General features: G+C 41.4%; 1 long non-coding RNA gene across 1 annotated transcript; it reads right to left on the reverse strand.

The window, feature by feature from the left end:
- Positions 1-14,992: 14,992 nt before the first annotated feature.
- LOC112648534 (uncharacterized) lies at positions 14,993-21,190 on the reverse strand. Its single transcript, XR_003129107.3, has 3 exons — positions 20,944-21,190; positions 17,016-17,164; positions 14,993-15,123 (listed from the first exon to the last, which is right to left on the reverse strand). It is a non-coding gene; the product is annotated as an uncharacterized LOC112648534 (long non-coding RNA).
- Between the last annotated feature and the right edge of the window lie 50,899 nt (positions 21,191-72,089).

Consider the following 72,089-nt stretch of genomic DNA (forward strand, 5'->3'; position numbering starts at 1 on the left):
TGATCTGCTTTTGTTGATTTTGGGAGGGGTCCTTTCTATCTTTTGGACAGGAATGCCTGTTTCCTTCCTCAGATTAGGAAACTTCTAAGCTATGATTTACTCAAATATACCTTCTGGTCCTCTCTCTTCTCATCCTCAGGAATTCCGATAACACGGATGTTATTTTTTTCAAACTATCCCTTAAACTTTCTCAGAGCTTCTCCTCGTGGGCTCTTAGTTGTTTTTATCCTTTACTCAAGCTTCTTTCCTTTCCATCAACTTGTCTTCTGTGTCACTCACTTAGTCTCTCTTCTGCCTCATTTATCCTAGTTGTTAGAGCATTCGGTTTAGACTACATCTCAGAGTATTTTTAATTTTGACCTGATTAGATATCCTTTCTGCTCCAAGAGATTCTCTAGAGTCTTTTATGCTTTTTTCAAGCCCAACTAGTAAATTTATAGTTGTAATACTGAGCTCCATCTCTGACATTTTACTTAAATCCATATCCATTAGATCTGTGGCAGAGTATTACTTCTGGCTTTATTTTTGTGGTGAATTCCTCCTTCTAGTCATTTTTTCCAAGGTAGAATGGCTGTACGAATGAGAGGAGTCAAAAATATCAATCATAATCCAAGCAAAATACACACTAGACTATTCCAAAGAGGCCAGGAACCAGAAAAAAAAGATAAAGAAAAAGAAAAATAAGTGAGAGAGAGAGAGAGAGAGAGAGAAGGGGGCAAGGAGAGGAGAGAGAGAATACAGTCTCATAGAGTGGACAAAACAGGGTGATTCACTTTGTTCTGAGTGTATTTTGATCTATGTGTTAGAAGATACTAAGTTCCAAAATTATATTAAAAAAACACAACTTAAACAAAATAAAATTGAATACAGTAAAAGAAAGCCAAAAATGAAGAATATATTTAAAACGTAATTGTAAAATATGGAAGTTAAAAAGAAAAGACTTAGAAACAAAGATTGATAAAATAAAGTAGTTTAAACAGGAAAATAAGAGAAAATACTGGAAAAATTTAATCCAAAAGATAAAGGAATCATAATAGAAAAACCTTGAGTTCTATATACTATTTTCCATCAATCCTGGAGCTTTGCAGTCTTGTTTGGTCAGTAAACTTGCTGTTCCCCTGTTCTTCCAGCTTGTCTTCTGGGGGCAGGTCCTGCTGCACTGATTCTCAGGGGTCTCTGCCTGGGTAGTTACACCACCCCTTGCCAGGGGCTGGGCTCAGTGTAGACTGTTTGCTGAGTGAGGTTTTTATTTCCTGAAGGCTTTCCATGACTCTTTTAAAGGGGGGGGGGGAGGCTGCACCCAGATCTCCAGCCTTGGATCTGAGTGAACAGATGTGTGCCAAACTCTGCAACCTCTGTGGTGCCTACCCACTCAGATCCTCCCCAGGGGCAGGCTGGGAGAAACTGATTTGTGTCATTTGCAGGGTCCCAGCAGGGAGAGCTTTTAGCAACTTGTGTGCACACCCACTCCACCCCTCCTGGAGGAAGCAGAGGGTCACCGGCTTCTGTCCATTGCAGGGCTGTGTCATGGAGAGTGTTCAACCCCTCAAGTGCACACTCACTCTGCCTCTCCTGAGGGTGGAGGGTTGCTGATTTCCAGTCCTTTGCAGTGACCCAGTGGTTTGTGGTTAATTTATGACATAAGCTGGATCTTCTCCTGGGTTCACTGACCTAAATTTGTTTTCCTGCTCCAGTGCTTGGGAATTCTTCTGGCTCAGGTGCCCCTGTCCTTTCTGTTCTTTCTAGAATATTAAGACTTCACTGTCCCTCTTGCAATTCTGCCCTGCTTCACCACTGATCACCTTTCAGGCAGGGATGTCTCTCATAGGAGAAGATTTCTAAAGGACCTGATTTTGTATCTCAGGACTGCATCACTTTCCTGCAGCCAGCTTGCAAAGGCTCCCTCCTCCAACGCTGCCTTTACCTTCTAATATATATGCACTCCATTTCTCTTCTCCATGCTTCTACCTTGCAAGAAGTGGTCACTTTTCTATTTTTAGTGTTCTAGCCATTCTTTACATCTCTGGTTGAATTCATAGGTGTTCAGGATGGTTTGATAGTTATCTAGCTAAATTTAGTGTACCAGACAAACTAAGGACCCCTAATCTTCTACCATCTTGTCTCTCTACCCATCTCTTATCTTTTTGATGAATGATGACCTGTTAGCCATTCTAACAGGCATGAGGTGATAGCTTACTGTGGTTTTGATTTGCATTTCCCTGATGATTAATGATGTCGAGCATCTCTTAATGTGCTTGTTGACCATCTGCATGTCTTCTTTGGAAAAATGTCTATTCAGTCCCTCTGTCCACTATTTAAATAGTATTCTTTATTTTTTTGCTATTGAGTTGTATAATTTCCTTATATATTTTGGATATTAACCCATTGTCAGAAACATGATTTGCAAATATTTCTCCCATTTTGTAGGATGCCTTTCATTTTGTTGTTTATTTTGCTGTGTAGAAGCTTTTTATTCTGATGAAACCCACTTACTTATTTTGGCTGTTTTTGCTTGTGCTTTTGGTGTAACATACAAAAACTATTCCTAAGACTAATGTTAAGGAGTTTTTCCTGTGTTTTCTTCCAGAAGTTTTATGGTTTCAGGTCCTATGTTTAGGTCTTTAATCCATTTTAAGCTAAATTTTGGTAATGGGTGCAAGGTAAAGGTCTAATTTCATTCTTCTACATGTGACTATCAATTTTCTCAGCACCATTTATTGAAGAGACTGTCTTTTCCTCTTTGAGTATCTTTGGCCCCTTGTCAAATATTAGTTGATTATATATGTGAGGGTTTGCTTCTGGGTTCTTGATTCTAATCCATTTGTGTCTATTTGTCTGCCGATATCATATTATGATTACTTTAACTTGGTAGTATAATTTGAAATCAGGAAGTATGATACTTTCAGCTTTGTTCTTTCTCAGGTTTGCTTTGGCTATTCATGGTCTTTTGTGGTTCCACACAAATTTTAGGATTTTTTTCCTATTTCTGTGAAATATGCCATTGGTCTTTTGATAGAGATTGCATTGAATCTATATATGGCTTTGGATAGTATATCTTTTTAATGGTATCAATTCTTCCAATCCATGAGCATGAGGTAACTTTCCCTTTATTTGTATCTTCTTCAATTTCTTTCATTAAGGTCTTATAATTTTTAATGTATAGATCTTTTACCTCTTTGGTTAAATTTATTCCTGAGTATTTTATTGTTTTTGAGGCTATTGTGGATGGAATTATTTTCTTTCTTTCTTTTTTTTTTAGCTATTTTGTTGATAGTGTATAGAAACCCAACTGATTCTAACAAAAGAAATTTTTAATGGCGTAAGTTATGTGTATTGTCTCTGTAGTCTGTTTTCTCTTCAAAAAGTATACAAATAACCCATTCCTTTAGAAACATGACAATCAATTTTTTCTTTTTTAAAAAAGGTTTTATTTATTTATTCATGAGACACACACACACACACACACACACACACACACACAGAGGGGGTGGGGCAGAGACACAGGCAGAGGGAGAAGCAGGCTCCACGCAGGGAGCCCAATGTGGGACTTGATCCCAGTTTCCAGGATCATACCCTGGCCGAAGGTGGCGCTAAACCCCGAGCCACCCAGGCTGCCCAATTTTATCTTTTATTAATTCTCCCCTATCAGAGCAGATAGCTTTCAGATTGCTGATAAAGAACAAGAAACTCCTTCTCTTTAATGGATATTGCAAATAGCAGATGGTCCTTTGAGATTTCCTTCTCAGGCTTTCCTTAGTAGTGGTCTCCAATTTGCCTATACAAGAGTCTTAAAAACTTGGGAGATGTTGTCTTAACGTAGCCTAAACGTACCTCCTAAAATGAATTTTATACAAGGGTTCTTGATGGAGATTTAAGTGAAGTCATTAGTTAGTTCCTTCTTTTGTCCTTCCAATTGTCTGGATAAATTATTGAATGCTTACTAAGTGTCTTACACCATGGAATACATTGCAAAGTGCAGGCAGTATTAATTATTCACAGATTCCATATTTACGATTTTGCTTGCTTGGTGAAATTTATTGTAAGCCCAAATCAGTGCTCATGGCTGTTTCCTGGTCATTTGTGGACATGTGTAGTACAGGGAAAATTTGAGTCACTCAACAGGCACAGTCCCAGCTGAGGCGAAACAAGGCATCACACTCTGCCTTTTTGTTTTATCTGAATAAGAGTTCTTTTGTGATGTATCTGGTGCCATATTTTTGCATTTTTCTTGGTTATTTCTTTATTTAAAATAGCTCCTAAGGGTAGTGCTGTCTACTGTTCCCAAGCTGTGATGCTTAAGAAGGGAGAAAATAGGTGTCAGATAAGCTTCACCAAGCTGTATGTTATGTTGACCATGAATTAAATAAATCAGCAATATATATTAAATTAGATGTCTTTAAGCAAAAAACACACACACAACAAGGTTATGTATTAACTGGTTGATGAAAATGTCATGACAAGAGTCTCATAGCAATCTAACCTTGTATTTTTCCTGGGAACAATGCCTCAGTATTTTCTAATTCAGTGTCCCCAGCAACCGTATAGAACATAACTACCAGGAGAACTGGACTTGACTGTGTATTAGAGGGTGACAGTTTACCTTGGGAAGTGAGAGGAACATGCATAACACATAATGAACAACCAGAATAGCCACAGTGATACAAATAACAAAGGATAGAAAAATCAGAGTGATCTAGAGGAAGGCTTTGTGAAAGGAGTGGTCATAAATCTGGGCTCTGCAGAATGAAGAGTGTTTATGTAAGCTCGGGAAGCTAAGAGTAGGAGTGATGAATAGGAGTGATGAATAGTCTTATTTAGGGAGGACAGGCGATAAGCCAATTTGTTTGTATTTGAGGATTATTTTGAATGTGGGGCATATGAAAAATAGGGCTGAAAAAATAGTTTGGGAAGAGGTTATGGAGGTCCTGGATGTATGTCTGAGAGAGCCTTAGTTTGTTCCTTGGACCAGTTTTTTTTTTAAATTAGCTTTACAATTTGCATAAAATAAATTGCACTTGTTTCAAGTGTACATTTTGATGAACCTTGACAAATATATGCCCCCAAGTAAACACCACCACAGTCAAGATATAAAACATTTCTATTACCCTAAAACATTTTCTCATATTCCCTTGCAACCAATACCCCTACCACTAATAATACTAGGCAAAAAATATAGCATAAACTTGCCTTTTATAGAATTTATTATGAGTGAAATCAAATAGTAAGCACCATGAGACTGGCTTCTTTGGCTTAGCATAATGTCTTTGAGATTTATCCATTTTGAGTGTAGTATATAGTTTTAAAGAAAAATGCTGAATAGTTTTCCATTTTATGGATATACTAAAATTTACTCATCCATTTACTAGTTGTTAGGGATTTAGGTTGTTTCCCATTTTGAACTATTGTAAGTAAAATTTCTGTGGCCATTTGTGTACAACTCTTTTTGTGGAAATTTGTTTTCATTTTCCTTGGATGAATACTTAAGTGCTGGCCTGTATGATAAGTGTATGCTTAACTTTTTATGAAACTGCCAAACTAGTTCCAAAGTGGTTAAAACATTATATATAACCCCAGCCATGTATGAAAATTCTAGTTGCTCCATATCCTCACACCTAATGTGGCCAGTCTTCTAAATATATGCCATTCTAGTGGGTATTGGTATCTCACTGTAGTTTGAACTTAGATTTTATTTCTGAATAATGATGATAAATATATTTTCATACATTCAAGATTTGTATATCTTATTTTGTGAAGTGTTCGAATATAAAAAATTGATTGTCTTGTGTTTGGGCTTAGGACATTTTAAAAAATATTCTGCATATTGTCTGGATATCCTTTGTCACACATATGTGTTATAAATATTTTCTTGTATGTCTTGCCTTTCCATTTTTGTAATGGTGTCTTTTGAAAAGCAGAAGTTTTTTGTTTTTGTTGAAGGCCAATTTACCAATTTTTTTCTTTCATGGTTCATGTTTTTTGTACATTCTCTAAGAAATCTTTGCCTATCCCAAGGTCACAAAAATTTTCCTCCATGTTTTCTTCTAGATGTTTTATAGTTTTAGCTTTTACGTGTAAGTCTACAATCCACATCAAGTTAGCTTTATTTTTTGTATGATGTGAGGGAGGGTTGAGATTCACTCTTTCTGTAAGGATATCCAACTGTTCCAGCAGCATTTGTTGAAACAACTATCTTTTCCCCATTGGATTTCCTTGACACTTCTGTCAAAACTGACAATTGACCCAGATGTGTGTGCGTTTATTTCTGGTCCCTTAATTCTTTGCCACTGATTTATATGTCTATTCTTGTACTCATTCCACACTGTCTCAATTACTGAAGTTTTTTTTTTTAAAACATTTTAGTGTATTTAATGCCAGGCTTTTTACTATGTATAACCATATGTATGTGTTATATATACATATTGTACAACTATGCATACACATACATATTTCTTTTTAAATTAAAATTGGGTCATATACATAGTTTTATAGTAAGTCTTGAAATCAGGTAGCATGTTTTCCAAGTTTATTATTCTTTTTCAAAATTGTTTTGGATATTTTAAGTACTTTGAACTTCCCTAAAAATTTTAAAATCAACTTGTCAAGTTCTAGAAGAAAACCTGCTGACATTTTCATTGGAATCACAATCTGAATCTACAGATCAATTCAGGGAGAATTAACATGTTAAAAATACAAAGTCTTCCAGTCTACGAACATGGTATAGCTCTCCAATTATTTAGGTTTACTTTAATTTATCCAATTTTGTACATATTTTTTGATGTAGAGATTTTGCCCATATTTTATTTAAACGAACTAGGGGTGGTAGAAGGGGAGGAGGGCGGGGGGTGGGAGTGAATGGGTGACGGGCACTGGGTGTTATTCTGTATGTTAGTAAATTGAACACCAATAAAAAAAAATAAATAAAAAAAAAAATAAAATAAAATAAAATGTTAAAAAAAATAAAAATAAAATTTTCCTAAATATTTCATATTTCTTGATGCTATTGCTAATGATTTTTCAAATAAGCAGATGTTTTAAATAATTTTTTCTCTGTTTTATACATTTTCTATGCCATTGGTTTCTGCTTTTATTTTTAGTATTTAATTTTTCTTCATAATTTGGATTTAATTTGTTCTTTTTTATTGCATAAGGTGGGAGCTTAGATAATTTATTTTAGAACTTTCTTCTCCAATATAAGTGGTAAAGGTTATGAATTTTTCAATAAGCTCTGCTTTGGTTGTCTGCCATGTATTTTGATATTTGTGTTTTCATTGTCACTTAGTTTGAGATTTAAAATTTTTTTCTTATGATTTTTAAATTTTACACATAGATTATTTAGAAGAATTTTATGTAATTTCAATACACTTAGAGATTTACCAGGTACTTTTCTGTTGTTGATTTCTTCATTTTGTTGTGATCAGAGAAAATTGTAAGTTCTCTGAGTACATGCTGCTGAGTAGAGTGGAGTATTCTATGACTGTCAATTAATTCAAGTTGATTCAAGTTTGTTTGAGTCTCCTGTATTTTTAATGAATTTTTAGTCTACTTGCTCTATCAATTACTGAAAGAGGCATGTTAAAATCTCTAACTATAATTATGTGTCTGTTTTTCCTTTCACTTCAATCTATTTTTCCTTTTCTATTATAAAACTTCGTTATTAGGGGCATATCATGTAGGGTTATTATGTCTTCTTGAGGAAGTGATCCTTTTGTCATTATGAAATGTGTATCTTTATCCTTGCTTATATTTCTTATTGTGGTATTAATATAGGCATTCCAGTTTTCTTTTGGTTAGTGTTTCCATCATATACCTTTTTTACTTTAATGCTGGTTTCTTTTGTTGGGGTATGCTTTTTTTCAGTTTGACAATCTCTCTGACTCTTAGTTGGACTATTTAGATAATTTGTATTTAATGTAATTATTGATATAGGTGGGTTTATTTTTTGTATTTTTTCCAGCTTTACTGAGATATAATTGATACATTATATTGTATAAGTTTAAGGTGTAACAACATGTTGATTTGATACATTTAAAAATTCCAAAACGATTGCCCTCATAATATTACCTTCCACCTCCATTTGTCACATAGTTACCTATTCTTTTTTGTGATGAAAAGATTTAACATCTATTCTTTTAGCAACATTCAAGTATATGATACAGTGTTGTTAACTATAATCACCTGCTTTATATTAGATCATCAAACTTGTTAATCTTATAACTGGAAGTTGTATCCTTTGACAAGTATCTCTTCATTTTTTCCAATCCTCCAACTCCTGGTAACCACAAGGCTACTCTGTTTCTCAGAGTTTGTCTTCGCTAGAATCCAGATATAAGTGATATTATACAGAATTGGTCTTTCTCTATCTGACTTATTTCACTTATCATAATGCCCTCAAGGTCCATCCAAGTAGTTGCAAATGATAGGAATTCCTTCTTTCTTATGGCTGAACAATATTCATTCATATATATATATATATATATATATATATATATATACACATACATATATGATCTTCTTTATCCATTCATCTATTGATAGACACTTAGGTATTACAAGTAATGATGCAATAAACATGAATGTACATTTACTTCTGCAAGATCTTCATTTCAGTTCCTTTGGACATATACCCAGAAGTGAGAGTGTTGGATCATACAGTACATAGAAAACCCAAAAGATTCCACCCCAAGATTACTAGAACTCATACAGCAATTTGGCAATGTGGCAGGATACAAAATCAATGCCCAGAAATCAGTGGCATTTCTATACATTTAACAATGAGCCTGAAGAAAAAGAAATTAAAGAGTCAATCCCATTTACAATTGCACCCAAAAGCATAAGATACCTAGGAATAAGCCTAACCAAAGATGTAAAGGATCTATACCCTAAAAACTACAGAACACTTCTGTAAGAAATTGAGGAAGATGCAAAGAGATGGAAAAATATTCCATGCTCATGGATTGGAAGGATTAATATTGTGAAAATGTCAATGCTACCCAGGGCAATTTACACATTCAATGCAATTCCTATAAAAATACCATGGACTTTCTTCAGAGAGTTGGAACAAATAATCTTAAGATTTGTGTGGGATCAGAAAAGACCCCGAATAGCCAGGGCAATATTGAAAAAGAAAACCAGAGCCAGGGGCATCACAATGCTGGATTTCAAGTTGTACTACAAAGCTGTGATCATCAAGACAGTGTGGTACTGGCACAAAAACAGTCACATAGATCAATGGAACAGAATAGAGAACCCAGAAATGGGCCCTAATTAGTTAACTCTATGGTCAACTAATATTTGACAAAGGAGAGACTATCCACTGGAAAAAGAACAGTCTCTTCAATAAATGGTGCTGGGAAAATTGGACAGCCACGTGCAGAGGAATGAAATGAGAGCATTGTCTCACATCACACACAAAGATAAACTCAAAATGGATGAAAGATCTAAATGTGAGACAAGAATCCATCAAAATCCTAGAGGAGAACACAAGCAACACCCTTTTTGAACTTGGCCACAGCAACTTCTTGCAAAATACATCTATGAAGGCAAGGGAAACAAAAGCAAAAATGAACTATTGGGACTTCATCAGATAAGAAGCTTCTGCACAGCAAAGGATACAGTCAACAAAACTCGAAGACAACCTACAGAATGGGAGAAGATATTTGCAAATGACCTATAAGATAAAGGGCTAGTATCCAAGATCTATAAAGAACTTATTAAACTCAACAGCAAAGAAACAAACAATCAAATCATGAAATGAGCAAAAGACATGAACAGAAATTTCACCAAAGAAGACATAGACATGACCAACAAGCACATGAGAAAATGGTCCGCATCACTTGCCATCAGGGGAATACAAATCAAAACCACAATGAGATACCACTTCACACTAGTGAGAATGGTGAAAATTAACAAGGCAGGAAACAACAAATATTGGAGAGGATGTGGAGAAAGGGGAACCGTCTTGCACTGTTGGTGGGAATGTGAACTGGTACAGCCACTCTGGAAAACTGTGTGGAGGTTCCTCAAAGAGTTAAAAATAGAGCTGCCCTACGACGCAGCAATTGCACTGCTGGGGATTTACCCCAAAGATACAGATGCAGTGAAACAGCAAGACACCTGCACCGCAATGTTTGTAGCAGTATTGTCCACAATAGCCAAACTGTGAAGGAGCCTCGATGTCCATCAAAAGATGAATAGAAAAAGAAGATGTGGTCTATATATGCAATGGAATATTACCCATTAGAAAGGTGAATACCCACCATTTGCTTCAATGTGGATGGAACTGGAGGGTATTATGCTGAGTGAAATAAGTCAATCAGAGAAGGACAAACATTATATGGTTTCACCCATTCGGGGAATATAAAAAATAGTGAAAGGGATTAAAAGAGAAAGGAGAGAAAATGAGTGGGAAATATCAGAGAGGGTCACAGAACATGAGAGACTCCTAACTCTGGGAAACAAACAAGGGGTAGTGGAAGGGGAGATGGGCAGGGGGATGGGGTGACTGGGTGATGGGCACTGAAGGGGGCACTTGATGGAATGAGCACTGGGTGTTATGCTATATGTTGGCAAATCGAACTCCAATAAAAATATTTTTATATATATTTATTTGTATTTGTATATTTATATAAATATTATATAAATATATATATAAAAGGAAAATAGTATGGAGGTTTCTCAAAAAATTAAAAATAGTACTATCATATGATCCAACAATCTCTTTTTTTTGTATATATATATATTTTTTTGGAGTTCAATTTGCCAACATATAGTATAACACCCAGTGCTCATCCCAAGTGCCCCCCTCAGTGATATCGGTGGGTTTAAATCGAAATCTTTCTATTTGTTTTCTCACTGGATTTGTTTTAATCTGTTCTATGTTCATACTTTCCTCCTTCTTTACCTTGTTTTTGGATTGAGTATTTTATAGTGTTCTATTTTCTCTCCACTATTGGATTACTAGCTATACTTCTTCTTTATGTATATGTGTGTGTTTTGGGGATGGTGTTTGCTCTAGAGTTTAAAGTATACATCTTTAACAGTCTATCTTTAAATAATATCATATTACTTCATATGTAATATAAGAACTTTAAAATACACTTCTGTTTCCTTTTCCTGTCCTCTGTGTTATTATAGTCATACATTTTACTTCTACAAGTGTTATGAACTCCACAATACTTTTTTCAGTTCTTTTAAAGTTACCTTTTAAAAAGTTAAAATATGAGAAAGATTTTTGCATTTATTTTTATACTTATTATTTTAACTTTCTTCATTTTTTTGGATAGCTCCAAGTTTCTATCTGGTATTATTTTCCTTCTTCCTAAATGATAATGGATTTACATTTCTTTTAAAAAATTTTTAAAATTTAAATTCAATTTAGTTAACATACACTGCATTATTAGTTTCAGAGGCAGAATTTAGTTATTTATCAGTGCTCATTACTTTAAGTGCCCTCCTTAATACTCATCACCCAGTTACCCCATCCTCTCACCCACCACCCCTCCAGCAACCCTCAGTTTGTTTCCTATAGATAAGAGTCTATTATGGTTTGCCTCCCTTTTTGTTTTTATTTTATTTTATTTTTCTTTCCCTTCCTCTGTGTTCATCTGTTTTGTTTCTTAAATTCCACATATGAGTGAAATCATATGGTATCTATATTTCTCTAACTGATTTATTTTGGTTAGTATAATACCATCTAGTTCCATCCATGTAGTTGCAAATAGCAAGATGTCAATCTTTTTGATGACTGAATAATATTGCATTTTATGTATACATCACATATTCTTTTTTTTTTAAATGTATTTATTTATGATAGTCACACACACAGAGAGAGGGGCAGAGACACAGGCAGAGGGAGAAGCAGGCTCCATGCACTGGGAGCCCGATGTGGGACTCGATCCCGGGTCTCCAGGATCGCACCCTGGGCCAAAGGCAGGCGCTAAACCACTGCGCCACCCAGGGATCCCCTATCACATATTCTTTATCCATTCATCTGTTGGTGAAAATCTGGGCTCTTTCCATATTTTGGCCATTGTGGACATTGCTCCTATAAACACGGGTGCATGTACCCATTTGAATTACTATGTTTGTATCCTTTGGATAAATACCTAATAGTGCAATTGCTGGATGTAGGGTGGTTCTATTTTTAACTTTTTGAGGAACCTTTTACTGTTTTCCAGAGTGGCTGCCCAGTTGCATTCCCACCAGTAGTTACAAGGGTTCTGCTTTCTTTGCATCCTCACAAACATCTATTGTTTCCTGAGTTGTTCATTTTAGCCACTCTGACCAGTGTGAGGTGGTATTGATTGTGGTTCTGATTTGTATTTCCGTGATGCTGAGTGATGTTGAGCATTTTTTCATGTGTCTATTGGCCATTTGTATGTCTTCTTTTGAGAAATGTCTATTCATATCTTCTGCCCATTTCTTGACTGGATTTTTTGTTTTGGGTGTTGAGTTTGATGAGTTCTTTTTAGATTTTGGATACTAACCCTTTATTCTGTTAAGACATTTGCAAATATCTTTTTCCATTCTGCAGGTTGCCTTTTAGTTTTGTTGATTGTTTCCTTTGCTGTGCAAAAGCTTTTTATCTTGATGAAATCCCACTAGTTCATTTTTACTTTTGTTTCCCTTGCCTTTGGAGACATGTCTAGCAAGAAGTTGCTGTGGCTGAGGTCAAAGACGTTGCTGCCTGTGCTCTCCTCTAGAATTTTGATGGATTCTTGTCTCACATTTAGATCTTTCATACATTTTGAGTTTATTTTTATGTATGGTGTAAGAAAGTGGTCGGGTTTCATTCTTCTGCATGTGGCTGTCCAATTTTCCCAACACCTCTTATTGAAGAGACTTTTTCCATTGGATATTCTTTCCTGGTTTGTTGAAGATTAGTTGACCATAGAGTTGAGGGTCCATTTCTGAGTTTCCTAATCTGTTCCATTGTATTTGACAGAATAGAGCATCTCTTCTTGATAAAAACTCTCCACCATGTAGGGATAGAGGGAACATACCTCAATATCATAAAAGCCACATAAAAAGACCCACAGCGAATATTATCCTCAATGGGGGGAAAACAGAGCTTTTTCCCTAAGGTCAGGAACACAACGAGGATTTCCACTCTCACCACTGTTGTTCAACATAGTACTGGAAGTCCTAGCATCATCAATCAGACAACAAAAAGAAATAAAAGGCATCCAAATCAACAAAGTAGATTTACATTTCTTGGATTGTGGATCTTCTGGAAACAATCTTCTTAGTATTTGAAAAACATTCACTTTGACTTCAATTTTTATTTAATTTTGAATGTTTTTGGATGCCTAAGAGGCTCAGTGGTTGAGCACCTGCCTTTGGCTCAAGTCGTGATCCCAGGGTCCTGAGTTCGAGTCCCACACTGGGCTCCTTGTGGGGAGCCTGCTTCTCCCTCTGCCTGTGTCTCTGCTTCTCTCTCTGTGTCTCTCATGAATAATAAATAAAATATTTAAAAATAAAAATTAATAATAATTTTGTTTTTTTTCCCACTGGATTTACAGTCTTAGGTTGACAGGTTTTTTTCTCCTCCCTTTTCACACTTAAAGATGTCATTTCATTGTCCTCTGTCTTGCATTGTTTCTGTTAAGAAGTCTGCCTAATCTTATCTTTGTTGCTCTGTATGGTATGCCTTTTTTTTCCATCTGGCTTTTTAAAAAGATATTCTCTCTGTCCTGGTTTTGAGAAATTTGATTAGGAGTTACACTTGTGAGGTTTCTTGTGTGTTTAGTCTTCTTAAACTATAGACCATTTCAATGAACTTTCATTTCAAATAATGAAATTTAATCTTTAAATGGTCTATGTTGTTTTTGTTTATATTTTCCATTTCTGTCTTTACATGTTCATGTTTTCTTTTAAATAATTATACACAGTTATGACATTTATATTTGTTTTATGTCTTTGTCTGAAAATTCCCCTTCAAATCTATTGTTTCTATATCTATGTCTATTGACTGACTTTCCTTGTGGTTTTGAGTCACATTTTACATATCTAAAAGTTATTTTTATTGGAAAGTGAACATTATGAGTTTTCTTTGTTGAGTGCTTGCTTTTTTTGCATTCCTTTTTTATATTTTCTTTTAGATTTTTTTTATTAGAGTTTGATTTGCCAACATATAGCATAACACCCAGTGCTCATCCTGTCAAGTGCCCCCCTCAGTACCCATCACCCCTTTAAAGCATGATTAATTTTGTTTTGGCAGGCAGTTAAGTTACTTAAAGATCAGATTGATCTCCTTGAAGTTTGTTTTTTCAGGGCAGGTCTGGAGGATATGTTAGGGCTCTAGTATAGTAGGGCTTCTTTACTACATTACTAAGATTCTGGTAACTTCTCTGAATGCCTTGTGAATTCAGTGAGGTCTATCTATTCTGGTTGATGAAAATGCAATGGCTTTTCAGATCCGTTTGGGCTATGGGAATGTCTTGGTTTATCACATTCTACTTATCTTTCCTACCATCATGGAACTTCATCCTGTTCATGTACAGATATGTATTCATGCAAAGACTTGAGGGGACCCTCATGCAGATTTCTGGAGCCCTTATTTTCAATATTCTGCCCTGCAATTGGGCTTCTCAAACCTCAAACTTTGCAAAGCTTTTTTCAGACTCCTCCTCCTTGTGCTGCAGCTTGGAAGTTAAATTGAGGTGGACAGTGAGGGCAAACATAAATAATTCATTTATTTCCCTTTTCTAAGGGAACATAATCTTGCATTGCTTGTAGTCCAATGTCTGAAAATATTACCTTAATGTATTTTGTCTATGTTTTCATTTGTTTAAGTTGGGAGAGCAATTTCCATAGAAGTTACTTGTTCATAGGTGTAAGCAAAAGTCTAGAGCAGAATTTATCAATGTGTGTGTTTGAGTTTGTGTGATCAGACACATGTATGTATTGTGTGTGCCCTCATATGGTTAATATGGGTCATACACATTGTGTTAGCTGGCTTAGGCTGCCATAACAAAACACCATAGACTGGTGCTTAAACAATGAAAATTTATTTTCTCACAGGTCTAAAGGCTGGAAATTCAATATCAAGGTATTACCTTGGTTGGGTTCTGTTGAGGTTCTTGTCTTGGCTTGAAGATGGCTGCCTTTTCATTATGTCCTTACCTGCAAGGGGTAGGGGGAAGACTGAGTGTGCTAGCTCTCTTGTGTCTTTTCTCATAAGGACACTAATCTCATCATGATATCATGTAAATCCAATTACCTCCCTAATTTTTAAACACCATCACATTAGGGGTTAGAAATTCAACATATGAATTTGGAGGGAGATACAATTCAGTCCTTGGCACATATTCTTCAGAAATATCTCTCATTACTCACAGTAATTGTTTTTTAACTTATGTGATAGCCACTCTTCTAAGATGCATTTTCAAATTGAAATGACAAAACTCGCACCTTCTATTCCATTAATGCAACTCAGTTTGAAAATTACTGCAGGCAAAAGGGAGCTCATACATACAGATTTTTGAGCAGGGAGTTGAACTGATGAAATGGTGATTTAGGTATTTGAGATGGAGAGGACTACATGTAAGAGGGTGACAGGGATAGCAGGTTATTTAATGACCATTATGGTAACCAGCTGATGAGTTTTCCCAGGGTTCAAGGTCAGCAAAATTTGTCACTAGTCATTTGCTTAGCTATGTACATTTGCTTACAACTATGTACCCAAGCTTTTCATCCTCAGCAAACAAAGCTTCCGATAGCTCCAGTGCTGAGGAAAACTTCAAAGACTCATGTGAAGTACATTATCCAATCATTTATTATTCTGTATTTATTAATTTAACTGTTGTATCTGTTATTTTTAAGTAATTTGAAATAAAGACTATTGCTCTTGCCCTCAAGGGGCTTAGAAGAGGCAAGACAGTCTTTGGGGAAGCAAGACAAATATATAAGTTAAAATGCAACACAATAATAGTTCATTATTATGGTAATGTTAATATCTTACTGCTTTCAAAGTAAATTCTCATACCTTTTTTTGTTCAAAAAGATAACCAACATACTGTCTTACAGATTGTCCATATGTTGTAGGGAAAGAAAAAGGGTAGTCAGCGTGGGATGGTATTAGCCACAGAAGACTCTTCAGAAGAGGTTTTGGGTATTTTCTTGAAAGATATGCTGAAGAAGAGGTGGAAGATTCTTTCTACAAGAATCTCTTGGCAAATATTATAGGTGTTCAAGCTGACTCTGGCAGAATGGAGTTTGTATTTGGAGAGATATGGCTGGATAAAAGAAGGAACCCAGAGAGTAGAAACTTTTAAGAGCAGGCTGAGGCATGTGGACTTGATACAATAATTGAAGAAAGAACTGTGGGAGGCTCTTCTGCAATAAAGTAATGGAAGCTTTTGCACTATGTTTTCTGTTCCCTTCTTTTTCTTCCACTTTCATGTGAGCTTATTTTTAAATTCACTTTTGACACTAATAAGCTTTTAAAATAAGCTTTATGCTTGCATTTTATTTTTTAAACAAGCCATAAATAGCTCTTTAACCACAAAAATCTGTAATAAAATTTTAGGACCATAACCACTGAATTAATGTGTTAAAGTAGTAGCTGACCACCTTTTCTCTTACAGACATAATGCTGGACACTGAGAGGGATACAAACCTTCAGCATTTTTCATTCTCTCATTCAGTCAACCAGTTTCTTATAGTGCTTAAGAAGCACTGTCTGTGTCTTCAGTGTCTTATAGTCTAGTGATCAGAAGGGACTGAAGTAAATGTTGAATGCAGGTCACCTTCCTTCTCCTTCAGCTGTCAGAGGGGTTCACTTACTCATCCCTCAGGGGCACTCTTCAGGGCTTTTATTTATTTTATTAATTATTTTATTTTATGTAAGTAGGCTCCATGCCCAGTGTGGAGATTAATGTAGGGCTTGAACTCATGACCCTAACATCAAGACCTGAGCTGAGATCAAGAGTTGCATGCCTAACTGACTGGGCCACCCACGGGCCCCTCTCCAGGGTTTTCTGATTGGTTTATGGACATGGGAAAGGAAGGCTCACAATGAAAATCAGGAACAGTGTTGGGGTCTTCTGGGGCTGCTGAAGCCTTTATTCTCATATACAGAACTCCATGTTGACATAGTCCCGTGCAGATTTCTCGGTCATTCATGGTGTTTCTGTTCCAGAATTGTTGAAATAGTCATCTGAATCTATAATTAAGGTTCAAGTAGAAAGAATGGAAAGAACATGAAAGATGTCACTTACATAGTTTTGGGGATAACGTCTAACTATGTGAGGGAGGCATATTAAATGAAAATCAATTATTTCACCAGTAGGTGGGAAGTACTAGCAGCTAAAGGATTTTAGTCTACAGTAAACACATGCCATCCCATGTGACCACAACTTAGAGTTAAATGCAGTTTTAGATTGTATTCATAAAAGTATAGTATGTAAGTTATTTAAAACAAAGAGTTTCCATTTTACTTTACATTGCCCTGTTTATGTCTAAAGTGTTTTATTCATTTTTAGGTATCAGGGTTTTTAAAAAATATTTATTTTATTTATTTTATTTTATTTTTTTAAATAATAAATTTATTTTTTATCGGTGTTCAATTTGCCAACATACAGAATAACACCCAGTGCTCATCCCGTCAAGTGCCCAGCTCAGTGCCGTCACCCATTCACCAACTCCCCCCCCCCCCCCGCCCTCCTCCCCTTCACCACCCCGAGTTCGTTTTGCAGAGTTAGGAGTCTTCATGTTCTGTCTCCCTTTCTGATATTTCCTACCCATTTCTTCTCCCTTCCCTTCTATTCTATCAGGTTTTAAGAGAAATATAGCAAATTGATTTATTGAAGCATTAAGGAATCAAATGTGAAACGAAAGAGTTTGAAACCAAATGATATCTGGAGTGGTTGAAGGAAGTCTACATGTTGCTTTTGCAGAAGAAAGAACTAAAAGGCACTTGAGAACTTTCAGATATTCAACAGACTGTCTTATGAAACAGGAATTAAACTGGATCTGTGTAGATACAACACATGAATTTAGGAGGAACTCGAGGAAGTATCAGGAAAATCCAAGTAAGGCAGAGCTTCATAATCAAAACTGTTCACAGATGGACTAGTTTGACCATTGGGGTTACAAGTGCCCCATCACTGGATAGATTTGATGAGTATCTGGGGGAAGTGTTGTGGAATCCTCCAGTATTGTTTGATTAAATGATTTTGTGACATATGATGAATCCTGTCACACCTCAGTGCCCTCTGAATGATGATAAGTAGAGCTCATAGGAACCCAGAGGAACTTGGATGAACAGATAAAGAAGACAACTGCCAGAGGCCCCAGTTCTGAGTCATATTTGAGCTACCCTTTAAAGGCAGGGTGGAGAGAGGAAAAGAAAAAATTCCAAGAGGAAAAACACCTTCTGTTGCTCTTGGCAAACATTTGAAACAGCACCACCAGCCTTATGCAGCCCTATAGGAAGGAGGTTGGCCATTGGTGCATTGGTCCCTCGATCTATCTCTATCTATCTATCTACTTCCCAAGGCAGAAGGCTGTTCTTGGATAACCCCCTCTACATCTGGGAGGTAATTAGGCCCTGGGGTGGCAGGTGAAGAGAGTATAGGTCTGTCATTAGTGGTAGGAGACTGAGCTTACACGAGCTCTGAAGCTGTGTCTGGTATTCCCTGGCAACAGGATAGTCTCAGTTGTTCTTTCTTCCTTTAGATTGTGGGGGCTCTCTTCATCTCTAGAATGTTTGAGTCTCATCACCAATACATGTGGGTATTCTACAGTTTGCTGCTGATGACTTCCCCTCAAGGCATCCCTCATTTACTGCCTTTGGTGGTTTTCTTTTCACATGTACTTGTCTTCCATCCCCAATAAATTGTGAAAATCCTGAGATGAGGATTGGTTTATACTTTTTAAAATCTTTTAAAGATCTTCTTTCTTTATTTTTAAAAAGTTTTAATTTTAATTCCAGTTAACATACAGTATTATATTAGTTTCAGATGTACAATATAATGATTCAACAGTTCTATACATCATCCAGTGCTCATCATGATAAGTGTCCTCCTTAATCCCCATCACCTATTTACCCATCATCCACCCCCTCCCCTCTGGTAACCATCATCTTCTTCTCTATAGTTAAGGGTCTGTTTCTTGGTTTCTCTTTCTCTCTCTCTCTCTTTTTTCCCTTTGCTCATTTGTTTTGTTTCTTAAATTCTGCATATGAATGAAATCATGGTATTTGTCTTTCTCTGATTGACTTATTTTGCTTAGCATTATATTCTCTAGCTTCACCTATCTTGTTGCAAATGCCAAGATTTCATTCTTTATATGGCTGAGTAATATTTCAACATATATATCACATCTTCTTTATCCATTCATCAAGTACCAAGTATCAATGGATACTTGGGCTGCTTAAATAATTTGGCTATTGTAAATAATACTGCAATAAACATAGGAGGACATGCATCCCTTTAAAACAGTATTTTTGCATTTTTTGGGTAAATACCCGGTATTGCAATTACTGGATCATAGGATAATTCTATTTGTAACTTTTTGAGGAACCTCCATACTATTTTCCACAGTGACTATACCAGTAAGCATTCCCTCCAATGGTGCACAAGGGTTCCCCTTTCTCTACATCCTCACCAAAACTTGTTTCTTGTTTTTGATTTTAGGGCTGGCTTATACTTTTGTGTGTTCTCCATAGCACCTATCCTAGTCCTCTTGTATAATGAATGTGCCTATTCAAATATCAAGGATGTATGCCATTTTGTCAAAGTAGATCTTTTTGTAAAGGAGATGTTGTTGGTTAGTTTTTATAAAGGAAGTTGTAGACTCCACATTACAAACATTAATCATTAAACACCAGATCTTTTTAAAAACACTATAGGTGCTCAGACTGGTTTATATGATTTAAAAATTCTTGCAGCTGGCGTAAGTGTTGAACACCTGGAGGTCACTCCTGGCTTTGAGGTCTCTTTGAGTCTGCTACAGTGTGCTTTAGGGATTGTTCTGCTGATGACATGAGAGTACTCAAAGTACATAATAAGCTGCCCACTCCCCATGATTTGGTCTGTTGCTTCTCCTAGCAGTAAAAATAGAAAGTTTTGCAAGAAGCTACATATGCCCATTAAGTCCCTAAGTGTCCAACAAGAAGAGAAGCCAGGAGGATGTCGGCTAGACATTACCAAGTGCAATGTATGTGTGGGTTGCAGTGTGATGGTGACCTTGCACACCATATCTCTTTGACTCTATTTTTCCCTCTGGAGAAGGCTTTGGGGAAAGGACAGACAGCTTGGCACCCTTTAAAGGACAGTCTTCTCAAGCAAAAGAAGCCATCTCAAAGCAGGCTTGTTTTTACTGCCTGGCTGCACGTTCATTTGCAGGGAAACCAAGGAAACCACCTTTGAAAGGCTGCATGTGGACCAAATAATAGAATCTGAAACTGTGTTGTTGTACTTCAAAAATAACAAAACTTGGCAGGTAATGGGAGCACACCATGATTTAATTGCTTTGGGTATTAATTAGAAAAGGTAGAACAGGCTTTCAGGGAGGGATTTTCATGACTGTAGGAGTGTTTGAACACTGTCTTGTGTGTGTGTGTGTGTGTGTGTGTGTTTGTGTGTGTGTATCTATCCTATAAGTCATACAAAAACTGAAGAAGGTAAAAAAGCATGGCAGACTGATTTTACTGCTCAAACAAGGATTATTGTCTATCATAAGGTACCCAGTGTCCCTGTGGGTCTGTGAAGGGCAGCATTCTCATACCTTCAGTATAATTTTTCCTTTCTTATATCAGCATCATCACCCCTGTTGTCCAGTTACCTTTCCTTGAGCCACTCAAATTATTTTTCCTCCTTGATACTTAACAACTGTGGAACACCAAGCTACTGTCTGTCCCATTCTTTGACATTGTTATTGACAGAGCTAACCTACCTGGCCAGATATTTGATCCTGTCTTCAGCTAGCCCTTGTGCTTACCTGGTCAGAATGGCTGCTCTTCTCTGGGAAACTTGCAAACTTTATGGCAAAAGCAAAGATAGCAGAAAAGAAGTCCTGCTGCCCTCAGTTCTATCTCTGTCAGGAGTGCTGAGAAGCCTTACTTCATTTTTCTTCTATTTTCTCAGATGAAAGGAAATTAAAAAAAAAAAAAAAGACCAATGCTGTCCTTAACTAGTTGTGATCTTGAGGAAGTCATTTCTCAGTGTCCTGATTTCTTATCTTTAGAATGAAGGGATAGAATGGTTTATCTCTAAAGGTTCCTTTGGCTCTATCATCTGTGATTCTGCTCCAGTTTAGCATTCTCCACCCGTGTTCCATACCACAGGGCACCATGGGTGTGCAACAGACAAGAAATGGTTGCATTTCAAGGGAGGGAGAGTTCATTCTGAGTGAGTGAAATGGCATTTGCAAAGTCCTGTGAAGCTGGGCTCTGCAGCACTAAAGAAATAATATGTTAATTCCCTAAAATTTCCCAGTACAACACCCTAAGCATTTGGGAGGAAAGAAGCATTATAAATCTCACATGCAAGTGATTCTGTTGTTCTAGTTCATATGCTTTCTACAGGTTACAGTGAGACCTCCCTGGTGTTCAAACCTGGGGTGTAGGTTTTTTTCACACTCTTTTGGTTTTTGTGCATTTCATGGCCCATTTCAATTGGGCTTCAATAAAAATGAGCAAGTGTGGGCCAGAGATGGTCTAGATATTTGGGATATTGTCCTACCCAATAGCCTGACATTGAACACAAGCTGCAGTTGGAGTCTGCTTTCTTCACTGAGGCACCAGAGTTGTCTGAGAGGTGCAATATTCTTTAGTCTCTGTCTTAACAATCCAGAGATCCGAGAAACTGAAGGAGACTTCACAGAAACTCAAGAAGGCCACTACTCAACACATGGGATTGTATGATGTGAGACATATGACTGGGAAAACAAAGAACATTAAGCTCTGGGAAGCTTAATCTGGGAAGACGAAGCCTTGGGAATGGTGTTGGAACACATTCTAATACTAAAGGGTCATCATGCGGGAGAAGAATTAAGTTTGTTTTTGTGCTTTCATAGTACATTATTGATGGAAATTAGACAGATATTGGTTCAATGTCAATAAAAATATTCTAGTTGTGTGTCGGAAACTGAATAATAATATTTGACATCTGTATAGTGTTTTACGTTTGCCAAAGTGCTTTTCCTATCTAATTTAATAGCACTATAAGGTAGGTAGAGTTATTATTGTCACTATTATTGGGATTCCTAATTTCACAGCACTATAGGTAGGTAGAGCTAAGGTTATTATTATTACATTAGTATTATCATTATTACCACCAACACTATTGCTTTAAGTCAGATATGAAAATAGGGATCATACTAAATGACTTAAAGTCGTGAAACTATTGAGTAAATCTAACTCTATATCCTAAGATTTTCATTAAATTTACAAACACACACACTCCTCAGACTACAAAATAAGTGAAGAAACAAGATAACTACTTTCAAATCTTTTACAACAGTTGGTCAGACCACCCCATGCTCCTCTTTAAACCCTTCCTGACTTCCTCTTCTGGTTGCCAACTCCAAGGCTTCTCTGTCATTCTCATGGGCCTAGAATGGTATTTTTCTAACCTCGGCTGGGGTCATCTGGGAAGGATCAGCGGGTGGAGCTGGAAACCCAGGGCACTAAGTGGCTAATTTGAGGTCTAATCCCGGGGCCCCACAGAGCAGCTGAGTGCATCCCAAGGTGCACAGCGGGTTTCTCATAGTGCTGCTATTACAGGATTATTGGAAATGGCAATTGGGCATCAAGTAGTGGGGCTTCTTTTCTTGGGCTCAAGGGAAAACTTAGCAGCAATAGTCCATGCCCTTGGACAGTGTAGGATGATACTGAATTCATTTTAGTGAGGAGAAAAAAAAATCTTGTGTTTTGTTGTTGTTCCTATTGTTTTAGATCTCCAGGGAATAATTTTCTGTCTTTGCCCCAGTTCTTAGCTAATTTCTGGAGTTTTTTATTTTGCCAAACCCAAATATCTCTTGCTGACATTTGGCAAGTTAATACCACTTACTGAGCACTTCTATGGAGAGTGGATAGGGAGACGCAGAAGAACACATATACATGCTTCCTGACTCAATTTCCCAAAAGAACAAAGAATTACAATAGTTGGCATTATGATGGAAGGGTCAAAAGTGCATGAAAAGAACTATAAAAACTGGGACACACAAATATGGTTCATTTGCTATATAGCAATAAATTTTTAAAGTAATCATGTATTTTTTTAAATGTTGAAAGCATATGGGAGGTTGGACAGGAGTAGAGTTTGAACAACAGGCCAGGAGCTGCTTTCCATCTCTTGGGCTTTTTCTTTCCTTTCAAATCTTTGTCCCTACCACAAGTTGGAGTAGTCTAGCTCTCTCCTTCCTTGTTTCTTACATCTTCTCGCAATTCTTATGTTCAGTCCAATTGTTATGTCATTCCAAAATCTTTTAAATTTCTCTCAGCTGGCCTAAGGGCCTTTAGGCCAGCAGGTCACCTTGTTCCTCCCCATACAGCACAGAGGCATGAGATGGTTTTGTAGAGAAGCTCTGCTAAGACATTCAATCCAGATGCCAACTGCTGCAGGCCAGTTGCCTGTGGTGAACACTGGTGATGTGAAAAGGGTGACTGGGATAGGACTGTAGTGAGGGAAGTCACCCTGGAAGAGATGTGCTGTCAGCCACATTCTGAAGGTAGTGAGTGTCTGGCTTGGGAGGACAGGGGAATAGAGACAGAGCTTTGCAGGGAGCAAGATGGAGCCAGACTTGAGCATGAGAAGGGAAGAGGCCAAAGGTGTTCTAGTTATGATTATGATAATTCAGATATTTAGGATTTCAGTCCTGTTTCCATCCCCACACGTCTTTTCTCTTTTCTTCTCCCTCACATTTGGAATACAACGACAGCTTTTTATCACACTGCTCTTGGGTGGCAGATGGATGGAGGTGGGACAAAGAAGTCCATTGGATTTCTGATTGAATCTTCTGAACTTGCCTAGCATAAACAATAATCTTAAAAGCTGAGGCTTTACATATTTTTTAAATCTAAAATGCTTGGCTTTAAATATCAAGAACCAAAGCCTAAAAAAAAAAAAAAAAAAAAAAAAAAAAAAAAAAAAAAAACCAAAGCCTAGAGAGCTAAAATTTTCGAAGGCAGGATGACACAATTTATTTCCTACTTAAAAGGAGATAAAAATGTGGTCAACTGGGGGAAGGAGGAGAACCAAAGTAAAGTAGATATTGCTAGAACTTAGGAGTTTCTGTGAAGAGGGTCAGCATCCTTATCTCCTGGGCTGAATTATAGGGTGGCAGGTAGGATTGGGCATCTGAAATTGTAACTGGATTGAAAGAAGCTCCAAGGGCAGTAGATACTTGTACCTCTTTCTCCCTGGACTGTGGCCCAAAGATCAAGTATACCTGCTTCCAACATGGCCCTGGGCTGTAGAGTAGTGATGGCTGTGGTGGGGGGCAGGGAGTGGGGAGGAAGGGAGTCTAGTTAGCATATCTGAGGACAGCCTCGTGGAATTCCACACAAACCTGTGCTCTCCAAGGTGGTAGCAGAAGGCATCCAAAGAACTTCCATGACATCTACAATGGCAGCAAAAGTGACTGAGAATAAGCCGGTTGATTCTAAAGGAGTATGGTACTGGATTCTACAAGGAGGGTGCAGGATGCCTGTACTTCCTGGTAAGATGCTGTAGCAGGATGGTGAATAGTGAGGACTAAAGAAAATGAGGTATGCCTCAGTGGAGTCAGCCAGTATAGAGGACAGCTTGAAGATCAGATGTCTTTCCCCAAAAGCCAGGGTAATGGCTGCCCTTCACCAAAATAGATATTTAGAACATCCCCAGCAAGAAGGAAAAGAGAAGGAGGTGGAGGGCGGGTGGAAGAGTGTACATCTCAAATTAGCCCTAATTAAATCCTAAAGAGGCTGAGCAATCTTGAATTGGAAGGATTAAGATTTGTGTGACAGAGAAACAAGGCTTGTATGCTAAGTTCTGTTATAGACAATAAAAAAAAAAAACCCTGCATTATCTTTGCAGTCCATGATTGTGTATCTAACTTCCATGTAGGTTTGCGCGGATGGAGTGAAGACACCAAAATGAAGTGGAGTAGGAGACGAGACGAATGCAGAAACCTCTAGAGGGGAAGCTCAAGGCATATAGGAGCAAATTATTATGAGAACTTGTCTAGTTTCAAAGGGGAGGTTAGGTTAGAAGGCATGCTACTGTTGCATAGAGAGGACTGCAAGGGGACCCCAGTTAGCTTCCCAACACATTGATCTGTTCAGCTGGTGGCTCTTATGATGTCCTCAAATAGCTCTTCCCAGGGAATCATTATGAACCCAAGGATGGCTTTGACCTCTCCCCTGCCCTCCCACCAATGAGCAGGTGCAGCTTATTGCTCACTGTTGTGAGAGTGGCTCTCATACTTGAGACCTGGACTCAGTGTGTGGGTAGTACTTCTCCAGGCACTGCCCATGACCAGATGGGGCCAGACCTAGATATCACATGTCTGCTTCTGTTGGGTCTGCAGATGAGGATAGGGCAGAGAAAGGTGAGATGAATTCTTCTGAATCAGAGAATAATGACAGCTAGATAAGCACATTTAAAATGAAACTACCAAAACCATATTTCTGATCACTGAGCAGCCATCTGAGAAATGTAATAGGAAAATTATTTGGAAACTTGTTCTCTGGATCAAAACAGATTGGTATGAGGAGAATGGATTTAGGGCATCATCCCCTGGCTCTGTGATTCTCTTCCTTCAGAGGATCTCACCCTATTTCCTTGGTCAGCAACACTTTTAGCCTTTGCTTCTTCATTTCCCCTTTCTTTCTGTTTGCCTTTCCTCCCCTGACACTTGACCTTCAAGTGGGATTCCCTGAGTTTCAGTTTTGTATCCCAGGAAAAAATGGGATTCTCCTCCCAGAAGAGGAACTGCGTTTTTCTTTGTAATTTACTGTATCTTTGTGAAGTTCAGAGAACATCTTCAGATCCTAGACTGTTTATAAATTCTGGGTTTCACTTTCTCTCAGCAGTTTTGCTTGTGGAGCAGGTTTGTTAGAAGAGTGTGAGCTGCTGATAGAGAAGACTATTTTTTCTTCATTATACTAAGTCCTCATTCCCATTTTCCTCTCCAAAGTTGACATTTGTGCTGAAGTAAACTATGACCTTAAGAATGCACATCTCTATGAGGAACAGTGATGTTTTGTGTATGTATCTTTTGGAAAATATTATAGAGAATTTAAAACATTTATAAAAAAAGAAAGATGGCCTAATGATGGTCCCCATATATACCTACCTATCATTCAGCTTCAATGATTATAAATGCATGGTTCATATTTCCCCTTCCTAAATTGTTGTTTTTCCTCTCCTCATATTTTTGAAGGAAATCCCAGATATACAACTTAATCTATGAATATTTCAGTATTTCTTTCTAAAAGACTCCCTTTTTAAAACATGACCATAATGCCACTGTTGAACATCAAAAACATCAATAACCATTAATAGTATCAAATATCATTCAGTCATTGTCCATATTTTCCTGATTGTATTATAAATGCTCTTTTCTTTTTTGTTTATTTTTGTTTACACTGTGTTTGAATCAGGAACCAAACAACGTGTGTGTATTACAGTTGGTGACTATGTCTTTCAAATTTCTTCTAAGCTATAGTTTCCATTCCATTTCTTTTTGTCTTTGGCATTTTTTTATTGTTGATTGAAATGCAGTGGTTTGCCTGGTAGAGTTTCTCACCATTGTTTTGTTGGTTGCATTCTGTGACAGTGTTTATTTAACATGTTTCCCTGTCTCTGATATTCCTACAAATTAGAAGTTAGACCTAGAGGTTTGATCAGATCCAAGTTTGATTTTATAGAAGTGCTGACTACTTCACTGGTGGTACTGTGGTCTTCCATCAGAAGGGATATGATGTTTAGTTGTCTTTTTGTAATATTAGTAGCCCTTAATCAGTATTCAGAGAACTTGCAAATTTGAGATATCCTACCATTTCTTTTTTTTTTTTAATATTTTTAATTTTTATTTATTTATGATAGAGAGAGAGAGAGAGAGAGAGGCAGAGACACAGGCAGAGGGAGAAGCAGGCTCCATGCACCGGGAGCCCGATGTGGGATTCGATCCCGGGTCTCCAGGATCGCGCCCTGGGCCAAAGGCAGGCACCAAACTGCTGCGCCACCCAGCGATCCCCTACCATTTCTTTTTTTAGGAGGAATACTACTGAATAAAATCAGATCCATTGTTCATACTGTACTCCAGAATAAATTCCAAATGGATCAGAGATTTAAATACAAAGGAATTAAACCATACAAATATTCCAAAAAGTATGGTGAATTCCTCTATAATTTGGAGTAGGGAAAACCCTCCTAACTCAGACTTAAAACCCAGAAGCAAAAAAAAATGACACATTTTGTTACATAAAAAATAAAAAGCATTTTGCATAGCAAAAAATTATCATAAGAAAAGACAAATGATGTGAGAGAAACTATTTGCAACTTTTCATAAATAAAGAGGTAATATCCTTTAATATATAGACTGTCTCTCAAAGCCTCCCTTTATTGGTTTGTATAGGAAAAGCAGAATAAATGCTTAATTTCTTTTATTACCATGTCTTTTATTACCATATCTGGGTCATTTTCTAGATTTCATGTAGTGTTCTTATAACAATAGCAAATATATATATTCTAATTGGTGATACATGTATATTTATTTTTTCTAATTAATATGCAGTGTTATATTAGTTTCAGGTGTATAGTACAATGATTCAACAATTTTATACATTGTTCAGGGCTCAAACTATTTTATTATAGAGGTTTATAGTAGGGTTAAATTTTGACAGAACTAGTCCCCTCACCCCCACATAGTCATTTTTCCTCATTTTAAGATTTTTTCCTGATGATTCTCGCTTGTTTATTTTTCTAAAGGAACATCATAATAAAATTGTCTAATTCTAAAGAAAATTATCTGATGGCATTTTTTATTGAGATTGCATTGTGCTTACAAAATATCTTATAAAAAACTGATATCTTTAGGGTGCTGAGTCTTCCTATCCCCACACATGGTATCTCATTTCATTTGTAAGTCTACTTTTGTTTCTTTCTGAATGTTTTATAGTTTTCCTCATATAGATTTTGGGCATTTCCTGTAGGTGTATGCATAGGTATTTTATTTTTGCTACAGTGAAAGAGTTTTTTTTTTTCTTTCATTAGCCTTCTAACTGGGTCTTTTGGTTTATGATAATTTTAGTGCTACTTTACTAACTTTTCTTATTATTTGTTATAGTTATCTCAGGAATTCTTTTCAGAAAAGTCTTTGGTGTTTCCTTATTTGTAAGATGCTGGGTTTGGGATTTTTGTCTCTTAATTTCTTTTTATGTCTATTGGGGTCAACATTGAAATTAGCTAATAATCTCTTCTTCCCCCTCCCTTTCCTTCCACTGAATCTATTTTGAAGTAGCTTTCTTTTAGTTCCAGTTAATTCCCAGTAAGCTTATTTTACTTTTCACATATTCTTTCCAGATTCTCTCTGATTTTTAATGGTTGAACTGCATGGGAATTGTCAAAACATATAGCTCTAATATATTACCTTATATATCTTACATACTCTCCTTTGTAACTGTTAGTCTTAGATTAACCAATTAATATACACCGAATGTTTAAAAATTTTCATTTTTAGTTGTTTGTCCTGAGTATATAAAATCAAAATTAATTTTTGTAAATTGATCTTGCAACCTGCAGACTTGCTATAATTTATTTATTCACTCTAGGAAGCGTTTTATAGTTTCCCGAGGACTTTTCTACATGCACAATTATGTCTATTTCATTGTAGAGACTTTGTATCTTTTAATTCATTACAAGTGTATTTACTTTACTTACCTGAGCATATATTCAGGTAAGCAACATACCTATTGCTTTGAAGTTTTTGAGAATTCTAACATCTGGATCATCTCAGGGTTGGCATATGTTGATTACCTTTTTCCCATTTTCCTGAATATTCCTTTGATGAATAATTTGGTATTGTACCCTGCACATTGTGAATGTTATATTGCAGAAATTCTGCATTCTGTTATATTTCTCCAAGGAGTGTTGAGGTTTTGTTTTAGTAGATGATTAACTCGGTTTAGACTTAGGTAGCCAGCTATCATACCTATGTTGCGTGGTGGTTCAGATCTTACCCCAACTCTATAAGCCATACTACAACCTACTTTCAGTCTGTTCCTCATACACATGGCCCAAGGGTTAGATAGAAACTTAGGCTGGGCTTATATATAGAATTTGAGATTCTCTTTCTCTTGCTCTCTCTTTTCTGGGGTTCCCCCTTACTTTCTGGCAGCCCTGGCTGTCCTGGCTCCTTTGTACAGTTCTTGTGGTCAGAAAGATGGTGGACCTGTTACCAGAATTTAAGCCAGCCCACACCAGCATTGCTGCAACTTTGGTTTCCCTCAGGCCAAAACTACAATAAGCAGGGAACTCATTCCGTACCGGTCACTTACTCCAATTTTTTACTCATCTCTAAAGAGGCCTGCCTTTGTTCAATCTTCAGAGCTCCCTGAATTTTTTGTTGTACTTTTTCTCAGGGGTTATAGCTGTTATTTGGTATGGTAAATGTTTACTCCTCCACACCAGAAGTAACACTTCTTTTAGTACTTGAAAAGGCCCAAAGGGAATCTAGCCTGGGGCAGGCCCAGTGATGATTATTTTTGGTTGTAAGAGTCGCTCAACAGTAATTTCTGTATTCCATCTGTGGCAAAGCCTGCCTTTTCAGGATTGAGGTTATTTACTATTTAACAAATCTCTGTAGGAGTAGGAATATTTCCTACTCCTTATGTTCTGAGCCTCACCGTGGCCTTTGAGAGCCATGGAACTAGATGGAATCGGGACAGTATCAGGTGTCACTCCTCCTGCCTCTGAGCTTGCAGGCCTGTGCTCCAAGCTCTGCTCGGCCAGCATCCCAGTTTGCAGAGCAGGTATGGAGCCCATACGAATAATATCTCCTTAGTTCTCCCATGTGTGAGGATGCCTCTCAGTCTGACAGTGAGAGGAAAACCTTGCCTCCATCCGGGAATATGGTGTCTACAAAAGTACAGGAAAAGGGGATCAGGGATGGGGCTCCATTTCTTGAATCTTAAGAAATGCAGTCACTGGGTTTGCATATATTTTCTGCTTTTCTTATGACATTGTGGTATGTGTTATGGTCTCTTTCCTGTCCTACTTTTTTTTTCCCATGAGGCCTCTTCTAATTGTCATTAGAAAATTCTAATCTCATTCTTTTCAAGTCTCTTAAAGAAAGGGGTGTCTGTGAACTAGATTGCCTTTGTGTTGTTTTATAATAATTTCATATGTACAAGTCCTATCTTTTCTTCCAGTCCAATAATTTTGAGGGCTGGGTCACATTTCCTAAACAATTGATCCACTGGGTGACAGGCACTGAGGGGGGCACTTGATGGGATGAGTACTGGGTGATATGCTATATGTTGGCAAAGTGAACTCCAATATAAAAATAATTAAAACAAAATAAAAATTCAGAAAAAAAAAAACCCCAATTGATCCCTCTGCAGTGCTTGGCATAGGATATGTTATCAATGTAGAATTGAACTGAGCCTGAAACCAAGAGCCAGTTTTGATGGCTCAGAGTTCTGGGTTTGCGACAGAAAAGAATGTCAATAAATTTCACAGTAGGTAGCCTTAAAACCATACTGAAAATGCAGCAGGAAGGACAGGGAAATTTTACCTGTTCAGGATACTGAGTATGCAGTGCAGGATATTAGGAGTGAAGCTTTAAAATAAATAAGTAAATAATGGACCTGTGTATCTGAAGGTTTCAACTTAAGTCAAGGGGCTTAAAGCCAAGATGAGAATTATCAAGGAAGTAAACATGGCTATTTGATCAGCTTAGGGATTTAACAAAATTAAATCTTGGGCCATGATCCTGACACTTTAATTGAAATTAAAATTTAACATCAATAAAGTAAGTACATAACACTGAAAAAGAGCAGCACTTTATTCTCATCCTGTACATTGTATTCTCATCCTGTACACTGTCAAGTTGACTTTTTTAATCCAAAAGTCTTGGTAAGAAAACAAACAAACAAACAAACAAACAAACAAAAAACAAAAGGCTTGGTAAGGCCAAAGAATTTTCTGAGCAGACTGCCTCCAGATCAGCAATGATAGTTACATTACTATTATTTTTGTCACAGTAGTTTTTGGACATTCTGCACTCATTAATTTGTTTCTTGACCCCACAGAATATACTCTTTAAATTGTTTTGCCAGGAGTGCTATTGGCTTTGTTTTATTCTGTGTCCTTTTCCTCCCGATCCATCTTGTGAATAAATCTCACGGATTTCTCGCCCCTCTGAAATCCCAACACTGTGGTCCATTATGCCCATAGACTTAAGTCATCTTGTTTTTGATGCTCAACTGGTTCAATTCAGCCACATTACATGTGAGAAAACCAAGACCCAGAGTTCCGCAGTTTCCCAACATCATACAGTAATTGGACAGCAAAACTGTGATGAGAATCGAAGTTTCTATGGACTATTCAGTATGCTTCTACCTGCACGGCACTACCCATGCTTATTATTATAAACATATAAAAAATAACTATAACAACAACAATAGTAATGTGATACTTCCATATAAAGTATTATGCTTTATTTCTATTTTTTGAGGTTGAATAATATTCCATTGTATGTGTATACCACATTTTCTTCATCCATTCATAACTTATAGGATTTTAAGCAAGTGTATGATTTAGAACAACTAGTCTGAGGGTGCAGGGTGCAGTGTGGTTCTAAAATGAAGTAGAGGGGACAAAAGGGCAGCAGGGACATCAGAGAGAGGCTGGTGGAGTTGTCTAGGAAGATGATAGTGGCCTGGCCTCAGGCATGACACAGGACTTGGATTCCAGAGACATTTAAGAGGTAGAATTGGTACAATTTGATAAAGCTGATAAGATATTTGTCCTAGCCTTATCTAGAAGTGTCTTTATGTTCAAGTATTATATTTTATTTCTTAAATTAATTTAAAACATTTAAAATCAAGATAATATTGATTAGGTAGCCCCAAGATGGGCAACATTATGCTGATATTTAGTTCCTAGAATCAAACTCTATTTTTGGATAAGGGTACTTATTAAGATATTCCATGGCCTGCATAAAATGTACCAACAATGTCCTCCTTCCTTTGTTATGATTCTGTGCTCACCAAGCAGCCTCTGATGACTAATTTGGTCTTGCAAATACACTGAAATCCAGAAGGAGCATGCTGGCTACAGAATTTGTATACATTTCTCCAGGCCCCAGAAAGGACAACCTCCTGTATAAATTCATAAACTGGCATTCCAGTTATTTTAGTCTCTGGAACTTTGGTTTATGTGACACCCCTCACCCTGAAACCAAGTTTCTGAAACTGCCCAGCTGAGCTCAGATTCTAAATGGAGGTGACTCTGCTGCGCTATGACTGTCCTGCGGGGTCCATCCTAGGCAGCAGCCAGCCACCCTCTGCCATCTGTGAAGATGTGTTGAACAGTAGCCGCAAAGAAACACAGCCTTCCAAAGAGTGATTTAATTGATGTTTTCCATTCAGAACATTCTATTTTGTGCATTTCCTTCATGGGCTGGGTTGGGTACTAACAAGGCCCAGTGACAAGGTCAGAGAAAGACCAGACTAAGAGGGCCTGACCAGCAATCCTAGAGCTGGAAGTCAGAGAGATACTTGGCTTTTCATTCAGATGAGGATATATTTTAAAAAATCTTGGAGCCCATGATTCTTACACTGATTACAAAGTCTCTGGGCAGCCTGGGTGGCTCAGCGGTTTAGTGCCGCCTTCTGTCCAGGGCGTGATCCTGGAGACTTAGGATCGAGTCCCATGTCGGGCTCCCTGCATGGAGCCTGCTTCTCCCTCTGCCTGTGTCTCTAACTTTCTCTCTCCCTGTCTCTCATGAATAAATAAATAAAATCTTTAAAACAAACAAAAAAACCCCAAAGTCTCCAGAAAGTTCACTCTCACCTATATTTAGGAGAAGGAATAAATGGGCCTGTACTTGTACCGGTAACTATTGCCACAATAACTCTCTCATAAGCCACCTCCCAAGTCAGAATCGTTTCTTCTCAGGGAGCAGCAGATTAGCTAAGCCGGCTTTGCTTCAGGTTGCGGTAGCTGGGCTAGCTCTGCCTCACCTGTCTCTCCTGTTCCCGTTGGGGCCAACGGGCCAAGCAAGACACGATCTCTTCACCAAGGTAGCACAGAGGCAACCCTCACATGCAAAAACATTTTAAACTCTTGCTTGTATCGTGTCTTTTGGAATCTCATTGGCCAAAGCAAGTCACATGGCTGAGTCACTGTCCAGGGGGGAAAGAGTGTCCTGCCTTCTTGTGGGAGGGACCACCAAGCTACATTTCAAAGGGTGCGGATATGGGAGGGACCAAGGACTGAGGACATTAAGGCAGTTTGCCCCAGACCCAATTTGGTGTCCTTGGAGACATGATGTTAGTTAAGTCCCTGGAAAGGGTTTCTTTTTTTTTTTTTTGGAAAGAGTTTTTCTGCAGATGAGAACCATTTATTTATTTATTTATTTATTTATTTATTTATTTATTTATTGTTTTCCCAGATCTTTTTATTTTTTGTATATTTTTTTAAATTGGAGTTCAATTTGCCAACATATAACACCCAGTGCTCATCCTGTCAAGTGCCCCCCTCAGTGCCCATCACCCAGTCACCCCATCTCCCCGCCCACCTTCCTTCCACCACCCCTTGTTTGTTTCCCAGAGTTAGGAGTCTCTCATGTTCTGTCACCCTCATTGATATTTCCCACTCATTTTTCTCTCCTTTCCCCTTTATTCCCTTTCACTATTTTTTATATTCCCTGAATGAATGAGATCATATAATGTTTGTCTTTCTCCAACTGACTTACTTCACTCAGCATAATACCCTCCAGTTCCATCCATGTCAAAGCAAATGGTGGGTATTTGTCATTTCTAATGGCTGAGTAATATTCCATCGTATCCATAGACCACATCCTCTCTATCCATTCATCTTTCGATGGACACCGAGGCTCCTTCCACAGTTTGGCTATTGTGGACATTGCTGCTAGAAACATCGGGGTGCAGGTGTCCCGGCGTTTCACTGCATCTTTGGGGTAAATCCCCAACAGTGCAATTGCTGGGTAGTAGGGCAGTTCTATTTTTAACTCTTTGAGGAACCTCCACACAGTTTTCCAGAGTGGCTGCACCAGTTCACATTCCCACGAACAGTGCAAGAGGGTTCCTCTTTCTCCACATCCTCTCCAATATTTGTTGTTTCCTGTTTTGTTAATTTTCACCATTCTCTGTGAGGTGGTATCTCATTGTGGTTTTGATTTGTATTGCCCTGATGGCAGAGGAGAACCTTTTAAAAGAGAATGTGGTAACAGTTTGTGAGTCTTCAAAAAGTTATACATAGAATTACTATTTGATCCAGCAATTTCACTCCTAGGTATACATCCAAAAGAATTAAAAGCAGAGACTCAAATCAGTTTTAATAGCAGCATCATTCACAATAGCCAAAAGACATAACAACCCAAATGTCTTTTACCAGATGTGGATACAATGAATGGAACAAAATGTGGGATATATGTACATTGGAATGTTGGTCTTAAAAAGGAAGAAAATTCTGATACATGCTACAAATGGATGAACATTGAGGGCATGATGGATGAACCTTGAGGGCATGAATGGAGCAAGTGAAATAAGCCAGATATAGAGGGCAAATATTATATGACTCCACTTATATGAAACACTAGAGTAGTTAAGTCCATCAAGGCGAAGATTTGATGGAAAGATGCTCAAACCTTCCTATTATGATGATTGGGCTATTCATACGTTTTCTAGGAAAAAAGAGCAATTGCATGTCTCAGGAACTACCAGTTTCTAGTGGACAAGGGGATAGATTCACTTGTCAAAATATTTGTGCTTTCCTTTTTCCTTCCCATAAAAGCCCTTTGAAAATAAGTCAATGCCATTGATATCAACGTGGTGAGAAAAGCAAGGTGCTATTTGTCTTGTGTTAACAAGTGAGGAGGTCTTCCCTTGTACAAAGATTTTATGCCTTTATTTTCTTCTCTTTTCTCCCTCTCTCTCCTGCCTTGCATCTCCATGGACCTGGAAAGCCATAGATTCTAGACTTCCCTCTTAGCATGTAACATTTTAAGAGTGCCTACCTGGAAAGACATGGTTGGCACATGCCAGGGAAGCAGTGCATTGTCTGGTTAGCTGTACCTGCTGTCAGATAGGCTCCAGGGAAATGTACACTCTGGGCCTGGGAAAAGAACATTTTTAACTTTAACTTTCCCACTGATGACTCATTTGCTCTTTGCTCAAGGATCCTGGGCCTTGATAACTTGGGTACTGCTGGGTTCTCTGAATGAACATTGTGCCATTTTCCACATTCCCTGGAGATGTGAAACTGAATATTGCCTCTTTGGCTTTGGACTCTTCCTTAGTTGGATATGGACCATGGAAATCTGGGTATTACCAGAGTCCCAAGGACTGTAGGTCTGCATTTCCTGCCATGTTTCCTAAAGGCAACAGAGGCTACAGAGATTGGAGAAGAGGACCAGCAGCAACTAAATTCAAGTCCTCAAAGTGGACAATTAACTGGGTGGCCTGTGGTCCAGGTGATGAAAAGAGAGGGGACATTTGGTGAGTTATTGTCAGAGTGTCTGTGAGGTTCAGGCGGAGGCTGCTAGGAGTACCACCTGCTATTTCCAGGACCCTATAACCACCATTCACACTTGATCCATGGAAATAAACCTGCCTGTGTTATTCTGTTGTCATTAGGTTAAATCTCCAGTCCTGCCCACCATACACTCTTCTACCTCCCTCTCCCCAATTCTAAACATCCCACAGGAACAGAGTGGAGAATAAATCACATCAGTTGTCCTTGGAGTGGAGAGATCTCAAGGGATCTGTCAGGAATAATGAGTTCACAGGGATGGAAAATGAAAACCAGAGAGGTCTCAAGTGGGCTATAGGGGAGGATTGAGAGCTTCTGTGGGGAATAGTTCACAGACTGTGATGTTTTGAAAACTTATGGCTACTTCTGGCTTATTGAATCTTTCTAAAGTAATCTATATGTGTGGGATTTAAGGATTAAAATCTGCAGCCTTTCCAGAAAAGTAGCAAGTTGGTTCTCAGACTTCTGTGTGATTTCATAGCTAGGAGGGTGCCTGATAAGATATCTCATCCATATCTTTGTCTTCAGGCAGGAATAACCTACATAGCTGACTCAATTCCACTTTCCTGAAAAACAAACAAACAAAAAAAAAAACCCCAAAAAACTTCAATTAAAGGAAATGCTTGGCGGTCTTTGTGATACTATTTGTTGAGTATTTTCTATGTTCCAGGCACCGTTCTAAGTACTTGACAGGCAATATTTCCCAGAATCTTCACAATCTCCCTATAAGAAAGGTGTTGTTATTATCCAGTTATGTAGATGAGGAAACAGAGGCATAGGAAGCTTATGTGTTATTTGGTTAGTGAGCATTGCGTGGGCAGAGAACCCTAAGTGGTGTGACTCCAGCACCTATCCTCTGGACTGCTGTTTGGAAACCATTCCTCACTGTCTCATTTCAGTGTACCTGCTACTGTTTGGTCTCAGTTTGTGTGAGTTTGCTCAGGCTGCTATAAGAAAATACTATAGACTGGGTGGCTTAAAAAACAGAAATTTATTTTCTCACAGTTCTGGAGGCTGGAAGTCTAAGATCAAGGTGTTGGCAGGGTTGGTTTCTTCTGAGGCCTGTTTCCTTGTAGAGGACTTGTAGAGGGCCATCTTCCCCCTTTGTCTTCATGTGGTCTTCCCTCTGTGTGTGTCTGTCCTAGTGTCTTTTTATAAGTATAAGGATACCAGATGTATGATATTAGGGTCCATGTGAACCTTAATGATCTCATTAAGGGTCAAAATACAGTCATCTCCAAATATAGCCAATATTCTGAAGTACTATGGGTTATGACTTCAACATGTGAATTTTTTTTGGTGGGGGGACACATTCAGCCCGTAACACGGGGATGGAAAATGTGGGTCCCATCAAAACCCATAATGATTAAATTGCTCTTCCCTTCTGTGTGGGAGAATGGTCCCACCTCTGCTGTTTGCCTCCCAGGTCTTCTCTTTCCAGTTGGTTAATTATCTACACTGTTCTTTTCTCCATGAGTATGTCCAGTTTCATGTCCTGCTTTGAAAGTAGTTAGATTCAAATTGAAAGCATACTATGTTCATGCACATTTAATTTTCCTCTTATCCCACTGATTCGTAGATAATACCCATTCTGGGTTGGAGGAGGAAATTGAGGGCAGAGATGGAGGAGACAAAAGAGTATAGACATTTGGAGAAGTATTCTTTTCTCTCTTTACTTACCATTTAGGTGCCCCCTTAGCACTTGAGTTGGGTCCTTTCTGCCCTATATCACATGTTGAATTATCAGGCCAAAGGGTTTCTCCCATATGTAACCTTCATCTATTTAAATATTTTATTTATTTATTTCTGAGAGACACAGAGAGGCAGAGACATAGGCAGAGGGAGAAGCAGGCTCCCCACAGTGAGCCCAATGTGGGACTCGATCACAGGACCCTGGGATCACACCCTGAGCCAAAGGCAGACATTCAACTGCTAAGCCACCCAGGTGTCCCCATTAAGGAACTTTAAAACCAGAAATCATAGTAACATAAGATGCTGAAGCTGAGGGAAGTTAAGAGCATTGCTCGTGGCCTCCAGGCTGGCTAAATGGCTGAACTGAGACAGGAATTTAGGTTCCCATTTATGCCACCAAATGAGTTTCCCTCTTCTTGTCCATGATTGAGCCTTATTGTATTACTCCATTGATTAAATTAAATTATGTTTTTTTTCTTTACTCCTTTAAGTCATCAAAGTCTGAAGAAGAGTCTGGCAATTACTTCCCAGTAGGTTCCTGGTTCTGTTTGTCTTGTTAGGTTCATCGAGGAAATGAGATATTAGCATGTGAAGTGTGTTGAAGTATTTTATTTGACAATTCAATTTGGACAGTTCCAGATAGATAGATAGATAGATAGATAGAAAGGACCATGTCTGAGGCTAACATTATCCTGAGAAATTATTTTGCCCCAAATTGATATAAGATAACCATTTTATAGGGGCCTCTTGGAAAGGGTCATGAAGAGAAAATATCTGTGTTGGAGCCCTGCCCCTATTCCTGTGGTTAATGCTGGCCTGGGTCCTTAGATTTTGTTCTCTTAGAGTTTATTACGAATTAGTAGACATGGCTTTTCTCACCCATTCTGGAGTGGTTGTCTTTCCTATATAGAGAAGAAAGGGTGGGTGTTTGTGACCTTGGCTGTCCCTAGATGCTACTTTGAGACTTTTTAAGGGTCACCTGTATGTTGAAAGTCACAGTTTTCAATGGTGCTAGAATGCAGACAGAGCAAGCCAGTGAGCGAGTGAGCATGCAGGAGTGAGCAAGCTGCATCTGTTGAATGGTGAACCCCAAGAGTTCAATTACCCCAGTTCCCTCCACAGAAGGTAACCATGGAAACCTCATAATCCAAAGCATCACCAGTCTCCAAGCAGAACACACACACAAACACACACACTCACATACACACACGCATGCCCCGGGACTATAACTCTGTATGCATGTTCTTATGTTTTACTTACTCTGTATGTGGGGTGTGTTTGTGTGATGCCTTGACAGTTTGTGTGTGTGTGTATCCAATGGAATTAGCATGGGCGTTTGCTGCTGCATGCTTTCCGGTTCTGCTTTCAGGGGTGGTGGAAGAGCGTAGGTTTTTCCTAATGTTTGGGTGGTACACTTGGAGCAGCCTACAGGATGTGCATTTTCAACTCAGTGGAGGGTGCTGTAGCGGCATGATTTGGGCATCCAGGAAGGTTTTTAACTTATTTTTCTCATATCAGTTTCCATTGCACAAAAGTATACAGGAGGTGGATTTTTCACCAGCTGGGACGAATTATTCCCCCAGAATGGGAAAACAGCGTGGATCCATATTGGGCTGCTCAAACAATCTAGTGTGGATGCAAATTCAGGTTTGGGAAACGGTGTCTTTTTTTTTTTTTTTTTCAGGGTATGTGCTGGTCTTTATTCTCTTCTAACTTTCTTCCTAAACCTTTCCCTTTTTCTGAGGCTTGGGCTAGCCTGCTTATGGCAAGAGGAGTATGAGAATGTGACACTTGGGGAGGGGGTGGTGAGGATAACTCATGGAAGTTCGCTAATGAAATGTGTCATTCAGTATGTGCATGATATCAAGAAATTTGTGTGTCACTTGGCAGATCTCTGAGGGTAAGGCAGCTCCATCTGGATTAAGGATTATTTGGGGGAAAAGCAATATGAAGGCTGGGGCTTCAGAAAGGCATGCCTGGGTTTCTGAGTTGTGAATGAGGACGGCCTACTGTGCAAAAACTGGCCCCATGCTTGAGGCTGTCTCAACTTAACGGAGCTCTGGGGACACAAGAGAGCTTGCATATCCATGTGTTTATCAGCTCTGTCCCTTCTTTACGTTATGTTTGACCAAAAGATCATTCATTAGGGGCACTGAGAAGAAACCTTTGTCTTTCGAATTCTTGCCTTTCATTCACATTGACAGCGAAGGGTTCCCAAATGGAGAGGTCTTGTTTGTCCACCAAGAAATGGCAATCAAAAGAATGTTTTCTTTTCTCCTTTGAAAATAGCTACTTCCTGGATGACAGAAATCCATGCTGGCATCTCCCAGCAGGGTCCTGAAATGCTGCCCATCTCCTCCCTAACTCTTCAGCCCGTGGCCCATGTGCCTCTGGCAGCACCATCTCAGCCTCCGTCTGCTTTCTTCATAGTCCTACTCCCAGAAGGAGTCAGATGAAAAGGCTGCAAGATATTGGATGTCAGGCAGTTGACCAAATCTCTGATACCTTGGAGGGATCTTCTATTCCTGCATGGGCTGAGTTAATAGTTGAGTTGGCCCAAACGGTGGCACACGGCACCCTCAGAGATGGGCCAAAGGGACCCACCCATTTGGTGTTGTTCACTTTCCCCACTCCTGCTGGGGCCCATTTCAGTGCCTCCAGGAGCTATTTCCATAAGGGATCATCTTCACCAAAATGACATAAAGAGCCATTGCTTTTGACTCACCACCTTACCGGAACAGTTGGGGAAGAAAGTCTCCTTCACCCCATGCATGTAGTACAGGGAAGGCTGGGACTTGAATGGGCTCCCCCTCTGGCATCCCTACCTCATGCCCTTTTAGGGGCGTGTTGAGCCTCACTCTGAATCTCAGTGATTCAGAAACCTGTGGTTTGAGTTTTTTTGTCCTGTCATCCAACCAGTACTTGTTAAATGCCTTCCAAGTAGCAGCCACTGGGGATACAGCAATGAAGGAGGCACTATTTTGACTCTTAGCAAGCTCACCTGTGTAGAGGTAGCAACCTTCCCCTCAGAAGTGAGACAGGGTACAACAGGGATTAACCCAGAGCACAGAAAGGTGGGGCAGGGAGGCTTCTTAGAGAAATGATGTCTGATTTGCAACCTAAGGATGGCGGGAAGTTAGCTCGGTAACGGGGGAAGTGATGGTACTGTTTCAAGCAAGATGGAGGGAAATATTTATCAAAAAAAAATAGCTGCTTCACAAGTGAAACCTCATGGCAAATAGTATCCACAAGAGAGAAAAATAGGATGAGGGGGCGGACAGGGAAAGAGAGAAAGAGGCATAGGAAACAAAGAGGCAAAGAGATGGAGAAACAGAGTCAGGTGGACAGATAGGAAATGCTGAGAGGTGGACAGATGACAGAGGCAGAGGGAGGCTCAGAGACCCATGGATTGTAAGAACTGGAAAGAACCATGGTGATTGTCCACGAGCCCGTCAATTTACAGATAGGGAAACTGAGGCAAAGAAAGTCATTTGCCAGAGTCTGAATGCCAAGTCAGGAAACTAGAATCAGCTTCTAGTAGGTTTGAGAGAGGAAGAGCTAGAGCAGGATGAGATGGGGAGATAGGGAAGTCAGAGATGCAGCTGAGAGACCTAGGGAGTGGCATGGAGACACCATATTCACTGGTGTCGCACTGTCAGGATTACCTGGGTGAATGCAGGGAAAGTTTAGATGAGATCTGAGCTGGGTTTCTTTCTTTTCCTTTTTCCTTTTCCTTCTTCCTCTTTCTCTCCCTCTTTTTCCTTCCAACCACATCCTGCCTACAAACTAGATGTCAGGGAACTGGTTGCCATGGCTACTAAATGGCATTCAAGCAGGCTGAATTATTAAACCAGGGTCTTGTCTTTGAAGCCAAGGCCCCTATGTGAAGTACCATTAGGGGGCGCAGTATGGGGCATAGGTTTGTGCCCGGACTAGAGTGCTCTCTTGCTGGTCTGCCTCAGAGAGAGGACAGTGTGTGTCTTGAGCACCGAACTCTTACCCCCTGCTGGCCATCACAGAGGCTTGGGAGTGGGAAGAAGGTGCATCTGCCGGGGTGAGGAGTCAGACAGAGACAGGGGAGACAGGCGTTGTGTGCAGAACTGAATCCCTGCATCCCAGACTACTTCCCCCACCTGCTCTGACTAGAGCAAAAGGCGCCGGGCAACAGCCACAACTCATTCTAATGGGATAAGAACCAAAGCCAGTATTTTTGTTATGTTTGAAATGACACCATATTGTTCTAATTAGTTGTTACTTGTAGCCAGAGAGGCACAAAATAAAATGGCAGGTGTATCCAAAGGGTCATACTTGAGCATCTGGGTTTGTGATGCCTCCTTGGATAGGTTAAGGAAATCTGTCATGGAACTATCCAGTTGGTGGACGTGGCCTTATCCTAGTAGTATGAATGGGCCATCGAGGAGAATCTTGTTTGTGGGAACAATTGTTGTTTGTTTTGATGATGGAGGGGGGGCGGTAAATATGGATGCTCTTCTCTTAAGGAGATTTCAAGCCAGGAAAACCATCAGCCTTCTGGTATCCTAGCTTTTTAAACTTTTTCATTACAAAAAGAGACCCAAACATTGTAGTGTCAATGCTCCTGCTTATGGACTAATGGAAGAAGGGTCTCAGTGACTAGTACCTGCCTTCTCTATATGCATCTGCTGGGGTAGGGCGGGGGGGCATGAAGAGTACATTTGGAGTTAATGGAGTCATTCTCCTTCCCTCTAATGGGTTCAATAGATTCTGAGGTTAATTTCCTAGACTGGGACAATCTCTCTCTCTTCCCCTCCACTTGTGTTTTTTCTCCCTGGAGAGGGGAACTGCTGATTCCACAGGCCCTAGGATTCTGACCTCCCTTTGTGCAGGGCCCAAGACCTCCTCCACAAGAAGGGCTCCCACTCTACTCTGATGATTGAACTGAAAAAGAAAATAATATTTTTGTTGTTGTTGCTTCTTTTTTTTTTTGGTTTGTTTTAAAATATTTATCTATTTGAGAGAGCGAGAGAACACACATGCAGGGAGGGGCAGAGGGAGAGGGACGGGGAGAGAATCTCAAGCAGACTTCCCAATGAGTGTAGAGCCTGAGGTGGGGCTCAATCTCACAAACCTGAGATCACGACCTGAGCCAAAATCGAGTCAGAAGCTTAACCTATTGAGCCATGCAGGTACCCCCAAAATAAAATTCTTAATGGGGGGGAAACTAGATGTGTAAGACTTTTCCAGAATTTATCAGCCTCGGAACAACTGATACATTGCCCTGATTTTGTTTTTTTTCTCCCTAATGCCCAACATGAGCAGTTTTTAACATCAGGGCTAAATTCCTGGCTTTCTAAAAGTCTAGTTTGTAGAGACCAGACTCACTTCTTTTTCAGTGTTGGTGACAATTTTCAGGGCTTATCTGAGCCTGGGGTCAAAAGTCCTGGATCCTCATAGGATGACCCTCTCAAACAGACCTTCAGAAGGGGTGAGGAGTGAGAACTAGCCAGGGAGGTGGCCCAGCCCTTGGTCTTCCCTTCCTTCCCCTACCCTAAACCCAGAGCAGAGAGACAGGGGTCATTTTCCTTGTGGCTATGTAGTTCCCTTCAATGTAGTCTTCTAAGATGCGCCAGGCCCTTGGCGGGGGTGTAACGGGTGCAAAGTTGGCTAAATAGAATCCCTGCTCTGGGCCACGGGAAGCTCCTAGTTAAGTGGCAATGGCTGTGGGCCCTTATTGGACTTGGGCAACTCTCAAACCAAGCTTCAGAGGACATGCCCCATCTGGCCAAGGCCAAGCCTAAAGAACAAGAGCGGTGAGGGGGGGAGGGGAACCATCCTCTTTCTCTTCCTCCCCTGCTTCTTCCTCAATCCTACTGCTGCCTCCTCCTCTCATTCTGGGGCATTTCTGTGCCCTGATTTGAGCTTTTGGTGGAGGGCGGGCATCTGCTGGCAAAGCCCCTCTGGGGACCTACTTGGACTGGAGAGATGAGCTGGTGAAGCTCAAGGTTTCACCAGCAATGGCTCTGGGAGGTATTTCTGCTGTTCTTGGGGAAGGATATGCAAAGATCCAGAGAAGTGGTGGAGGAGGGAGCCCTCTGAGAGAGCCTTCCAGAGGGACAGTTCGACTTGGTTTTTAGGGCTGTTTAATTTGTGTGTTCCTTAACTGCCCCTGCAGGGAACAGGGTCTCCCTTAGAGGCCACACCTGGCCCCTGGCAGCACCCACAGAGAACCTCTTGGTCCCTCCAGAGGCAGCAGAGAGACTCCCCACCGCAGCTGGGGCCCCCTGTCCTTGGGCAGCATCTAGCTCAGGGACTGGTCCCCCCCCCCCCCACTTCCTTCTCTCCCTGACTCCTTAAAAGGAGCCGGGCAACAATTCCCCCAATTCGCTTCTGTTTCTTCTTCGTATAATCATGCTCTCTCGCATCACTGTTCCCCCATGCCCGACGGCGAGGCCAGCGGCTGAGACCCCGGAGCCCCGAGCCTGGGTGAGGCGCCCGAGCAGGACCTCGGGGAGGGACCTGCACTGCAATCGCCCGGGGTGGGTGGGGGGGGTGGTCCGAGGTCGCGGAACTTCCCGCAGGAACCCGGACGCGCGCGTCTCGCCCCGGAGCTGTTTACTCCCCCGGCCCCGCCCGCAGCCCCGGAGTGCGCGCGCCCGCCGGCGCCGTCCCCGCGCCTCCCGCCGCTCCCTCGCCGACCCGCGCGCGCTGCCCGAGCCGGGACCGCCGCCGCCCGCTGGAGAGCCGCCTCCCGCCGCCCCGCGCCCGCGTCCTGCCCCGCTGCCCCCTCCGCGGGGCCTGTGCGCGAGTCGTCTTGCTGACTGTCAGAAATTTCTTTTCCACTGTGTGGGCAGGAGGCAGATTTTCCCCCCTTTTAACTGTCTTCCTTCTGTTTTATTCATTTTCTCCCCCCCCACCCCGACCCCCTGTTGCCTTCCTTCCCCCCGCCTTCCTTGGGTTGCTCCTCCACCCCCCCTTCCATTTCACCATCTTTCCTCCCCACTCTCCGTGCCCCTCCCCCCCACCCTTTTGCTCTTTTAAAATAATTCAGGGATGCCTCGGGAATCCTAGCACGCCGTCCCCATTCAGCCGAGCGCGGGCCCTGCGTGAATCCCAGGTAAGCCCGGGTCTGGCGCCGCGCCTCGGTGCCCGCGCTGCTACCTGTTGGGGCGTGATGGGCGGCGGGGACTCCTAGTTTGCCCTGCGCTTCTCGGAAGCCGGCTCTCCGCCAGCCTCGCCTCTCCGAGCGCGGCCCTCGCCCCGCAACTTCGGTGGCGGCCCCCGGGCGTGAGAAAGCCGGTGCCGTCCGGCCTTCCGCGGTGAGTGGCGTGCCCTGGCCCGGCGCCCTGGCCGGCGTCTCGCTCCTGGGTGCGCCCTGGCCCAGCCCGCAGCAAGGGAGGCTCGCGCGAGCCTCGGGGAGGCCCCCCCACGCCCGTGCGCCAGCCTCCCGCACCGGGCACTTTTGCGCGGGGTGGGGGTGGGGGGGGGAGGACCCCTCGAGGGGAGGGCCCCTCGAGGGGAGGGCTCGCTGAGCAGGGACTGGGCTTCCAGCGAAGTTTCTGTGAAGGATGCTGCGTGCGCCCTTGGAGGCGTCCCGGGAACGGTAGGCTGGGAGTCTGGAGGCGCGGGTCCAGCGGGTGGCCAGGGGCCCCAGTTCCGGGAGGGGACCGACAGTTGGGCCCAGAGCAAGGAGACGGGCGGGAGTGCGGAGAAGAAGCCAGCCTACTTAGAGTGACTTGCTTTTTGACAGAATTTGGGTCCCCCAAATGTGAGGGTGGTTGTGCGTCCTTTTCCTGGGATGGAACTCCCAGTTCTTTGCGCCTCTTTGCTTTGTGCACTTGCCTGGGAGAGAATGATGGGAACCCTTCGAACCCCCCCCCCCCACCCGCCGCCCCGAGATTGAGGCATCCACCTCAACCCTGAGGACAGAGGTGGCAGTTTGGCCACTTGCCCAAGAGGGGATTCTCCTTCACCCTGGGGTTGTGACTCTGGGGTCCCTCAGGGTGTGCCATTCAGGCTGAGTGGGTGGGCGGGTGGCCAACCTCTGGGGGCTTGTAATGATGCCCTGCCTTTGGAGGCTGTGGTGGTGGATTCTTACTTACTCTTGGGGGACCCAGAGCTGCCCTATGTCACTAGACATCATCCTTGGAAGAAAGGCTGGATGGAGAGAGCCAGGATGGCTTAATCCAGGGAGGTGTTTTCCTGAAAGGATAGGATGTTTGTGATGCTTAGGAGCATGGCTAAAAAAAAAAAAAAAAGAAAAAGAAAAAAAAGAAAAAGAAAAAAAGAAAAAGCATGGCTTTATCTTCACTGACATCAGAGCCAGAGAAAAGAGGCTCTCTTAACTCAGCTGGAAATTAGAGTAGACACCTCCAGGGGAAAACTTCCTGTTGACAGTTTCAAGAGCAATTACTAATGGAAAATGTGGAAGTTCCTCTTGTGCAAATGTGTACGTCCTGTAGGACTGTGCAGCCATCTCCAGAGCCTAGAAGAAGGCAGTTTTTCTTTGATGTTTGATTCCATTCTACTCTTTTCTCACATGCGAAATCTCTGGCCAGCTAAGAGGTGTTTTTTGTTGTTTGTTTGTTTTTGTTTTTTTGCTGTTGTTTGTTTTCTACCACTTCGTAGGACTGAGTAATCATGTAATTTATTGTGCTAGCCAGGACACTTTTGTGAGTGGACAGAGACACAAGCAATAATTACACAGGTACAATAAAGGCTGTCCAAACAGGGATGAATGATTGCCCCAAGAGTGACTATAGGGTCAGAGGTAGGGACAGTTCACGAGGCAACGAATGTTACGTGCATATCATTTGGGTCTTGCATCTTCCTTCCTAGCATCATTCTTTCTGACTCAGATCTCAGATGGACTTTATTTCACTTCCCTCTGAGAATCCAGCTCTGAATATAAATCTCTTTCCCTTGATGAACTCTTTCCCCAGCTCCACCAATCCCTCCCAAAATCCCATTCCCAGAATGGGACTTTGTGCTCCGACTGCAGGGATTACAAACAGAGGGTGATTTACATGGAGCTGTCTGCTTCTCTGCGGTATTTATGAGCATGGGGCTCCTGGGAGGCGGTCGTCTGCCAGGAATTCAAGTGTTGTGTTGATGGCAGTGTGATATGTAGTGACCCTCACAGTCACACAGTTGAGTTATTGGATTACTGCTCTCATACCTCCTTGGCTGTCTTGTGGCTGGGGGTGAGGTATGTTTGTCTTGGTTTAAAACTGATAAACTCATGTTCAAGGGTCATCCTATTGCAGGGAAATACCTGGCTTTTATTCCCTCGCTGGTGTGCAGGAGTGCTGAGGGTTCTTCGGGGATGTATCGGTGGGTCATACCTTCATTCCCCTGGGAGCCCGTGGGTCTGTCAGGCAGCCAAGTCCCTGCAGGGCTTCAAAAATTTAGCTACCATTGATTGTTTACTATTTTCCAGATATGATACCAAGCAGTTTTTAGACTTTGTCATAATTGATCTTTAGCCAACCCTGTTAAGTAGGTTTCCCCATGTAATAGATAAGGAAATTGAAGCTCAGAAAAGTTAGTAACTTCTCAAATTCACCCACATGGTAGGGGAAAGAGCTGGGATTCAGACCCAAGGCTAGCTGAGTCTCTCCATGCAGTGGTGTTTTTCGTGCTGAGGTTGATGTGGTCAGTGTTTGGCTCACAAAATTAATCCCACCTGTTTGGAGGTCTGAGGTCTGGGGGTGATGGATAGTTCTAGAGTGGGGTGGATTGGGCAGTCCACTTGTTCATGCCTGCCCAGTTCTTGGCTCATGTTGCCTCTGTCCTTTCTGTCGGCATTGCCCTTTCTTGATGTCCATGAGGTTTGAATCTCTCCTTCCCTGCCCTGCTGCTTAGACCATCACTGTAGGGGTCTCTTTCCTGGATCCTACTCCAGGGAACTTATGATTACCTGGGGTGGTAGGATTCTTTCTTGGAAACACAGAGCATATGTTACGGTATGGTTTTTAGTATCTGTCTACACCTTAGTTATTGAAGCTTGTCTCTCACAAGATCACCAAGGAGTGAATCCAGTTGTTTCAGAGACTGACTATGACCTGAACTTGGAGAGACCATCCCTACCCAGAAGTAATTCTGTAGGTTAGCAAGGGAAGCTGACCAAACCCAACTGGCAGTATGTTGGCTGGGTACCTCAGATTCTTTATCATATAGGTGAAAACAGACTGTTAAGTAGATAATCCCAGACATTGTTTACACCTATTTATCATTCCTCTTTACCCTGTAGCACCGTAATCAGCCAGACCAAGAACAGCAGCGTGCTTAGGGAGAAAGAGGGCATTATCAGGGTGGGGTGGGGTAGATATCAGAGCATTGCCCTGGAAGACTTACTTGACTTCTAGCCCTAGCTCAGCCCCATTAAGTAGCCATGTGGCCTTGAGCAAGTCATTCACTTTCTTGGGCCCTTTTTATCTTGCCTGAAAATGGAGGTTGGGCAGATGCTTCCCAGGAATGTCCCAGTTTAGCAGTCTAAGATCCCCCAGTTCCAGGTAGCTTTGTACTCTGTGCTCTGCAAACCCTCCCCTCTTTTGGTGAGGCTAGGGGGGCACCTGGGCTGATGGGTAGGCATTAGATGGAGGGACCATGAAAGAGGCATTCCAGGGAGGAGCACTGACTGCCCTTAGCCTCCTATGGGTAGGCTTCAGTCCATTTGTGTCTGGAAAAATGAAGTGGTTTATCTGACCAGGGGGGAGACTTTGCTTCTGCCTCTTGTTACCTTGCACCCCCAGTAAGTACAATACTCTGCTACCAACATCTGCTATATACCCTGAAGGATGACCGTAAGCCCCAGAGAAGGGGTGGGATGGGAGGTAGGATGCTGGGAGAAGGTGGTCTATAAGAAAAAGGGGGAAGGGACACAGTCTTTTTTTCATGGCACTTGCAATGTGTTGGGGAGCCTGGGTCTGGGCCATGGGAAGAAATATACATGTGACAAGCCATAAAGCCATCTGGAACCAAAAGGCTCATTATGGTAGAGAGTTGGTTATCCAGTGCCTTCCTGGCAGAAACAAAAGTGTGTGGGGTCTTTCTCACTGTCATCTGGAAAACTTATACTGGGGCTATAATCCTCATCTCTCACATGAAGATTCTAAAGGGTTCTTCCAAGCCGTGCATGGACATATGGGATTCTAAAGGGTTCTAAAGGGTTCTTCCAAGCTGTGCATGGAAGAATTGCAGTGAATGAGGTTCTAGAACAGGATTGGGCTTTCCAAGAGAAGGCCTTCCCATTTATGTTTATATGGTATTCTTTGGAAAAATTCATCATACGGAATCACAGAGCCTCTGCAACTACACTGATCACACTTGGAAAAGAAATTTTCCCGCTATAAATGCTAGCCTGGGATTGAGGTAAAGAGGGAATGCCCTGGATTATCAATCTAGGGTTAGTATTGGCAGCAGCAGCTGTGTGGACATTGGGTAAGGGCAGAGAACCCGGGAGCAGCAGGGGGAAGGTGTGACGCTGTCTTGGGCAAGGGCCAGGTACCACACCTGTGGCAGGGCAGTGACTCCATCCCCATGGGTTTTTATACAATTTCTAAACTGGGTAACAGAATCTAGAGCTACACGGATGGGTGCACCTTTTAATGGTGGAAGTATCACTATTGTTGCAAAAATGCAACAGTTGTCCTGATGTCCAGGTAGTTCTTTGTGTCTCCTATACTGTAGAGGCGATCTGTGTTTATGCTTCTCTCATATATCTTTGAGGGGGTCCTCCCTTTCTTGTGAACCACATATGTATGTGGCCTTTTTCTAGGAGGAATGGGAAAATAAAGATGAAAATGACATGGTTCTCACTCTCAAGTAATTGGTTTCTAGCTCCCAGTACAGTACATTGGAGAAGTCTTTCTTTTACCAAATTATATGTTATCTGACCATGACATAGTGGATCTGGTCTTGCTCTGGTCCTTACTGGCTGTAAACCACAGACAGACCACTTAACCCCCTGGGCCTCAGCTGTGTTATCAACACCCAGGCCCAAGCCCCTATCTTATAGAGCAGGGGCCTGGAGCCTATTGTTGCTTGAGATTCCTTCCCATTCTAAGAGCGATGACTGTTCCATGCTTTTGTCTCATCCTTTTTCTCCCCCTCTTTTTGTTCTTTGTCTCTCCCTCTTACCTTGTCATATGAGAAAATTCCTTTTTTGTTTTCTCTATTTACTGAACAAGAATTTTATTCTTTTTCTTTAATTTAAAAAGTGGTGAAGAACATTTTATATTTCTGCTTAAAAGAAAGTAAATTGACTCTCTCTTGACTTATTTGGTTCTTGATTGATGTTTTCTCGAGTATAATGATCCTCCATACAGACAAAGTTTCATGCCTTCTTTAGTGAAGAGATTTGCAATGACAGGTGAACACATATCCAACAACCTGCTTCTCTTTTTCTTGCATCTCAGACTCTGGGTTAATGAGCTGTTCAGCACTGAAGTCTGAGTCCTGGGTACGTCTGCTTCTGTACCCAGGCAAGGAAAGTCAGCCTGCCAACCTCAGAACCTGGGCACTGGCCTGGAGCGGTCCCCAAGGTGTGTGGAGGAGAAGGAGTCTGGGCTGGGAGGTAAAGCCCCAGATGAAGCCTCAGCTCTGTTACTCAATGGAAAAATCACAGCCTCTCCCTGCTTGCTCCCTCTTTCCCTTCTCTTTCCCTGCCCTCGTTCCTTCTGCAAATGATATATCCTGAGTGCCAGTTCCTGAGCCAGGCAGTGATTTGGGTTCTGGGAATACAGCAGTGCACAAGGCAGAAAAATTTCCTACCTTTGTGAAATTTATATTCTATTACAGGGAGAGAGAGACAATAAATAGACAAGTCAATTTGTAAGAAAAAAAATGACTGTGATAAATGTCACTCAAGAAATTAGGGTGACGTGGCAGTGACTAGGGTAGCTCTTTAGATTGGGGTGTCAGGGAAGGCATTTGAGGAAGTAATAGTTAAGTGGAAGATCAGAATGGCAAAAAATGAAATAAGATCCGTAGCACCAATTCTCTATAGCCATTATGAGGAACAAGTACAATTGCCCAAGAAAGTGTTTTGTAGACTATAAAATAAACACAGCACATTTTATATTTCATTAGGCAAAATTCCTTGAGGGCAGGCATTGTTATTAGTTAATATTTGCGATCTCAGTACCTAGCACGGTAGTGGATGTGGGTTGAAAAAAAATTAGGTTTATAAAATTGGGAGTTCAGAGGGGATTTTTAAGAAATAAAATAAGATGGGGTCTGTGGCAGGTCTCTGTTAAAAGAATATGCTTTTCACTCTTGGCACTACTGGTTTTTCCTGGAGATTTGTATATACACTGCCCTGGGGAGAGTGGAGAGGTTCTCAGAGAAGGGTGTCACCAGGGCAGAGTGGGTCGGAGTGGGATGAGAAATACAGAGGAAGTAGACTTCCCGAGGAAATCCCATATTGCTTTTCTTGCTTTTCAGGGTCTTCTTGACCTAGTGCAGAGGCTAGCTTCTCTGAAATTGGGCAAAGATGCTATAGGCTCACATTTGCCCGCCATATCTGGCGGGGGGCGGGTGGGGAGTCTCCCTTTCCCGTACTTCTGCAGCCTTTGTCTTCCTCTGGTCCTGGAACCTGGCTCATCAGCTGTCCAGAAGCCCTCAGTCCATTCTGCTGATTGTTGGCTGTGACTCTGTAGACCTGTTCCCCTCCCTACCATCCTGAGGGTTGAGTCAATGTAGCCCACCTACTGCATCCAGTGAGTCATGGTTTTTCAAACACCTAGGTATGAATCACTCAACTTGTAGCCCTTGAGATGTCTTGGGTGACAGCTGAGGGAGAAGACTGTGCCTGTCCCTGTCCCTCACCTTGCTGTTGCTTTATCATGCTTCCTGCTCTAGAACCTAGAGCTCCAATCCCACAGCCCAGCTCTAGGGCCATGAGACCAGTTGTTGGGGTACGTGTAGAACATCCTGTCCCAAAGTGCAGTTCCTGGACCAGCAACATCAGCATCATTTGGGCATCCTGAATCACAAACTTGGGTTGGGGCGAACCTTCCAGGTGAGTCTGATGGGTGTTAAAGTTTGAGAAACAGCATTAGAAGCATTGATGAAGGTATGTACAGAAACATGGTATATCTTACACCTGTTTGGGATATAGGAATTGTTATTCTTGCTTTATTTATTTATTTGAGAGAGAGAACAAACAGGGGGCAGGGGTGGAGCAGAGTCGGGGGGGGGGTTGCAGTGGGAGAGGGACAAGCTGACTCTGCACTGAGTGGGGAGCCCAACACAGGGACCCTGAGATCATGACCTGAGCCAAAATCAGGAGTTAGACACTTAACTGAGCCACTCAGGGGCCCCAGGAATTGTTATTTTTGTTTTATAAGAGCAAACAAAAGCCCCCAGAATTCAAGATCACAGGACCTGCTGGAGCCCAGATTGGCCCGAAAGCTGGGATTACTATAAGATTGAGATGCTTAATTAAAATACAAATATTTCTAGAGACTTCTGTTACTAACCATTAACACCTGGTGCTCGTTAACACCTTAGGGCTCATTACAGTAGTCTTCTGAGATGAGACCTGGAGCAAGCCAGGTGTCAGTGGTTATTTCCCGGGTGCTTTCACTGCTTGGTCATTTCGCCCCTGATTAGCTTTGGAGGGGTTCTTCTTCCGGATGGGAACTGAGGGGCTGATCCTTAAATGCAGGTGCCTTCTCGTCCCAACCCTGGCCCTTTCCACTTCTTATGGTACTCAGTCTCCCAGAGAGATTTCCTCCCCTCCCTTTCTTCAGCCATTATCTGTATACTGATGACTTCTAAATTTGTTTCCAACCCAGGATTATCTTTTGAGTTCCAGCATTTCCTGCTGACTACTGGACATTTCTCCTTCATCATTTCGTAGTATCTCAGACTTCCCTTGTCCCAAACTGAGCCCTCTATCATCTGCCATATCTTGTCTTCTACTTGTGTCACATTTGTTATTGTTTCATTGGCTAAACCAAGTCACAGGGCCAAGCTCAGATGCAGTGTGCAAAGCTCCTCCAAGAAGCAGACACTAAGATGGGATTAAATGTGCAAGGACTTTATTAGGGGAAATACCTATCAAAGGTAATGCGGAGGGAGCCAGGAAAGGCTGCAAGAGCTACCAGGGCACTATGCAAATCTGACCCTGAGTGATAGAGGGAAAGAAGGTTGGGTGCAAGGGTGTCAGCCTGCTGTGCAATCTACAGATGCTCAGCAAGGCTGTTGGGAAGCCCTTGGACTAAAGTCAGCCATCAAGTGGGTTTCATGTCTCCCAGGAGTGAGCCTGCCTTAGTGTGTCTGTTCTGCTCCGTCTGTACAAATGCAGTGATGGGTTTCAGAGTCCAAAGCTGGGTCTCTTGGTAAATTAAGTGCTCTGTTGGGGGATCCTTTTTAGGATTAATAGTTTAAAAAATTTATTTAGGGGGAATAAATGTTACATGTCTGCCAGGTATGCTATAAGGCTGTTGCCAGACCATTACTCAAAACAGTTTTTCATATGTTCCAAATTTACACTTGTAGCTCAGACCTCTCTTATAAACTCTAGACCTCTTTATCCAACAGCTTTCTTAAGGTCTCCACTTGGCTGTCTCAGAGGCGTCTCAAACTTAGGATCAGACTCAACTCTTGATCTTTACCACCAAATGCTTCTCCTCCAGCTTTCTTTATCTTGGTGGATGGTGCCTTAATCCACCCAGTAATCCAGGGGTCACTGTTGATGCTTGTACCTCTCCATGCCCTTAGACAAGCTATTATGAAATCCTGCCAGACTAACGGCTTGACCCTGTATTCTTCTCCACTCCCACTGCCACCACCCAGAGCAAGCCACCATCATCTTTTACGTAGAAAGCCATAACAGCCTCCTAACTGATCTCTCTACTTTCTGTCTGGTCCCCGTTACAGCTCGGTGCTCTATCTGCTGTCTTACATAATGCTGAACAGGCCACTTCTGTTTGAAATCCAAGTTGTTAGCAATAGCCTATATGCCATGCGTGTTCTAGCTTTCTCCTGTCTTCAGCTTCAACTCTACATCTCTCTCCTTTACTTACCAGCCTGTTGTTAGCCTAGACTCCTTTAGAATGTGCCCAGCTCTTTCTCACCACAGGGCCTTTGTATATGCTGTTCCCTCTCTATAATTCTTCCAGCCTCTAACTCTCTACTTCCCTGGTGACTGCCTACTCATCATTCCATTCTCAATTTGATGTCATTTCTTCAGTGAGACCTTCCCAGACAGCCATCTTCCCCAGCAGCCTAGTTTAGGCTCTTTCATTGCACTCTTTTATAGTATCCTACATGTTTATAGAACTCACCCCAGTTGATTGTGTATGTTTAGTATCTGTGTCCCTAAGGTAGAAAATTTCTTGAGGATTGGGCCCTATTGTCCACTGCTGTCCACTGCTGTGCCCCAGAGCTCAGCACAGTCCTGGCACATGGACAAGTGAAGAAGTAAGTAGGGGAGATTGGGTCTTATGGTGATTCGCCCCTCCCTGTCCCTGGCTAAGGGTTGAGAAGGACCTGGGTTGCCCAAGAGGAATTGAATGCTCTGATTCTAGAATGTGAGATCCTATAAGGGAAAATTGTCAGGACTCAGCTCTGTTTCTCCCTGCACACTGCTTGCCTTCCTCCCTCGTCCTCCACTCTGCCCCTATCTCTCTCATTACTGGACTGAGGATGCCTCTAAGGTGAACCACCAGCTCCCGAAGGGGTAGTGCTAATCAGCTATCTGAGATGGCCCAGAGAAGCTGGGGCCCATTTATTAGCCTCCCCTCTGACCTGTGAGGGTCTCCTAGTCCTAAGTCTGCATTCTAGCTTCCTCTAGCTATTACCCACTATTTCTTTCTACCATGGCCACCTCTTCCCAACCCTCTATCTTCCCCTCTTCTCTGCCTGTGTCCAATTCATGATGGCTGAAGCTGAAGGTCAGAACATCCCCCAGAATGTCAGAACAGGTGTTAGTCATCTTGGTGAGAGGCTGGTCACCCAGGGAGTGAGCAGAACCTAGTGCTGCCTGGTCAGGCGAACCTGGGGAAGGTGCCCGGGGAACCAGGCAAACACAGTCTGAATGTGTGGCTGCATAGCTCTGCCCCCAGCTGTTGTCAGGCTCTCTTCCCTATGCAGTGGGGGCAAGGCTTGCTGGCATCCTAGAATTGTTGTTGAAGCTCTGTTGCTGGAACATAAAGCTGCCTAGGTCCCTGTGACAGGCTTTCCTAGTGGGTGGGTGAATCCACAGAAGTGTCAAACAAGCAATAACCTAGCAAATTGGGACTCGGTTCTGTGGTAGAGGACTTAGAGCACAAGTCCTGGGGGCAGGCGGCTGTCAGGGTTCTGGCTCTCCCATTCAGTCCTAAGTGACTCTGTGCAGGACTTATTTTCTTTGAATCTCAGCTTCCTTGAATGTGTGTAGGAGTAGTACCTGCCTTAAGGGATTTATATGCCATTTGAGTCAGTATAAGCAATTAACAGATATTAGCTAGAGATTATGGAGACTTGTTTTGGGTCAGAGGATGGTGCTGATCTCTCAGGGGAGGTGAGAGGAGGGACATGGCAGGGAGATCTGGCTGGGCATGCTATAGTGCACTGGGGCCACCCTCTTAATCTGCTATCCTATAGCATCTCAGAGCCTCGAGCTCGATAGGTATAACCCTGACTAAATGAGCATGTAAGATATTTGAGGGAGGCAGACAGTGTGGGTTGCCTTGGATCTCATCCTGCTAGGCATGGCTTTTGTAGTCATGTAAAGTTGTGGGGATTTGGGGGATGCTCATTTGTAAAGGCCATTCCAACCATTAACATAAACACAATTCAATTTAAAAATACAGATTGCACCCCTATTTTATTCCTTCACTCTGCTTTTTAAAGTTTCATAGCAAAATTTCAAAGTCCAAATATCAAGTGCCAGTGAAATAATTTGGCCTGTAAACTGTAGGGCTTGAAAAATATGTATAATGTCAGTAGTTATGTGGGAAATAACTCCTGATAATTTTGCTGTTTTGTTCAGCCTGTAAAGGTAGAGGATGCTTGAGGTTTGCATTGCTGTTAGCCTACCATTGAAGGATTGCAGTTGAAAATTGAAGCATTTTATTTTTTGTTTTCACTGATCCTGAAACAATCTTCTATTTTGAGGGGTAGAAGGACCTTTGAGGGAGCCCTAGCAGATGTAATTATACTCTGGGCCTCATCCCAAATCCTGTACATCAAAAAGTGATCAAGCCTTTACTACAGTGATTCTTAAGCTTAAGAAGTCATAGAATCCTTCAAAAACTTGGTGAAGTCTGTGGACTCAACCTGGTGAAATATACATCCTAAATATTCATATAATATCAGGGGACCCGAGAACCTCATAAAGCACACCCTATTTGGAGCCTGGGTGGATCACTGCAGGTTGAGAATATTCTTAGCATCATGAATCAGCCACAAGAGGACTGGGCAGAGCTTAGAGGACAGAGATGCCAGGTGGAGAGGCAGGTCTGGGGTTTGCCCTCGCTGGAACTTCTGGTGTACAGGACTCATGCAGCGACGTTTCCATCCTCAGCATGCAAACTCACCCTCCCTGAGGATGCCTCCTGCCCCTCACAGGAACAGGGGCTCCCTTCGGCAACTGTGGGCCCTGATGCCATCCAGAAGGCTGGCTGTGCATCAGCTTGGCCCACAGGAAGCGATCCATAGTGACATAGCAGAGGGTGGTCTGGAGGGTGGATGACATCATTTCTTGGTTCCTTTCAACATGAACTCTGTAAAAAGCCCGTAGAAGGGGCTTTCCTTCCTAAGATGCCCTAGTCTCTCCTCTCTGACCATCTTCCTCTAGTCTCTCCTCTCTGATCATCTTCCTCTTCCTCTCACCTCCTCTAGGAAGCCTTCGGTGTCTCTCCCAGGTGCCCCCCTTCCATCACTGCTGTGAACCCTAGTATCATTATGGCCCTCCCATCCCTCTGTGCCATGTGCTCCCAGACTCCTTGTCTTTTTTGGTTAACCTTTCAGCTGTAGGACTTGGCTATGCAGTTAGAGGGTAAGTTCTTTTTTTTTTTTTTTAAGATTTTATGTATTTATTCATGAGAGAAACAGAGAGAGAGGCTGAGACATGGGCAGAGGGAGAAGCAGGGTCCTTGCGGGGAGTCTGATGTGGGACTTGATCCCAGGAGCCCGGAATCACGACTTGAGCCTAGGGCAGATGCTCAACACTGAGTCACCCAGGTGACCCAAGGGCAGGTTCTCAAGGTCAGAGACTACACCTTCCACCTGGCTACCTGGAGGTTCAGAGTGGGAAGTTTAAGAAGACGTCAAATCTGTTATTTAGAAGAGCAGCCAGGAGAAGCAATAGAGCTCCTGTGACAGCTGCAGGGACTGTGAAGGGCGAGTCTGCTGGAGATGACTGTGTTTTTAAAACTCCTCTTTCCACCCCCAGAAATGGCTCCATTTCTCTTCTCAATGCAGTACTATTCCTCCAAAGAGTTGATTGTAGTTGGCAGGTCCAGATACTCTCCCTTTGTTTTTTCCTCTTCTTCCTCCTTTTTTAGTTCTTTTTTTTTAAATTGAAGTATAACTAGCACACAGTGTCAAATTAGTTTCAGATGTACAATATAGTGATTCAACGATTCTGTGTGATACTCTGTTCATTACAATACGTGTATTCTCTTCTTTTGAAATTAGCTTTTTATTGTGGAAAGTTTGAAACATATACTAGAGAGAACAGTATAATGAACCCCTCAAATAGTTACCACCCAACTTCAATAATTATTGATTCCTGACCAGTTTTTTTTTCACCTAAATCTCCCTACTTTACCTCCCCACTGGATTATTTGGAAGTAAATCCCTGTCATTCCATAATCCAATCCATAAATATTTAGGTACCAGTCTTCAAAAGATAATGGACTAGAAAAAGAACCATAATAGCATTATTACATTCCTTAAAAATCATAGTATTTTCTTAGTATCTCCAGGTATCCAGGTGGTATTCAAAGTTCCCAAATTGTATCTTGTTATTATTTTTAAAAATTTTTAGCAGTTTTTTGGAATCAGAATTCAAATAAAGGCTACAGGTTATATTTGACTGAAAGGTGTCTTGAGTCAGAATCTGTAGGTTTCTTCCCCTGCTTTGTTTTTGGCCCTAGAGTTTGTTGACGAAGCCTGGTTGTCTTTTCTGTAGATTTTCCCATACTCTGGATTTTGCTGGTTGCATCTCCATTGTATTGTTGAATGTTTTTGTTACCTGTATTTCCTATAAACTGGTACTTAGCTCCATCTGACTCAGATTTGATTTTTTATTGTTTTGTAAGTAGGCTTCCTAGGGAGAGGTGTGTACTTCCATCAGAGGCACATAATGTCTGGTTGTCTCTCTTATGATGACATTAGCAGCCACCGAAGATCATTACCTAGATTAGGGTTGGCAAACCTCTGTGCAGGCCAGACGGTAAATCTTTTAGTTTGTGGGCCATGCAGTCTCTATCACAACTTCTTAAAACTGCTGCTGTGGTGCAGCAGCAGCCATGGCCAATCCATAAATGAATGGGCATCTATGAGTTCCAATAAAACTTTATCTACAAGAACAAGCGGGTAAGATACAGCCCAAGGTCCATGGTTTGCTGACCCCTGCCTGGATTCTTTGTTTCATTAGGGGCTTGCAAAATGTTGATATTCTAATCCTGTCATTCCTTTTTCGTTTATTAGTTAGAATAACTTATAAAGAGAGATTTCTCCCTCTGTTCTTTTTGAATTCTCTTTAAATGAGGCTCCACTTTTCCCTATTCCACCAAAATTGTTCTAAGATCATCAGTGACCATCCTGTTGCTACATCCACTGGTTAATTTTCAGTTCTCATCTGCAGATGCTTGGACTAACAGCAGCATCTGACCTTGCTGATCACCGCTTCTTTCTTGACATGCTTCACTTGGTGTTCAGGATGTACATCACTCCCAGTGTTCTTTCCATGCTATTGGTCATTCTTTCTCAGTGAGTTTGTTAGATTTTTCCTCATCAGCCAAATTTGAGTGTTGGATACCCTAGGCTCAATTCTCAGACCTCTTCTTTATCTACAATCTTTTATCCAGGACCCTACTTGTAGATGGCTTTGAAACATGCACACATCTAGCTACAAACATGTGTATATTAAATATCATATTTAAAAGGACATTAAATATATACCTCTAGCCCAGCCTTCTCTCTGAACACCACATGCAGTTGCCCATGAGATATTTCCACATAGATGTCTAAAGAGGCATGTCAAACCTTACTTGTTCAACTATGGATTCTTGACCTTCTCCATAAAACCCACTCCTTCTTTAGTCTTCTGTGTCTCAGTTAATAACTCCATCATTCTAGTAGCTTCAGCCAAAAAAAAAAAAAATATGAGCATCATTCTCAATATCTCTCTTTCTTTCACTCTGCATATCCAGTCTGTCAGCAAATCCACTTGGTTAAATCGTCAAATATATCCACTTTCTCACCAGGCTATCCACCTGGTTCAAGCTATTGTCACGCCCCTCCAGGACTGTTGCAGTAGGCTACTACTCCTTACTGAGGGTGGTCCGGTGCTCGTGCTTCCCTACTTGGAGTAAATTCTCAACCTAGCAGCTCTAGGCCCCTTTTGAAAACTATGTCAGTATTTCTCATTCTTCTGCTCAAATGTGTCCAGTGGTTTCTTACTCCTTAAGAGTAGAAGCCTGAATCCCTAAAATGGTGTACAGAACCCTCAAGGGTCTAAAAGCCATTGCCATCCCTTATCTCTCCAACCTCCTGTTTTGTAACTCCTCATGTATCTTTGTGCTCCCATCACACAAGCTCTTGATACAGGAGGCAACTATTTGTCTCAGGCTCCTTGCATTTGCTGTTTCCTCTGCTTGGAAAGCTCTTCTGCAGATATTAACTTGGCTTGTCCCTTACCACCTTCAGGTCTTTGCTGGAGTGTCACCTTATCAGTGAGGACTTCCCTAAGTTGAAGTCTGAACTGCTAATGAAACTTCAAGACTAAAAGGGGAGTCATGCTGATCTCTCTCTCTCTCTCTCTCTCTCTCTCCATGCAGGAAACCCCAGAAAGAGACCTTTTCCGCTTTCCTTAAAACATAAGCTCTCAGAATACTCTGGGTTGCTGCTGGATTAGCTGTGGTTCCCAGAGCTTGGGGCTTATGTGGAGGTACCCTCTTTGGATTCACAGCCAGCCTTGGAGTGTTTTCTTCTAGGTCTTCACTGTGACTTCTGTTTCAATATGTTATTCCAAGGCCTGGATCCTGGAGCTTAAGTGGGCCCAGAGAAAGTCTGGGGTGGCCCCCTCTCAGGGGCTTTCCTTCCTTCACTCTGTCTTCCGGGGATGATCGTGCCTTGGTTTGTTTCCATTCATCTATGTGAAAATCGTGTCTGTCATTTTGATTTTGAGTCCACACTGGACATATGGAGAAATCTGGTCCCTGCTGGGGGGAACTTGGATGATGTCATGAAACAGATATGTCTGCAAGGCTGATACCCTGGAGCCTTTCCCCAGCCAAGCTGCTCATAGTCCATTCCTTAGCCCTCACCTTATAGATCACAGTCTCTGAACCAGATGGGGCCATAGTGATCACCTAGTTTAACCCCCTGAATCTCTTCTGCAACATGTCTGCTAAGTAGCTACCTAGACTACTCGCTGCTTTTAAAAATAGCCCATTCTATTTTAAGATAAGTCTAATCACTGGAAAACAATTTAGACCTTCAACCTAATTGAGTCTCCTGTTTATCTTCTTGAAGGGATACTACCAGTAATGATTCTTTCAACACTTATTCCTAAAGCGAGGGCTTAAGTGAAGATAGAATCAGTTAAGAACCCATTTACTCGTGGCGATATTCTTAAAGGCAGGAACCCATCCTATTGGTCTCTGTATTCCCAGCACTTGGCATTGTGCCTGAATATAATAGGAATGCAATAAATATTTGTTAAAGATAATAGTGAGCGAGGAACCACTACTTATGAGGCACTTACAATGTGGCCCTCTATGTTCCTCAAACCAACCCAGCACGTAGGCAGTGGTACTATTATCATTTTATGGTTGAGGAAACTGAAGTATAGGAGGGCCAAGTGTGTTGGCCCTCCAACACATGGCCTACTTAACCATGTGTGTTAAGCTAGTGTGACAGAGCTGTGAAAGGGAGACCTCAAACCCAGGGAGCTGATGCTAGAATCTATGTTCTTCATTGTATTATTTAAGGTTTCTTTCTTTCTTTCTCTTTCTTTTTTAATTGTGGTAAAATATATATAACATAAGATTTATTTTGTTTCCCACATTTAAGTGTACAGTTTAGGGGCATTCAGTACATTCACACTATTGTGCAATCATAAAGTCCTCTAGAACTTTTTCATCTTTCCAAACTGGAACTTCATTCCCACTAAACAACCACTCCCCATTCTTCTCCCTCTCCCAGCTCAGCTAAATATCCTTCTGCTTTCTGTCCTTATCAATTTGATGACATGAGGTACCTCATACTTATAAATAAATTCATGTAAGACTTGTCCTTTTATGACTGGCTTATTTTATGTAGCATAATGTCCTCAAGGTTCATCCATAGTCCAGATTTCCTTCCTTTTTAAGACTAAATAATATGTATTGTATATATATACCACATTTTGATTATGCATTTATCCATTGGTGGACATTTGGATTGCTTCCCCCTTTTGGCTGTTGTGAATGATACTGCTATGAATATGGATGTACAAATAGCTGTTTGAGTCCCAGCTTCAGTTCTTTTGGGTATATACCCAGAAGTTGAATTGCTGAATTATATGGTAATTCTATGTTTATGTTTTGAGGAACTCTCATACTGTTTTCCACAGTGGCTGCAACATCATTCCCACTGGCAATGTACCAAGTTCTCTACAACTTCTATTTATTGATCATAATAATGGGTATGAAATGGTATCTCATTGTGGTTTTGATTTGTATTTCCCTAACGATTAGTGATATTGAGAATCTTTCCAGGTGCTTAGTGGTCATTTGCATATCTTCTTTGTAGAAATGTTTATTCAAGTTCTTTGCCCATTTTCAAATAGTTTTTTTGTTGTTTTTGAGTTATAGGAGTTCTTTACATATTTTGGATGTTAATCCCATATTAGATGTATGGTTTGCAAATATTTTTTTCCATTCTGTAGATTGCCTTTTGACTTCATTGGTACTATTCCTTGATGCACAATAGTTTTAAATTGTGATGTTCACTTTTTCTATTTTTCATTTGTTGCCTGTGTTTTTTGTGTCATATCTAAGAAATCATTGTAAAATCCAGTTTCATCAAGTTTTTCTTTTTTTTAAATATTTATTTATTTATTCATGAGAGAGAGGGAGGGAGAGACATAGGCAGAGAGAGAAGCCTCCCTGCAAGGAGCCTGATACTGGACTTGATCCTCCGACCCAGGATCGTGCCCTGAGCTAAAGGCAGATGCTCAACCGCTGAGCTACCCAGGCCCATCATCAAATTTTTCTCTTATGTTTTCTTCTAAGAGTTTTATCATTTTAGCTCTTACATTTAGGTCTTTGATTTATTTTGAGTTAATTCTTTTGGTATATTTTTTTTATTGGAATTCGATTTGCCAACATATAGTATTACAACCCAGGGCTCATCCCGTCAAGTGTACTTTGAGTTAATTTTTATATGGTATAAGATAAGGTTCCAAATTTTTCTTTTGCATGCGAATTATCAGTTTTCCTAATACCATTTGAAGAGACTGTCCTTTTCTCCTTTGAATGGTCTTGGGACCCTCGTGAAAATCATTTGACCATATATGCTAGGGTTTATTTCTGGGGCGTTTAATCTATTCCATTAATCTTTTTGCCTGTTTTTATGCAAGTCTACATAAGCTTTGAAATTAGGAACTGTGAGACCTCTAACTTTGTTCTTTCTAAAGATTGTTTTGGCTATTTCTGGTCTCTTGAGTTTCCATATGAATTTTAAGCCTAGTTTTTCTATTTCTGCAAAAGCTGTAGTTGGAATTTTGACAGGGATTGCATTGAATTTGTAGGTTATTTTGGGTGATATTGACATCTTAAGAATATTAAGTCTTCTAGTTGAGGAACACAGGATATCTTTCTATTTATTACTATCTTCTTTAATTTCTTTAATCAGTGTTTTGTAGTTTTCATTGTCTTTATTCTTAAAATTTCTCTTTATTTAAAAAAATTTCCCTTAGTTACTTAGCTCCCCTCCTAGAAGATAAGCACTGTTAACCATTTCTTCTGTATCCTTCCATTTCTAGATATATAAATAAAATTATAACATATAGAGTCTTCAAAACCAAATAGTAACATACATAACTGTTCCGCGCTTATTTTTCCACTTAATAATTGATCTTGGAGATCCTTCCAAATTGGGCACTGAGATTTGCCTTAATATTTTAAAAAACTATATACATTCCATAGTTTATTTAGCTGATACCTGTTTAATGGGCATACAATGTTTCTTTTTTTTGTAATATTTTGCTATTAATGCTTCAATGAATAAACATATAAAAATTCCATTTGCACACATGCAAATATATGTGTTAGAATATTTTCTAAAAGTAGAATTGTGGAGCCAAGGAGTAAGTTTAAAATTTTTCAGTGTAGCCCCAATTACCTCATGGAATTTTTACCAATTTATCAATCTAGTGGTATAGTGCCTGTTTCCTGGCATTTTTGCCAACGTAGTGTTCATTAAGCTTTCTGGTCATTGATTATCTAAGAGATGAAAGTAGTATCTCCTAGTTTGAATGTGTATTTCTTTTATTGTGAGAATAAACATCTTTTAAAAAATATTTATTTATTCATGAGATATACACAGAGAGAGGCAGAGACATAGGCAGAGGGAGAAGCAGTCTCTCTGTGGGGAGCCTGATATGGGACTCAATCCCAGAACACTGGGATCACAACCTGAGCCAAAGACAACTGCTCAACCACTGAGCCACCCAGGTGCCCCAACATCTTTTCAAATAAATTAGAGTCATTGAGATTTCCCTTTCTGTGAATTGATTGTTTGTATGCTTTAAGTATGTTCTTATTGATTTGTAGAAGTTCTTTATATATTAAGAAAATTAGTCCTTTGTCTCTAGAATAGATTCAGAAAGTTAGTTGAAGTTAGTTTTTATGACAGTTTTTACATTTTTATGTAATTGAATGTATCAGTCTTTTTATTACTGCTTTTTTTTGTTTATTTTTTTAATTGGAGTTCGATATGCCAACACATAGCGTAACACCCAGTGCTCATCCCATCAAGTGCTCCCCTCAGTGCCTGTCACTCAGTCACCCCATCCCCCCACCCACCTCCCTTTCTGCTACCCCTTGTTTGTTTCCCAGAGTTAGGAGTCTCTCATGTTCTGTCACCCTCACTGATATGCATTTTGGTTTTGTATTATGCTAACAAAGGCCTTCACAACTACAAAAATTATACATTTTTTTTCTTTTAGAATTTTTATGGTCTCATTTAGATCTTTGATTCATTGATAATTTATTTATTTATTTTTTATTGGTGTTCAATTTGCCAACATACAGAATAACATCCGGTGCTCATCCTGTCAAGTGCCCCCCTCAGTGCCTGTCACCCATTCACCCCCGCCCCCCGCCCTCCTCCCCTTCCACCACCCCTCGTTCGTTTCCCAGAGTTAGGAGACTTTATGTTCTGTCTCCCTTTCTGATATTTCTTACCCATTTCTTCTCCCTTCCCTTCTATTCCCTTTCACTATTATTTATATTCCCCAAATGAATGAGAACATATAATGTTTGTCCTTCTCCGATTGACTCATTTCACTCAGCATAATACCCTCCAGCTCTCCTCAATGATCTAAAATGCAGTATTTTTCATAGGGTTTCTAGGTCTTTTTCTGCATTTATTATTTTCTATTGATCCATTTGTCTGGTTAAATTCTAGAATGCATGTTTTAATTAATCCAGTTTAATAACATGCCTTAATATGTGGTAGGGCTAGTTATCTCTCGTAACATTTCTTTGTCAGAATTTTTCTGGATATTATTGCTTATTTGTTGTCCCATATGAATTTTAGATTAAATTTATCTAGCTCTCCCCAAAATTTATTGGTAATTTTGTTGAGAATACATTTAGTTTATAAATCAACTTTAGGAGAATTTACATCTTTGTGGTGGTAAATTTTTTAAAATCCATGAACATGGTATGACATTCCATTTGTCCAATTTTTCCATTTCTTGTGTCCTTAAATGATGTTTTCCATTAAACATTTCTTTATTCTCTTGCATACTAATTGTTAAATTAATTCCTAGGGCTTTAGTTTTATTTTCATTTGTTATGGTAAGTGTCCATACACTAACTACGACAGGTCTCAGTTAACCTGAGTTAACTGAGGTTAAAGTAGTTAACAGTTACTTAACTACAACAGGTGCTCTTAGGGACATAGTCACTAGAATTTTCCCACTCTCCTGGCCCAGGGTGCTACATGTCTCTAAAGAAAAAAATCCTCTCAAACATTGCTACTTATTCCAAACTTATTCAATGATTTACCATCTGTTTGATTTTCTGAGTAATGGGTCTGTGTCAGGCTCATTATTATCATCTCCTGTTTCCTGAAAAGCTCTTTGATGTATGTGATTTCATTTAATTCTTACAACAATCTTGACATGTTAAGGTTTTTGAGGGTATTCATTCATGTCCATTTTAAGGAGAAATTAAGTTTTGCTTGGACAGATTAAGAAGCCCACCTGAGACCACAGAAGTAGAGATAGGCTGGGCCAGAACTCAAGCCTCTCTATATTCTAGTTCAGGTTTTTATCATCACTCTCCTTTCCCCATAGCCCAATGCTCTTATCCCATCTTCAGGAGGAGCCTTTCTTTATCTCTTCTTCCAGGATTGCTCCCTATCCCAATCCTTTCCCCCTGAAGTCCACAACTTGCTGCTCTGCATGTGTGTAGGGATGGGCTGAAAGGTACTCGGAGCACACCCCACAGCCCAGCTGAGAAATATGGGGATATGGTGATAGCTTTTGTTGCTCTGTCAATGTTTACTGAAGCAGTAGTTGGGAAAGTTTGCCATTCCCAGAGGTTGCACTGGCAGGCCAACAGCCTGAATTGTCTCATACTGCTGTATTGATTCAGAATAATGAAACACTCCCATCTTCTTCTCTTGTCTAGATGAGGATTAAAGGCAGCTTCACTTTTCATCTTCACAAGGGTTTGGATTATGCTCTGAAGGAGGTTCAGTGTTCCCTTCTTCACAGAGAACCTTAACCCAGGCTGCAATCTGCTAGACTGCAAGGGACCTTCCAGTACACCAGAGACCAGGCCTGCAGGGGGCAAAGGGGAAATCCTCAGCCTACTGCACAGAGCAGAGTTTCAGTCATTTTAACCTCCTGCCTCCCTTCCTTTCTTTATTCTTCCTCCACTAGTTTCAAAAGTATTCATTGCTCTCTACTTTGCTTCCCACCTCTAACCACCACTAGATTTGGTTATGATGACATCTATCATTCATTCATTGATCCAACAAGCTTTTCTTGAATGCTTGCTCTATGTCAGGAACAGTTCCAGATGCAGAGGATCCAGCATTGAATGAGACAGTGTCTCTGAGCTCAAGGAGGTTGGAAGAGATAAACAATGAGCAATTAATCAGGCATAGTAAAGAGTACCATTAGGAAAACAAATCAAGGGGATGTGAGAGAGAGCACTTTGGGGATCTCTTTCAAATTAAATGGTCAAAGGAATTGTCTGAAGAGTTGATATTTGACTCAAAACTTGAATGTTAAGAAGCTGGCTATACCAAGATCTGTATTTAGACAGAGGGAAGAGCAAGTGTAAAGGCCCTGAGGTAGATGCAAGTGTAGTGTGTTCCAGCAATAGAAAGACTAATGAGGTGGGAACACTGTGAGCAAGGAGGAGAGAGGGAGAGAAGACATCAGAGAGGGAAGGCCTTGTAAAGTCATAATAAGGAATTTGGCTTTTAAGTATGGCAGGAAGATTTTGGAGAGTTTTTTTTTTTTTTTTTGGAGAGTTTTAAATAGAGGAGTTGATGTGGTCTGATCCATGTTTTAAGACTATTCTGGCACCGAGAAACAAATATCAAACTGTTCCTAGCAACATTATTCATATTAGCTGAAAAAATAGAAGCAGTCCAATGGGTGAAGGGAAGTAGGAGGTACAGGATTCCAGTTATGGAATGAATAAGTCACAGGAATAAAAGGCACAGCATAGGGAACATAGTAAATGGTGTTGTAATAGCATTGTGTGGTGACAGATGGTAGCTACACTTGTGAAGAGCACAGCACAACAGATAGAGTTGTTGAATTACCATTTTGTTATACACCTGAAACGAATGTAACATTGTGTGTCAATTATACTTCAATTAAAAAAGAAACATAAGCAGGACACCTGGGTGGCTCAGTCAGTCGAGTGTCCGACTCTTGGTTTTGGTTCAGGTCAGGTCATGATCTCAGGGTCATGAGATGGAGTTCTGGCCAGGCACCACACTCAGGGAGTCTGCTTGAGTTTCTCTCCTTCTGCCCTCCCCCTCCCCTCATGCTTGCTCTCATGCTGTCTCTCAAAACAAATAAATACATCTTAAAAAAACAAACAAAACACCAAGAAGAAACCCAAATGCTCATGAACAGTAGGACAGATAAGTAATGGATTGTCGTAAAAACAGTAAAAATAAGCCAACTAGAGCTATGTATACAATGTGGACGAATCTCGTAAATATAATGCTGAGTGAAAGAAGTGCCGCACAAAATAATACATACACTATTATTCCATTTATATAGAGTTCAAACATTAGCCAAAATCTAAACCATAGGTTTTAGAATTCATGCTAAGATAGTAAACTGTAAGGAAAGCCAAAGAAGTGATCCCCGTAAAAGCCAGGGTAGTAGTGGCCTTTGGCAGGGGAGGAGGAGCAGTGATAGGGAGACAGGACAAGGAGGGCTTCAGGGGTACAACTGGTAATGTTTTATTCCTTGACCTTGGAGATGATTACCTGTATGTTTACTTTGTGATAAACTATTGAGTTATACATTTGTTTTTTGTACTTTTGTGCATGTGTGTTATATTTCACAATAATAACGTGTGAAAATCTCCTTTTTGGCTGCCATGTGGCAAGTGGGTTGAGGAGAATGAAGAGTGAAAGGAAGACATCACTTAGGTGACTGCAGACATCCAGGTGGGTTGTGAGGAGGCTGGGACTGTGCTAGTTTTGATGGATTGGGTTTAGGATGTATTTTGGAGGTGAGGTCCATAGGGCTTGCCAGTGGATTGGATGCAGTAAATGGTGGTGATGAGGGAAACAACAATCAGGATGACTCCTGGGTGTTTGGCTTGAATGTCTGGTACCATTTACTGGAAAGAGAAGGCTTGGGAGGGGCAGGCTTGAAGGAGAGATAAAGAATTCTGCTTTGGTTCTATCAAGCTTGAGATGCTTCTATGCATTTAAGTAGAGAAATCCAGTAGGCACCAGCTTCCTAAGTGGATAGTCAGACTCCACATTGCTGGTTTCATCGTATTCTTGAGCCCATGGTTCAGGTGGTACATCCAAAAAGTAAATCTGGGATGATGCTTCTCATTTCAACCCCCTGATCCACAGCCCCATGACTGTTGCTGAATGGGTAGAGGCTGAATTGCTCATTATTGCCCCAAGTCTATGCCTGACTAGGTCCTGGCTCTCCAGCTTTGTCTCTTCCAGCTACTCCCCTGTCACCCCAGTTGGGCTGTATGCAAGGACAGCAGGCTTTTCCATGTGTTGTCTTCTTTATCTGCAGCTTCTTCCCATGCTATTCATCTGTCACCTAGGTGACTGCAGACATCCAGGTGAGTGATGGGGGGCTGGGACTCATTCTAAATCTCAGCTAGAATTCTTGTTCCCCCAGGAAGCTTTTCAGTGCTTATTAGCCCCTAGGACTGAGTGAGGTGCCCTCCAGTGTGCTCCCAACCCCGACTTCAGCTAGCACTTCTGTTAGCAGTCATTCTACCACGTGCAAGTATCCTTTCTTTTTCTTTTTTGTATTCCTACAAGCTACTTAAGGGCAATGACGGGTCTTATTCACAATTGTGTCCCAAACTGCTGCACCACACCTGTTAAGGCAAACTCTCAACAAATACCTCTTGACAAATTAGTGTCTAATACACACCCTGCCCCACATACATTCCAGGCATGTGGTCTTTCCCTTATACCAGCAAATCTTCCTTTTGGACTGTCTCCTCACCAAGGCACAATTCATATTGCTGCCATCCTGAAAGTCTGCCATAAGGCTCCAAGGCAGACCTTCATGGAGAGAACACCAGGAGCTTGATGCCATCCCCCAAAGTCTTCTACGAGTGCAGATGCTTTTCTGCCTAAGGGTTTAGAAGGTCCCCAAGGGGGAGGCAAAGATGTTATTGGAGCAGCTGCGAAGAAGACAGGGGGAGAACAGAACTCAGCTTTTCTGGTGTCCTCCCAGACAGAATGACTGAAAAATTGCCTCAGAGGGGGAAAAACCTGGGTCTAAGTGGTTGAAAACGCTGTTTGTCCTCTAGCAAGGCCGGTTGAATTATATTAAGTATATCTTCCCTGCTAACACCCCCACTTCCATTTAGCCTTCATTCTGCAGGAGTCGTTAAATAGAAGAGCCACACAAGAGTGCAATAGAGGGTTGCCTTCTGTGGGCTGATGGTGGTCAGGTTTCTGGACTTGCTGTTTGGGAACTTGAAGGCCTTTTTTTTTTTTCCTTTTTTTTTCTTTTTTTTAAAGAACCACTAGGCAGAGCCCTGGTTGCTTCCAGAGTTTACATTGGCCAAGTCAGCTTAGGGATTTAGCCATTGGGGATCATTCTTGCATTCATATCACACCTCTCTTCCTGTTCCACTGCTATCTGCTATCCATAGGTCGCCTGGGTATGATAAACTGAATTTAATCCCTATGAGATAAAAGCAAGCCACCCCAGACCCTGGAGAGAAAGACAGTGGAGTGGGGCTGTCATAGTGGCAGCTAGCTCCCTATTACCCACTTCAGCAGAGGTGCCTGGGCAGGGAGCCCCCTGCCTCAGCCTGGACCGCCCAGACTGCAGACTCAGCTGCTCAGCTTCCAGTATGTGGAGCTGTGGTGAAGCTGCCTTGCAGGGTGAGCGATCACCTGCCATGCTGATTGACGATGATTGCCTTGGAGTGCTGGTGGCTCATTTTCTTGTAAAGCCTTTTCACAAGCACGCCACAGACCCTGGGATTGGAGTCTTTTACAGTCAGTGTGAGCCTTGGCAATGAAAACGCTGGCTGATGAAGAGCTGCCGTCCATGAAATCGCTTCATTTCTCCCCATTGTTTGGCGTGGCCACATGCTGAGGCGCTGGGTGAGGCAGCTGAGCCTCTGCTGTGAGGGGCCACTGAGAAGGTCATAGGCCTAAAATGAAAGCTCCACTGCCTGCTGGCTTCAGAGCCTCCCTTCGGCAAATGGCCACATGATCGGGCCACTGTTAGTCTTTTGGCTCCTGGCCTGAGAGGAGACTCAGATGAACACGTTGGCCAGGAGGAGTTTATTGGCAGAGGTCAGGGCTCACCCAGGGCTAGAAGAGGTATTAGAGATGAGCTGGGCAACGTCCTCCTTTTACAATGAACAAACCGAGACCAGAAAGTCTGATGACTTATGAGCTTATTAGATCTTCCTCCTCGCCATGGGCCCTCTCAACACTTTCCAGGTCTGACAGAGGGAGGAGTGGGCTCCTGGGCCAGTGAATGCTGCTGGAGGAGGGGCTGCAGGCATGGAGGGCAGGCTTCACCTGCCCCACATCTGGGCGAGGCTAGATGTCTCATCACCTTGCTCGCTCATACAGGACCAGATGTTCCCGACATTTCATATGGGCAGTTGGACATGGAAGGCTAAGCCTGGGGCTTTACCCAAAGTAGGCAAGCTCTGGTCGGGTGTGTAATGGAGACACCTGCATGGCTACAGTGGGCATCCAGAGAGCTGGGAGGAGGGGCACTGAAGGTCAGTGGGGCCATGAACTCAGCCTCCCTGACACATCACTTAGCTCTCCCTGACCTTCCCTCTGTTCCTGTCCCTCACCTCTCTCCCAGCTCTGCTCTCTCAGAGCACCTGTGCAGCTCTTCCCTTTGTCTGGAATGAACTCACTCAGAAACCTCCATGGTTCCATACTCCATGCCCTTCAGATCTTTAGTCAGAAGTAACTTTTTCTACAAGATCTTCCTTGGTCATTTTTGCTAAAAATTTAAGCCTGTATGTCTCCCTATGTTATTTTTCCTCCTTAACCCTAAAGAGCCATTTGTTGTACTTCTAAAAAAATCTTGGATATTGTATGTATCCCTCATTAGAAGCAGGCAATAGGAAGACAGGGATCTCATTCTGATTTGTTACTATCAGCCAAGGTGCTGGATGATCCCCAGTGGGAGGGAGAGGGCCACCATGGGGTCACCAACTGTGCCTGCCTGTTCTCCCTAATTAGTGCAAGTTACTCTAACCTTTCCTAAATGCCCCCCTTACAGCTCTCTGGGCAGGGTTCTATTTCCCCAGGACACTTCCCCATGGGGAGTCAGCCAGTCTGAGGTGTGGGTTCATGCCTTTACCTTCTATTAGCTTTTAATAGAAGGCTCTTGGGGCCATATTCCCTTTATGCAAAGGGAATCCAGGTATCAGGGTCAGGGACTGGGCCCACTTGACCCCAGGCCTCTAGGGGTTGCCTCTTATGCTGAGAGGCAGTGCTTGTTGTCCTCACCTGCCATTGTTTGGACCTCATGGTAGTCATTTTATAGAAGCAAACCCTGGGCAGTGCACTCTGAGGGCAACCTGCCCTGCACTTGGCATACTGAATTCCTTATAGACTTGCTGAGAACAGAGCCAGGCACCCAAGAAATATTTGTTGGTCCTGAGCTACTCAAGGTGGACCACAGCTCTTAATGGGAAAATCCCAGTATTGCTTTACTGGAATAAGGGAATTGCTTAGTTAGGAATAAGGAAATCTTTATTCTCCCACATTCCTTTATTGAAGAATGGCCACTGCCTTCTTCATTTACCAGGGTCACGGAAATGAAGTCCCGAAGGCTTGTCTCAAAGGTTTATTTATTTTAGCTCTAACCTGATTTCTCTTAGGACTGGTCTAATTATCTGTAAAGCTCGATTGTTCATGGAGCCAGAAAGTGCCAAGAATCTTCCTAAGCTGAAGAGATAGAAAATGAGAAGTGAAATAATAAAATAGGAAGGTATTTGAAATTCTTCCTTTCCTTGCCTTCATTCCTCCCATCTCCAGATGGTTGTTTGGTGTTTTTGCCCACAAATCAGTATGTGGCTTGTCTATGCATGGTAAGGCAGACAGGTTTCCTCTTCAAGAAGGCTCCTATCCAAAAAGCTTCAGAGCCCTCTTTCTATCTCTAATCCCAAACTAAAGGCTCATAGGTTCAGGGATGATGGGTAAGAGGATCTGTACCTACTTCTGCACCTTTTTCTCTTCTACCCATGATTCTGGGTCTTCCAGCCCAGGCCTTTATTCATATTCCTTGCTTTAGTCATTTGTGGGGCCAGTGGCAGTCCTAACTCAGTGACTGTGTCTGTTCTCCCTGATAACAGAGTTGGTGATGGCAAATGGGCCTTAGCCTGTTGAGTGGGGCTGGAAGTGGCCCCTTTACCACAAAGGGTTTTCCCCCTTATTGTGCTCTGTGGGGATTCTAGTCAGAAGTGCCTTAAGATGGTAAATATTTTTGCTTCCTATCAAGAAATAATATCTCAGCTGGAGGCATAAAAGGCACTTTGCATAGTGTTAATTATTGACACTGCACAACAGCTAACCTCAGGGTGCCAGTCCAGAGGT

The sequence above is a fragment of the Canis lupus genome, chromosome 7 (genome assembly GCF_003254725.2).
Source record: "Canis lupus dingo isolate Sandy chromosome 7, ASM325472v2, whole genome shotgun sequence".
Classification (NCBI taxonomy): Eukaryota; Metazoa; Chordata; class Mammalia; order Carnivora; family Canidae; genus Canis; species Canis lupus.